This window comes from Rhinichthys klamathensis, unplaced genomic scaffold, assembly GCF_029890125.1.
Source record: "Rhinichthys klamathensis goyatoka isolate OS25496 unplaced genomic scaffold, OSU_Roscu_1.1 h1tg000011l_1, whole genome shotgun sequence".
NCBI lineage: Eukaryota > Metazoa > Chordata > Actinopteri > Cypriniformes > Leuciscidae > Rhinichthys > Rhinichthys klamathensis.
In genome coordinates, this window is record NW_026606564.1 from 6,276,062 (window position 1) to 6,340,606 (window position 64,545).

At 40.1% G+C, this 64,545-nt stretch overlaps 3 protein-coding genes across 3 annotated transcripts; 1 reads left to right on the top strand and 2 right to left on the bottom strand.

Moving 5' to 3' along the window:
- Positions 1-1,458: 1,458 nt before the first annotated feature.
- On the top strand, positions 1,459-8,544 carry cwc25 (CWC25 spliceosome associated protein homolog). Its single transcript, XM_056264771.1, has 9 exons — positions 1,459-1,580; positions 1,820-1,992; positions 2,175-2,411; positions 3,982-4,051; positions 4,463-4,602; positions 4,736-4,805; positions 7,574-7,779; positions 7,973-8,137; positions 8,424-8,544. The coding sequence occupies exons 1-9, from the start codon at positions 1,563-1,565 to the stop codon at positions 8,536-8,538; spliced, it is 1,194 nt and encodes a 397-aa protein (XP_056120746.1). The 5' UTR covers positions 1,459-1,562; the 3' UTR covers positions 8,539-8,544.
- A 1,298-nt stretch (positions 8,545-9,842) lies between these two features.
- On the bottom strand, positions 9,843-10,616 carry sst2 (somatostatin 2). Its single transcript, XM_056264783.1, has 2 exons — positions 10,396-10,616; positions 9,843-10,261 (listed from the first exon to the last, which is right to left on the bottom strand). Exons 1-2 carry the CDS (start codon positions 10,531-10,533, stop codon positions 10,070-10,072), a joined length of 330 nt encoding a protein of 109 aa, XP_056120758.1. The 5' UTR covers positions 10,534-10,616; the 3' UTR covers positions 9,843-10,069.
- Positions 10,617-30,830: 20,214 nt separating this feature from the next.
- nyap2b (neuronal tyrosine-phosphorylated phosphoinositide-3-kinase adaptor 2b) lies at positions 30,831-60,666 on the bottom strand. Its single transcript, XM_056264785.1, has 7 exons — positions 60,266-60,666; positions 58,277-58,482; positions 52,237-52,538; positions 48,247-49,332; positions 34,022-34,897; positions 33,138-33,235; positions 30,831-33,054 (listed from the first exon to the last, which is right to left on the bottom strand). Exons 2-7 carry the CDS (start codon positions 58,453-58,455, stop codon positions 32,824-32,826), a joined length of 2,772 nt encoding a protein of 923 aa, XP_056120760.1. The 5' UTR covers positions 58,456-58,482; positions 60,266-60,666; the 3' UTR covers positions 30,831-32,823.
- Between the last annotated feature and the right edge of the window lie 3,879 nt (positions 60,667-64,545).

Genomic DNA, 64,545 nt, shown 5'->3' on the forward strand with positions numbered 1-64,545 from the left:
TCTATCTATCTATCTATCTATCTATCTATCTATCTATCTATCTATCTATCTATCTGTCTGTCTGTCTGTCTGTCTGTCTTTCTGCCTGTCTATCGATCTATCTTTCTATCTATCTGTCTGTCTGAGAATCTGTCTGTCTGTCTATTTATCTATCTATCTATCTATTTAAGAATCTGTCTGTCTGTCTGTCATCTATCTATCTATCTATCTATCTATCTATCTATCTATCTATCTATCTATCTATCTATCTATCTATCTATTTGTATGTCTGTCTGTCTGTCTCTCTATCTGTCTGTCTGTCTGTCTGTCTGTCTATCTATCTATCTATCTGTCTGTTTGTCTGTCTATTTATCTGTATATGAATCTGTCCTTCTGTCTGTCTGTCTATCTGTTTATCTATCTATCTATCTATCTATCTATCTATCTAAGAATATGTATGTCTGTCTGTCTATCTATCGATCGATCGATCTTTCTATCTATCTATCTATCTATCTATCTATCTGTCTGAGAATCTGTCTGTCTGTCTATATATCTTTCTATATATCTGTTTGTCTAAGAATCTGTGTGTCTGTCTATCTGTCTATCTCTCTATCTATCTATCTATCTATCTATCTATGTCTGTCTGTCTGACTATCTATCTATCGATCTATCTTTCTATCTATCATCTGTCTAAGAATCTGTCTGTCAGTCTGTCTGCCTGTCTATCTAAGAATCTGTCTGTCTGTCTATCTATCTATCTATCTATCTATCTATCTATCTATCTATCTTTCTGTATGTGTCTGTCTGTCTGTCTGTGTATCTGTTTATCTATCTATCTATCTATTTATCTATCTATCTAAGAATATGTCTGTCTATCTATCTATTTATCTATCTATCTGTCTGTCTGACTATCTATCGATCTATCGATCGATCGATCGATATATCTTTCTATCTATCTGTCTGTCTAAGAATCTGTCTGTCTGTCTGTCTATCTATCTATCTATCTATCTATCTATCTATCTATCTATCTATCTATCTATCTATCTATCTATCTATCTATCTATCTATCTGTCTGTCTGTCTGTCTGTCTATCTATCTATCTGTCTGTCTAAGAGTGTCTATCTATCTATCTCTCTATCTGTCTGTCTGTCTATCTATCTATCTGTCTGTCTAAGAGTGTCTATCTATCTATCTCTCTATCTATCTGTCTGAAAAGAAGATGGCCTTTACAAAAAGCACATTAATTCAATATTTTGATCGCAGGGCTGCTGTGACGCCGCGCTCCCGAATCCATAGTATATCCTGCTACTGATCCTGAAGGTTTCGGGAGATGTGAGCTGTATGAGCTAGATCAAAAGTCCTTTTTATATATTTTTTATTTGAATAGCAGAAATAAACTGCAGTGCAGCTCACACTACTGTCACGAGGACTTTTATTTTGCAAACGTATGGTTGAACCGGAAGTACGTTCGAGCTTCGTTCCACAACAAAAATGGAAGTGTAGATGTATGCTATCGACATTAGGATTGTGGGTTTAAAATAATAAATTGTAACATATTATAATATAAGTACAGCCTCAACAACATGGGAGGTGGTGACCTTGTAAGTACAATTTGTTTTGTCAGTAGCGCAGTCATGTTAAATCACTAGAAGCCAGTTGCTAATGATAATCTGCGTGGCTTAGTTTAATTCGGCTTATGGATACCACCAATTTAATTATTTTAACGATGAAGTTTATTTTTAAACAAGTCTGGCCATTTAAATAAAAGTGATTCACATCTCCACATCTTTTGTCTTCTAAATCTGACTTACTCTTATTCATCTCCGGCGAATCTCACCAGAACTTGAAAAAGAGTTGGCATCCGCAAACTCTGAAGAACATCGAGCGAGTGTGGAAAGCGGAGCAGAAACATGAGGCTGAGAGGAAGAAGATCGAGGAACTGCAAAAGGAGCTTAAAGATGAGCGAGCCCGAGAAGAGATGACCAGATATGCGCAAGAGACAGGCGCTGTAAAGTGTGTAACATTCAGTCAACCCCAGCACCATGCTATTTCATAGTATAACACATAATCTCTCGAAAATGAGATGTTACATCTCAAGGGGCTATCCTTTCAATAAATTCAATAATTAGACATAATAACAACAAACTCTGGTTTCTGTAGCCTGTAATGTAATATTAAATTCCTCACTATTGCAGGAAGAAAGATGACCGTCTGGACTGGATGTACCAGGGTCCAGCGGGACAGATCTCTCGGGATGAATACCTTATGGGTCGCCCCATTGACAAGCAGATCACCCAGCAGTTCGAGGAGCCTGAGAGCGGGCCATCGGCTGAGACGGGCCTTCTGCCTGGCTCCATATTTAACCCCACAGGTTCTGCCTCTACTAATGATATGGCTGCTAAGATCAGAGAAGACCCTCTTTTTGAGATCCGGTAAGCTGGAATGGTGGATTTTTATTTTTACCTAGAAGGCTTGTAATGATTCACAAAAATGTCAGTTTGGTGCGTACCTTGGTTTTGGAGTCATGGTTCGGTATATTTGCGGAACAGCACAAAGCGCATCCATTCATCATAAAAGTAATCCATACGGCTCCAGGGCTTTTTTTGAAAGAAAAATATCCATGTTTATAACTTTTTATTTATAATCGCTGGCTTCCGATAACGGCCGTACGCGAGTCTAGTTCCGGCCGAAGAGTGACCTCTGACCTGACGACTGATGTAACCTTAAGCCCTATTCGGGCGGGATTAGTTTAACATGGAGAAGTGGGGTAAAGTAATAATTACCAGAGCTTCTCAGTGATTTTAGTCCTGTCCGAATGTGCCTTCTCAGTAATCATTACGGACAATGTCAGTAAAGATTACGGCGACTTTTACCTTCTGTAAAAAGGTCCGGAAAAATGACCTCAGATAATACTAATCACGTGTGAATAGACCCGCTGTAAATATGTACGTAAATATTTCGTCATTTCCTGTTTAAAACTAGTTTTCGCAGTTTTTTTCCAAGTATGGAGGCGCTTGAAAAAGCATTCAGTTGCGTTCTAGACGTTGGGACAAGTCTGTGGAAAAACTCGAGTGTTTTCCACATACCATTAAGATCAAAAAGAAGGTTGAAAGCACTTGTCAGAGGAACGAAACTTCTTTTAGCGTTAATGTAAGTGCCTATTACTAACATAATCCAATCGGAATCTAATTAATACATCATATGACCAGATTTTACGGTTTTATATATATAAATATAGGTTATGTGTTTGCGCACATGATATTATGAAGCAACGTAATACGCACATGAGGACAGAAAGGTGACGGAGGTGCGTAAATCGAGTTACACCTCCCACTTCTGCTAGTTTTACTGAGTTTTCTTATCCCGTGCGAATTGGCCATTATTATTACAGACAAATCCCGTCCCAATAGGGCTTTTGGTGAGAGTAGACGCCTCTCGTGGTTCAAACAAATAGGGCAAATAGTACAGCTGTTACTGGAAGCCAGTGATTATAGTTATAATATGGATATTTACTTTCAAAAACGCATGGCCTCGTTTCAGAAGGCCTTTATTAACCCACTGGAGCCATATGGATTACTTTTATGATGGATGGATATGCTTTTTGGAGCTTCAAAAACTCAGGCTCTATCCCATTATAAAGCTGGGAAGAGCTGGGATATTTTTTTATATAACGCTGATTGTGTTTGGCTGAAAGAAGAAAGTCATATACACATAGGATGGCTTCAGGGTGAGTAAATTATGGGATGAACTATCCCTTTAATGAGGGGTTTAATAATGAATAAACTATGGCCTTTGTCTTTAAGAAGAAAAGAAAAAAGCTGTCAATGATGGCTGCAACACACTACTCTTCTGTTAGCAACGTCAAACAACTGTTTTAAAAAAAACAAGCGACGAGTTAAAATTATGTGTAGCTTGAGCTTATATTTATCTGGGTCTGGAAATATTCCTTCAAGTGCTGGTCAAATAAAATGTTCACAGTATATAATCCATGTTTGTTTTCAGCAAACGGGAGGAAGAGAAGAAGAGAGGAGTTCTTACAAATCCTGTTAAAATGAAAGAAATCCAAAAGATGGTGAGTAGTATATTTTGCATGATATTTAGTGGTCAGAATGGAAGAGTTAACTCCCTTTTAATTAATTATTTTGGAATTTGACACTAACTGGTCACACCTTTTGCACTGGAAGTTTAATTGACAATAGGAATTTACCCAATTACAATCCAAGAAATTCATCAGTTAATGGAATTATGGGAAATTAAGTGTTATTTCACTCTTGTCCACAAGATAAAAGTTCATTTATTAAATATAATGTTTTTCTTTTTAATTAAAAACATTTTTTGTCTCAGTGAACTTTTCCATTTAAAGTAAAATTCTAACTGGAATAATGCGTTCTCTTTGTTGTCTTGAGTTCAAATTCAATTTAAAAGCCATTTTTTGTTGAATTTTGAATGGAGTTTCAACCATGTCTGTTTTCTACCCCTATAGTTGCGTCATAATCTTGAGAAGGAGAAAAAGAAGAAACGGAAGAAGGACAAAAAGGAGAAAAGAGAGGAGAAAGAGAGGAGGAAGGAGAAAAAGCATAGAAAGAGGAGTTCAAGCTCTGATGAGGAGGACCGGAAGCATAGGTACAAATTACATTTTTAATCAGCTTGTAAATTGTTTTATTTACTGGCACAAATCTCTCTTTGTTTGGGAGGTAGTGTACTTAATTTAAATAAGCTTTTTAAACAATGTGTGTGTGTCTGTTTGGCCAACCAGGTCCAAAGAAGAACGATCAGATCATGTGACAACCTCTAATGGACATCATAAATCAGGCTATGGGCTTCAAGTAAGTGATTTCTCCCTGGCTTTCTCACTGACATTTTTCTTTTGGATTTTTATTATTAACTTTTATTTAATTTTAATATTTAATTAAATTCATTGGCATTCTGCATTGCCATAATAGGTCATCCTGACCTCAGTAATAGACACTTAGATTAGAGTACTTATTAGATCTGCATGACTTAATACTTAGAGTTTTAGTTATGATGTTCCTACACCATTGCTTAACATTGATCTGGTAATATTTATCAAATATTACTTTTTCTTAGTCACCTTGCAATCAAAATTGACAAATCTTTTCTTTTTTCTTTTTTTTTCTGGAATATTATTATATGATTTTTCCATCAGGGTTCCCACGGGTGAATCTGAAACAAAAATTCAAGGCCCTGGAAAGTTTTTGAAAATAAACATACATAGAAAATGCTTGAATTTATTTTGTTCAAGAAGATTTCTAGAATAAATTCCATATTATTCCCTTCGGAAATAATGTGTTATTTCGCCAACACGTCATGGCCTATGCATACTAACCCAAATATGTTCAGTCAATGACTGTATATTGTGTTCAATGAACATAAAACATTTGTGATAATCTGTTGCCCAAATATTACATTTTATTTAATGTAATGTTGAATAGCTTTTCTTGTTAAGATAATGTAAACCATGAGGCAAGAAAAACTTAAAAGCATATTCATATCTTAAAACTTCTGGTTACATGAGCCTAAGCTCTTTTCAATAAAATCCATGCAAAAGTTAATATCAGATCATTTTAGAATACAGTAAAGGATGTACCCAATATTCTTCGGTTTTATGCAAAACAGAAATACCACAAATAGAATATCAGATCTCTTTCATATGGCCAAAAATAAAGTAAAAAAAAAAATGCTTTTGAAAAATGACACATGAAAACTGTAACAATGTATCTTACAAGGTAACACGATGTAACCTTGTTCTTACTTGAAATATGTCCCCACATTAAAGGGTTAGTTCACCCAAAAATGAAAATTCTGTCAGTAATTATTCACCCTCATGTTGTTCCAACCCCGTAAGACGTTCGTTCATCTTCGGAACACAAATTAAGATATTTTTGATTAAATCTGAAAGCTGGATCACTCCTCCATAGGCTTCTTAAGCCTTGTTTATACTCGACACGTCCGCAAGAGCGCGAAGGTGTGCGCTGCAAAAATGACGTCATTGCGGTGTGGGCGGTCGTGCGCAAGACCCCATTTCGCCTGGCGGTGTGCACGGCAATTTTTGTAACATCGCGCGCGGCGCCGCATCCGAAGATGAACGACTTCGAGCCGAATCTGGCCGAACTGGTACGTCTGTACCAGCATGTTTATGATCTATACACAGAGACATTTGCATTGATGGGCGACCATAAAAACCTCTCATTTTGTGAATAGGAACACATTTGCATTAAGCACCCAGTTTGCACTTGTCTAAAGTAACTGCTTATATTTACAAAATAAGCATACAATAGCAGAAGTAAGCCCTGCTAATGAAATTAAGGTTTAAACACTCTTCAGTTTAACTAGTTTACATGCAGTGAAAGTACAATAAACCTACTGCATTTATTACTCTTTTTATTTGAATCAGCAATTAATAAACTACTAATAAAAGGCAAACTACTTCTTCACTGCTGATTCCTGGTGGTTTAGAGGAGAATTACTCGGAGTCGCCCCCTGTCGTTTCACAGAATAGCACAACGGCGAGCGCGTCAAGTATAAACGCCTCGTCCGTTTGGAGAGGTGCGCGCGCAGTCAGCGGAGACTCGCGCTCGTGCGGACGCGTCGAGTATGAACAAGGCTTTAAGAGATCGAAACTGGCCGGCCCAAAAGTTATGAAAGGCATCGTTAAAATAGTCCAAGTGACTACAGTGGCTCAATCTTAAGTTTATCAAGCGACGAGAATACTTTTTGTGCGCAAAAAAACAAACAAAAATAACGACTTTAATCAACTAATCATTTCCTTCTCTGAGGGCCTGATATTTCACGTAGTGATATTGCGCAAAGCTTCTGGGTTGCACGTCACACGCAGGCTCACTATTGGCCGACGTTGGTCATGTGTGTGATGCGTGACGTACATCCTAGAAGCTTTGCGCAGTTCCACTACGTGAAATATCACGGCCGTACAGAGAAGGAAATGATTAGTTGAATAAAGTCGTTATTTTTGTTTGTTTTTTTTGCGCACAAAAAGTATTCTCGTCGCTTGATAAACTTAAGATTGAGCCACTGTAGTCACTTGGACTATTTTAACTTTTGGGCCGGCCAGTTTCGATCCCTTAAGAAGCCTATGGAGTGATCCAGCTCTCAGATTTAATCAAAAATATATTAATTTGTGTTCCGAAGATGAACGAACGTCTTACGGGGTTGGAACAACATGAGGGTGAGTGATTACTGACAGAATTTTCATTTTTGGGTGAACTAACCCTTTAAGTCCTTGAATTCGAGGGTATTGGACCTGGAAAGTCCTTGAAGTTAACCAAGGTGTGGGAACCCTTTTATATGTACATCATTATTTATTTATTTTTATTTATTTTTTATTCATGTGTCCTCATAATCTTTAAATAACTTCCCCTCCCTCTTGCAATGATCTTCTCTGATGACATGTTTACTGGCACGAGGGACCCACCAATAGCAAACCACAATGATTGACTGATTCAATCAATTCCCGATGGACTAAATCAAGTCCCGCTTGTTTTCTTGTTGGAGAAGCCATTTCATCAACTTCCGTTTCGTGCCAACTTTGAAATGTGCTCCTTTCTTCTTGTTTCAGTTACCAGAAAGCAGATCCCATCACTCTTCAGCGTCTAACCACACAGATCACCATTCAAGAGACAGGAGTCGATCCCCGTTTTCTCACAAAGCAGACAGGGACAATCCTTCCTCTCGAGAGTCCGAGCGAAGACCTAAAACCAAAGCCCCCAGCCCACCGAGACACCGGGACCGCCATCAAAGACCGCAGTACACCAATTACAGCAAGTATGACACTTCCTTGAGTTGCTGTATCATGTAGTAGATTACATGATTAAGAATGAATGTTTTGTTCATCTGTGTCAGTCACTCTGAACATGAGTTGAAACCTCTGGCATGATCACATTTGTTTCTTTAGCTGTAGAAGGCTTTCAGTTTTGTTTGCCACATAAAATGCAACTACATTTTTCCCTTCTCTCAGACGCCTCTCATCTGAAGAGTTGGAGAAGAAGAGAAGGGAAATGATGGATTTTGCCCGCGAAAGAGAAATTGAAAGGGAAAATAATGTGCAGAGATACAAGCGACAAGAGGACCAGGAGAAAGCCAGAGACAGTGCCAAACAGGACCGTCACGCTGGCTTCATACAGTCAGTATTTTCATTCCTGAAAACAGAAATCTTAATACTGTTGCACCCAGTGGTTTTATTTGTAGCAAACGGACTTGACTACACAAGGTAGCCTGGTTGTAAACTTCTGGATCACCATGGAACAGTTGATGGTTTATGTTAATTGGCACAGAAGTGGGAATCGGGAATATCTTAATTCTGCTCCAGCATACATGCACATATGGGCAAAGCACTTTTAGCATTAAGAAATGATTTGGATAATAATGTCTTGCTCACAAATTAATTTGTGTCTGTAATCTGTTTACAGTGACATGAAGCTAGAGAGTGCTGCCACGTCGTCTCTGGAGGACCGTGTGAAAAGAAACATTCACTCCATTCAGAGGACCCCTGCTGCTCTGGAGAAGAACTTCATGAGGAGATGAGGAGAACATAAAAATGCTAACTTTTACCTCTGTCTTTTGTATTTTACTGGTTTCAGATTGTTTTAAATTTGTCGTTTTTATAGAAGCTCATGCTTGTAAATAAAATGCAAAAGGGCTTTGTACTTAACCAACATTCTCCAGTCATCAGCAAGCTCCAGTCACAGACACAGGCACGGAGACACACACACGTTAGACAATTAAACTGAAACACCTGGTTTTAGACCACAATAATTTATTACTATGGTGTCGGGCCTCCTTTTGTGGCCAATACAGAATCAGTTCATCTAAGGAATGACAGTCCCTAACAGTGGCCAGAGGAATTTTTAAGCCTTTCCTGTTGTATGTTGTAATTAACTTGATGCTGTCATATACAATTATATATTTGTTATTAAAATTTAGCTCTTTAATTTCATTAGTTTTTTTTTTTTTTTTTGTCTTTGTTGTTTTGTTGGAGGCTTTAAATAAGCCCTTTTGGGATTTTTGTTTTGTGTTGCCTCTCCCTGCACAGCACATGGGTTTTACTTTCTTGTTTTTCTTGTATATTTATATTTGTGCAAATAAACTAATGTAAAAAACAAACACAAAAAAAAAGTCCTCTTGCAGAACATTGGCCAGGTGGAGGAAAATGTTTTCTGACTCACTCCACCCTCAAAGTGGCTTGATAACATTCAGATCTGGTGACTGTGCCATGGGAGATGTTCACTTTCATGTTCATCAAACCACTCTGTCTTGCTGTGTGTATTATTTTGATACATGGCACAACCTACTGGCATTGACGCACCCTTCTATCACAAGTAGTGGGCCAAGGGAATGCCATGATATTACAACCCAAACCATCACTGATCCATCTCTGAGATTCCCTTTGGTCATGCTACACTCTTGGTGATCTGGGGCTTCTCCACACTGAGAATTACAAGAGAAGGTAGACTCCTGTTCACATTGTCCATAGCCCAAGATTTCCACTGCTGGGACCATTGGACCAAAGGTTTGGCATTTGCAGCCTGACCATGAATATTGACTCCGTGGAGCTCAAGGTGTGTCAAGGTGCACATTTAATTGCAGCTGTGATTGTATGTTGTTGTTTTTTGTTATCCAATCTAGGTTAATACCCAGACATCTCTTTCAGACAGCTTCCTTTTGCATATACAATTACTCCTGTTGGATGTGGTTTGTCATTTGTGGTGTGTATGTGTGTGTGTGTATATATATATATATATTGTTGTAGAACTTAGATTGTCTGTGTAACATCTAATATATATATAAACCCAGCAGCAAATAAAATATCACAGGCCAGCATTTTTTTTATGCTGTATTCAGTTTATTGCAAGCAGTCAATGCTTCAGAGCAAGATAATACTGAGATTAAGGAACACTCTTCACAGATAATGGCTACAATTACTCAGACTCACTCCTGTCAAAGACAGTGAATGTCATACGACGAGTGTGGATTCAGGAAAGAGAACGAGCATGTGATCGGCAGCGTGTCAATAGTGGCGGATGCCTCAGGTTTGGACCCGTTGGCCTGCCTGTGGTTAGCATGCTGTTCTGGATTTCCAGAAGTAGTTCTTGCAGCCCGGCTTTCGCTCTTTTTCTCCATTGTCTCTCCTCATTAGGTCCAGTCCATTCTGTAGTAATCCCAGAGATGGGCTGTCAGACTGGATGGCTGCTAGGTCTGGGTTACTGAGCAACCACTGGAGCTCTGGAAGGGAGTATCTCTCTGGCATCTGAAGAATTAAAGCATTTTTTTCAGGTTGCAATACTTTTATTATGCCTTAAAACAACGATATGTGCTTCCAAGATGTTGTATTACTTTCTATTCAAATGAGTTGAGGTTTTGAGTGTGACCTTCAAAGCTTACCTCTTCATCAGCTGAAGTGCCATGAGATGCCTGAAGCGCAGAGTTCAAGACCATGTGAGATCGACCGCCTGATATGATGCCTGCTGTCATGGCCAAACAGAGCAGGGAGACACTGAGGTGTAGTTGGGAGGAGGTCATCTCTGCTGTCTTGAAGGATGTGGCTTGTTCAACCTTGGTTCAAGCCTTTCTGTTGCACTGTGCTCCCTTAGTGTGTTCCTTGCTTATCTGGACTGTATTTTATACTGATGCCTCCTCCCATACAGAGTCAAAATTAGTTACGCACTGACAAGTTTTACAATTTAAATATTAACAAATTAAACTGGTCCCAGCTGGTATCTTCGGGTCAGATGTAACTTCAATTACTGGTACATCTTGTTTTCCATCTTTGTTAATTTGTGTTTTCCTGCTGTCTAAACAAAGTGCATCCAACTGAAGCAATAAACCAATAAAAATAAACCAACCCCAACTGCACTTATTAGCCCCTATCACATTGATCTGTTGCTAGAGTGACCTCCCTACGAAAGTTTCTGGGTCATAAATTCTTGGCTATCATGGCAAATGGATGTTACTAGGAAACGGGTCAAAGAACACTTAAAACAGGTTCTTATTTCCTACATCTGGGAAAAATAAATTCTAATGAAACATTATTCTTTTCAAGTACCATTTGCTGCTTGTGTTTACTATGGTTTCACTTTATTTTGATGGTCCCTTTAACACATTCGGTTGACTGTAAGTAACATTGGACTTACATGTCAACTAACTCTCATTAGAGTGTTATTAGAGTATTAGTAGACTGCTAGGGTTCGGGTTAGAATAAGTTGACATGAAGTTGCAAAGTTACTTATAGTCAGTATAATTTCTGTTGAGGAGCATCACAATATATGTGTATATATATATATAATATATATATATATATATATATATACTCAGCAAAAAAAGAAACGTCCTCTCACATTCAGCTGCTTTTATAGAAAATTTTAAACGTGTAAATATTTGTATGACCATAAAAAAATTCAACAACTGAGACATAAACTGAACAAATTTAGAAGACATTTGATGAACAGAAATGGAATAACATGTGGAACAAAGACCCCTTTAAATGACTCACTACAGTCACAGGCTCTGTTCCAAATTATTGGGAATATTTCTGTTTTGATTTCATAGGATTTTAAAGCAGCATCCTAGTGAAATGGAACCGCATACTTATTTTCACAGCTGCCACAGTTAGCCATAAATAAACCCAGGTCAGGACAGGGTGTTTTGCATTATTTTTTATTAATAATATATGACAATGGGATTATATAGCTGTTATTGTCCTTGAAAAAAGTATTATTGTCAAACAATTTAAAAAATCAAATTTCTCGATGCAAGATTACAAACATGTCTTTCACCATCTACCATTCATAATACTGTGAAAAGCTTCCTGGGATCCAGAGAAATCTCAGGCTGTGTAGGGCAAGACAAGAAGGCCTCAGCCTTCAAGCCCTCAGATGGCACTGCATGAAAAACCATCATGCTACTCTGTTAAATACAGCCACATGGGCTCAAGAGTACTTTGGAAAACTGTTGTCACTTAACACAGTCTGACACTGCATCAAGAAATGCCACTTGAATCTGTTACGCAAGGAGAAAGCTATACATCAGTTCTATATGGAGATGCCGGCGAGTTCTCTGGGCCCGATCTCATCTCAGATGGTCTAGAAGACAGTGGAAAATGTGTGCTGTGTTTAGATGAGTTCATGTATACGCTTGTTTTGGGGAAAAACAGACATTGAGTTCTCAGTCCCAAGAACAAAATCCAGATTTTCATCAGCGACAGGTGCAAAAGCAAACATCTAAATCACTGTTTCAAAACACAAGATCATTGTGATATGTAATGAGAACATTTGGTTTAATCACCAAAACACAAACAATACAAGGTACAGGTTTCAAATCACCCTCTGTGCTGAATGAATGTTGCTTTACTGTAGAACGGTATACACGGACATCACAATGGATGTTACACTGAGACTCTCAAGTCATCGTTGTCGGTTAGGAACCTGGGTGTGCTCTTTGATACCAATCTATCATTTGAAAGTCACGTGTCTAGTATCTGTAAAACTGCATTTTTCCATTTTAAAAATATATCTAAATTACGTCATATGCTCTCATTGACAAATGCAGAACAATTATTTAATGTGTTCATGACATCAAGGCTAGATTATTGTAATGCTCTTATGGGTGGTTGCCCTGCACACTTAATAAACAAACTACAGCTGGTCCAAAAGGCAGCCGCTAGAGTTCTTACCAGAACCAGGAAGTATGACCATATTAGCCCGGTTCTGTCAACACTGCATTGGCTCCCTATTAAACATTGTATACATTTTTTAATATTGCTGATTACTTACAAAGCACTAAATGGTTTAGCTCCCCAGTACTTCAGCGAGCTCTTGACGCATTATAGTCCTTCACGTCTATTGCGATCTCAAAATTCTGGCCTGTTGAGAAGATTTGAGACTAGAATATCAACCTCAACTGCTGGCGGTAGATCATTTTCCTATTTAGCACATCAAGCGTAGCGTCACTCTGAATCTGACTCTGAATCAGACGTGATGTCACTGTATACATACAGTATATAAGCTCCTTCAGTATTATCAGCAGCAATAGCGTTTCTCAGGAGCTAATTACCCTCCTCCATCCCCAGCTCCTCCTCTCACCCAGTCAGGATATGGCATTCTGAGTGCCCTTGAATCAGAATAAATTCTCGAATTATGTTGTATTTTAAAATCTTGAATTAATGATATCTGCAATACATTCATGTTGGTTCTGTTCTGTTTACCCTAAGTGGGGTTATTGCTGCTCTTATCCATGCTAGGCTTCATGGATGCGCAGGGAGTTCTTGCCCAGAACAGAACCATACCGCCAATCCAAACTGTATGCTAATTGTCAATCGTATTTGATTGAACTAAACAAATTTGATTGAACCTGACAGAACTAAACTTTGGAACAGTCTTCCTAACATTGTCTGGGAAGCAGACACACTCTGTCAGTTTAAATTATGTTTTATTAACAAAGTTCGGGAGGAGCACGTTCAGATAATTAAGACGGGTGGAGAGCACTCAACAATCAATGATAAGAGGCGTATATACAACGCATTCTCATCCCAAAGCGTAATATATTGACTCTTTTGACAAAGCGTCTATATCCAACGCACATGGCACCCTTTAGCGTCAATATAACACGCTTCAGGTTTTGGGTAGGTTTAGGTCTGGGGTAGTGTTAGGGTTAGACCACTAGGAGGCGCCATATATCTGCGTCTCATATGACGCTAAAGGGTGCCATGTGCATGGATATAGACGCTTTGTCAAAAGAGTCAATATATTACGCTTTGGGATGAGAACGGGCTGGTATATATAGACTCAGCAGTCTCACCTCAATCCATTGACAGTTTGGCAGCGTCCCTCCACCACCCCTTCTCCACACTTCTAGTCCTAACTACTTACAAAGGGGTGAGTACTCTGGGTTCGGGCTGTACTCCGAGGTCGGAGCCCTCCCCCCGGACAGCACGCTAAATACACATTAAACTTTACCCCCTCTAATTGTATTTAAGTGTGAACTCGTGAAATCTAGATTAAAAACACATCTCTTCAACCTGGCATTCACATAGAACACTATACATTCCTATTATTCAAATCAGTTAAATGATTATTAGGCTGCATAGATTAGGGGTGCTTCTCAATTCTTATTTGTGCATCCTCGTTTCCTTTCCTCGCGTCTCAGCTCCACCCCCTGCAGGATGCGAGGGAAGGCTGCAAGGAAAGAAAATGAGGACGGAGGAATCGAATGAAAGTTTTTTTATACTTTGAAATACTTGACCACTCGAGCGTCACTTCACTACGTCATCAGCAGCGCTCAAAGGATCTGCCCAAAGTTGTTGAAGTTTGGTTATTTAAGAAATTAGTAATAAATAATAATGAAGCAAGATACCCTGTTGAAATATGTGAGATGTGTGGTTTATATAAACTGCAAAGGTCAAGTATAAATTAAAATTATTGTGACCGACGTGAAGGGGGAGGAGAATTAGGGTCAGCCGGAACTAGAGACACGTGCGTCACCTTTAGTCGATAAAACACTTCCGCAAAGCATGCAACTGTGCATCCTCGCTCATAGCTCCTCCGGAAGCCTCCTCACTCCTCGATCCTCGCCTCCTCGCAGTGCAATTAGAGAATTGAGATGTCCTTCAAGATGGCTGAGCTCGATCGGTTTCCGGGTCATAGGATGGAGGACGGAGGATCGAGGAGACGAGGAGGGATATTGAGAAGCACCCAGGGTCAGCCGGAACTAGAGACACTTCCTACAACACCTGATGTACTCGCTACATCATAAGAAGAATCTACGCTAATTTTAGTCTTTCTGTTTATTCTGAGGTTAACTTTAATTAGCCGGACCCGGGCCGTATCCAGATCAGATGGTGGACCTTCACCTAACCCTAACCTCAACAAACTCGTCTCCATACCGGTGGGGTGACTCCGACCTCCAACCAGAGGGAACTGGATAAATATTGTGAATGTTCCGATCCAATCTGACTTCTGACCTGTAATGTTGCCTGAATCATAATCATACACTGTTCGCTCGTTGGCCAGAGGAGAACTGGCCCCCGACTGAGCCTGGGTTCTCCCGAGGTTTTTTTCTCCATTCTGTCTCCTGATGGAGGTTTGGTTCCTTGCCACTGTCGCCTTTCTTCGCCTTTGATGAATCTGTGTTTTTGAATGAATTGGGTGAGTCAATGATTCACTGCCCCATCATAAACTGTGTTCGAAATCGCCCCCTATACCCTCATTCACTATTCCCTACATTACTCCATTAATATAGTCCACTTGAAGGAGTGAATGAAAACGAGTGAATGAGTGAATTCGGACATTGAATGCGCCGCTTTTGTATAGTTTGTGCTTGTTGATTAATAATAATTTGAAACTTAGCAACCTGGCAGCTCCAGTAGAAATGAAAAGATTTATCTTGAACTCTGTCATTGAAACTAGCATGTAAACCTTAATTAAACAATTTAATAATCAATTAAAAAGGAATTTATACCTGTATGATATTAAGCTGGACCACTGTTTTGGAAATTGAATGGGTAGATGATTCAGCTGCGGGTGCAATATAAAATATACAGTATGTCTATGGTTTAGCTTGCATCGGTTGTACACTCGTTATTGCGGTGCATTGTGGGATTGAATGAGTGCACTCTGCCACAAGTGACAGAAACCCTTTAAATCCCAAAAGAACATTAAACACTAACAGATCTCTCAAGATCTAAGCAGAGGGTTAAACAACAAAAACAGCATTACTAGCTTCACCTGTTACTAAAAGTTTGACTTTATTTCTGCCATACGCCTACAGAAGTTCTTATTGATAATCAAAACAGGTTTAGATGTTGATGATTTATTGAAAATAATAAAATTACACAGTCACCATGATGGTGATCAGTGTTTGCTTTAGTAGGGATCTTGACTCTTGATTTTTTTTTACTTCTGTTTTTTTTTTCTGTCACACACAGACATCAAGAATCAGCATATGAATCTCAACATCGGTGAGATGTTTCATGCTGCAATGCATTCTGTGAGCTACCATTGTATAAAAATCATCCATGGTTCCCAGCATGCATAGCAGCATGAAGCATGTCACCATTGTTGAGATTCATACGCTGATTCTTGATGTTTGTGTGTGACTGAATATGGCAGTAGTTCAAAATGTTTTGTGCACAATGTGTTTTTAAAAAGTATCTGATTACCACAACATTTGATCTCTTGTTATAGTTTCATAGTCTTTATAATGCATATTAAATGCATTTAATGGTCTAATACACTTGTATAATACACTTTAGGATGAGATCTGTGATCCAGGATATTCAATAGTGACATATTTCTTGATGACATCATCAAGAAATACAAAATATATGCAGCATTTTTCTTGGCTTTTTTAGCCATAATGCTGGTCTTAAAACACAATTACAGCAGCCAGAAAAAACTTATGATAAACAGTCAAAAGTCAAGATCCCTTCCCAACTAAAGCAAACACTAATCACCATCATGGTGACTGTACAATTATATTATTTTCACTAAATCATGAACATCTAAACCTGTGTTGATTCAAATAGGAACTTCTGTAGATGTCAGACAGAAATAAAGTCAAACTGTTAGTAACAAGTGAAGCTGGTAATGCTGTTTTTTAACCCTTGAGAGATCTGTTAGTGTTTAATGTTCTGTTGGGATTTAAAGGGTTTCTGTATCGTCTGTTTTGAGGGTCAACATTGTGCTGAAGAGAAATAAGTAATTAGAGAAGTAAAGTAAGAAGAGTCTGTGCTTCAGTCCAGTAGAAGACCAAGAAACATTGATAATATGTTGCTTTATCTACATATTGGGTGGGTATCAAAGGTCCTGCCTTAGAATGGTTTAGGTCTTATTTATCAAATAGGAAGTTTAGTGTTAACATTGGGGAATATATGTCAAAGACTGCTTTTCTGTCTTGTGGTGTCCCGCAGGGTTCCATTTTAGCTCCAATTCTTTTTTCGCTATACATGCTTCCATTAGGGTCTATTTTCAGGAAACATGGGTTGTCGTTCCACTGCTATGCGGACGACACTCAAGTTTATTTGTCCCTAAAACCAAATTGCGATGGACTGGAAAAAATCAGGGCCTGTATATCTGATGTGAAAGCTTGGTTATCTCTAAATTTCCTTAATTTTAATGAAAATAAAACCGAAATTATAGTGTTTGGCTCATCATATTCACTTAGTCTGATAACCCAAGGTAATCTAACACTGCCTGTAAAGACTTGGGTAAAGAACTTGGGTGTTATTTTTGATGATGGTCTGAAATTTGACAAGCAGATAAGCTCAGTGGTCAAATCCTGCTTTTTCCAGCTCCGTCTTTTAGCCAGAGTAAAACCTATTTTATCTTTTAATAATCTTGAAAGACTAATTCATGCATTTCTGACATCGAGGCTTGACTATTGTAACTCACTGTATTGTGGGATCAGCCAATCAGCTTTATCCCGGTTACAGATGGTACAAAATGCGACGGCAAGACTTCTAACAGGTACTAGAAAACGGGACCATATTACTCCAGTGCTACATCATTTGCACCGGTTGCCTGTACGATATCGTGTAGATTTTAAAATTCTTTTGTTGGTTTTTAAATCCTTAAATGGTCTGGTCTACTTATCTTTCGGACCTACTGGTAGAGCATTGTCCAGTTATGTCTCTCCGGTCGTCAAATCAGAGATTTTATGTATACCGAAATCAAAGTTGCAGAGTTTTCAGCTGCGGCTCCAAGACTGTGGAATGCGTTACCTTTTAGTATTAGATTTGCTCCATCCTTGTCTGTTTTTAAGTCTAGGCTAAAAACCTATCTGTTTGATTCAGCATATGGCTAAGGATGAAATGTATTGTATTTATATTTGTCTTTTGTATTGATGTAAAGCACACTGGTCAACTGGTGTTGTGTTTAGTAGTGCTATATAAATAAAATTGACATCTACATTTATCTGACGCTTTTATCCAAAGCGACTTACAATTGCTATATATGTCAGAGGCCGCACACCTCTGGAGCAACTAGGGGTTAAGTGTCTTGCTCAGGGACACATTGGTGTCTCGCAGTGGATTCGAAGCCGGGTGTCTTACACCAAAGGCATGTGTCTTATCCACTGCACCATCACCACCCCTTCCTGTATTGCAGTGCATTTTTAAGAAGAAAAAAGTCAGTATAATAAGCACAAAAAGGTTCCAGCTGATAGACCCATAAAATCATATTTATCATGTTATATTAATAGTCTATCAGTATTAAAATGACATGAATGAAACGCTACATGTATAACATGAAAAATTATGGTGTGGAAAAACCACTGCTTTAAAATATGTTTTACTTTAGTAAAAAAAAGGTTTTATTATTATTATTTTTTTAAATTTACAAAATATGTATTCAAAATATAGCAGTACATTTATAAAACTAGAGCTCATTCTAATGTGGTTTATTTAAAAATCTCTAAAGATGCACTCATCTATCTTCTTTTAAATGTTGTCTATTTAGTACAGTTACAGTTATGTAATACAGTTACTATTTAATGATCTAAATGAATTAGATTAATTTCAGTTCCAAAGCAGTTAAACACGTTTATGATATTACATATGATGCTAGTTATATATAGCAAACTCCAAAAACATGGTACATTTGTTCACTGCCCTTGAATATGCATTGCAGATGTATTAAAAATGTATTATTTTTTAAATTCAGTTGCATTTTTTCTCAGCAAACTCAAACAAATTTAGAACTGCTGTAAAGGATGTTGAAGCGTGAACTTCAAAGAACATTTCACAAAAGATTTGAAACTTTTCTGTGCATAACTTTTGGTCAGAGTTTGCACCTCTTCCTTTGTTTGGGCCTTCATCAACTGCATTTGTAATCACATACTAGAAGAACTGGGTCATTCAGGTACTTTTGAATGCTAATGTGCTAATGAAATCACACTACTCTGTTGGCATATTTGAATATGATCTGAGGCTAATTCTTGGCTCAGAGCAAAAAGGCACAGCAGACTTTAAAGAAAGTTTAACTAGTATGTTAGTTTACATTATATTTACCCCCGGTTTCACAGACAAGGCTTGTCCTAGACTAAAATGCATGTTTGAGCTGTTTTAACTGAAAGGAACTTGCACAGTCATGTATTAAAATATGTCAGTGGCATTGTTTTGTCTCAAGATGCACACCAGTAATGTTTTTTTCTAAGGCACGTTTATAAAAGCTACTAAATGTCCTTATTAAACTAAGGCCTAATTCTGGTTTAATCTAAACCCTGTCTAATTCCTGTAAAACCAGAAATTAATATATGTTTAAATGTAATAAATTGCAACAAAAAATCTGCAATTAAAATCTGTAATTAGAAAATATATTTAAAATCATGGCATACAAGTTTTAATAGAAATTACATTAAAGCATATTTTAGTTTAATATATAAAACCTTGTCAGTACATTTAACCATTTTCCAAAAACAATATAATGTCATTATGAAATTATATATAAAATGTGCTTAGTGGAATTGTATTGGTTACCAGTTCATCAAAGAATTGATTAGTTTATAAAACACTGCACAATCTGGCACCTCTATACATTTAAGACTGTCTGTCGAGATATGCCCCGAAAGATCCTCACATTATACAGTAAATTATAAACAACCTGGTGGTACTGCTTTTAACTACGCTCCAAAAACGTGGAATTGTCTTCCAGATAAAGTAAAAGAGGCTACTAGCATTCATATTTTTAAAAAGCGGGTTAAGACATATGTTTTTAAAGTTGCTTATCAATATAAAAATATGGTGTTGTAATATAACAAAGCTGTGTGTAAGTCAGTTTTATGTTCTATTTTACCTTCCAATTGTTTCTCGTTGTTTAATTTATTTTATTTTATATTGATATTGAGGTCAAACTATTGCCAATTTACTTTATTTTACATGCTGAACCTTTATAGTTGTTTTCAAATATTTTTATATTTACATTGTGTGATTGTATTATTTTATTTTATGCCTGTCAGGCACTTTGAGTTGCATTGAAAAGTGCTATACAAATAAATATGTATTATTATTATTATTATTAAGCCCAACTAGCTAATTGCATTTCATAGTAACCAGTCATTATCAAACACTCTTTTTATATTCAATATGTCTTAAATGATATTGCCAAAATTAAAACGGTTGTTATTTGCATATAGTTATTATCAATCACATCTGTTGTCTCACTGCGTACTGTTAGCCACTAGATGTCCACATTGTTCATCTGAACTCTCTGTTAGTCTCTCTTTCCTGTCATAGCAGGATATTTCCCAGCTGTTTCCCCAGTACTTCTCCTGTTTTTCAGTGGCACACTCCTCAGATATTTAGTCCATATTGTCATGAAAGCATGCAGCTGCACATCCATGATTCAAATTTCCTGTTTCTTCACATCCCAAAGCTGCTCTATCGAATTGAGATCTGGAGACTGTGGAGGTCATTTGAGTTTAGTGAACTCATCCTGTTCAAGAACCCAGTTTGAGATTATTTCAGCTTTGTGACATGCATGTTATCCTGCTGGATGTAGCGGTCAAACGATGGGAACACTGTGGTCATAATGGACATGATCAGCAACAATACTCAGGTCGGCTGTGGTGTTTAAACGATGCTCAATTGGTACTAAAGTGTGCCAAGAACATATCCTCCACATCCTTACACCAGCAGCCTGAACCACTGAAACAAGGCAGGACAGATCCATGCTTTCATGTTGTTTACGCCAAATTCTCACTCTACCATCTGAATGAAGAAATCGAGACTCATCAGACCTAGTTTTGATGAGCCTGTGTGAATTGTAGCCTCATGTTCATGTTCTCAGCTGACAAGAGTGACACCAGTGTGTTTCTTCCAACCCGACCTCACGACCAATTCGTCCGAATTTGACGAGTGATTAAAAGATGGCTAATTCGTAACAATTCGTACGACCTCACTCGTACGAATTAGTACGATTTTTGCTAAAACGTACATATTTGACGAGTTGCCCAATTCGTATGAATTCGTACGAATGACCTACCCCTGACCCCGCCCCTAAACCTACCCATCACGTGGGTTTAGACAAATCGTACAAATTCGTACGAATGAGGTCGTACGAATTCGTACGAATTAGCCATCTTTTAATCACTCGTCAAATTCGGACGAATTGGTCGTGAGATAGCGTTGGTTTCTTCTGGTGCTGTTGCCCGTCTGCTTCAAGCTTCGACGAGTTGTGCGTTCAGAGATGCTCTTCTGCAGACCTCAGTTGTAACAAATGGTTATTTGAGTTACTGTTACCTTTCTATCAGCTCAAACTGGCCATTCACCTCTGACCTCTGGCATCATCAAGGCATTTTCACCCACAGAACTGCCTCTCACTAGATATTTTCTCCTTTTCATTCTCTGTAAACCCTACTGATGGTTGTGTGTGAAAATCCCAGTGGATCAGCAGTTTCTGAAATACTCAGACCAGCCCGTCTGGCACCAACTACCATGCCATGTTCAAAGTTACTTAAATCACATTTCTTCCCCATTCTGATGCTCAGTTTGAACTTCAGCAGATCATATTGATCATGTCTACATGCCTAAATGCATTGAGTTGCTGCTATGTGATTGATGTATAAGATAAATTACATTAGAAAGCAGACACCTTTATTCTGTGCTTGTGCCGCGGAATTGCTATTGGAATGATTAACCTTCACACAATAATTCAAGTCAAGTCACATTTATTTATATAGCCATTTTTACAATAATGCAACAAAGTTTGTTTCCAGAAGAAAATAGCGTCACAGTCCAGCTTAAGCTGGACTGTGACGCTATTTTCTTAGTGTCTAAGAAAGCGTCTCGAGTTTCTCGAGAACGTATCTGACAACAGTTTTCTCCAGAGCAGCTATATATATAAATGAACTAAACTAATAACTTTTTTAAAACAAAAATGAAACATCACTGAACTTACTTAAGTAAGTTCAGTGATGTTTCATTTTTGTTTTAAAAAAGTTATTAGTTTAGTTCATTTATATATATAGCTGCTCTGGAGAAAACCGTGATGTCATCGTCCAGCTCAGTTCAGTTCTCATATAATGGTGTCAATGCAGGCAGATCAATAATATTGTTAAATATTAAATTAAATGTCCCCAACTAAGCAAGCCAAAAGCCAAAGGCGACGGTGGCAAGGAACCAAACCTCCATCAGGAGACAGAATGGAGAAAAAAACCTTGGGAGAACCCAGGCTCAGTCGGGGGCCAGTTCTCCTCTGGCCAACGAACGGACAGTGTATGATTATGATTCAGGCATGATTACAGGTCAGAAGTCAGATTGGATCAGAACATTCAGAATATTTTTCCAGTTCCATCTGGTTGAAGATCGGAGTCATCCCACCGGTATGGAGACGGGTTTGTTGAGGATCAGTGCCGATGGCTGCCGTGTCGATGAGGGCTTCACAGGGGAGAGTCTAATTGACACAATCTCTGCTGACACTTCAGGGATGCGTTGTGGTCGTGTATAGGCGCAGGTCCATCATCTGATCTGGATACGGCACGGATACGGCTGACTACAGTAAAACTCAGAATAAACAGAGAGACTAATATTAGCGTAGATTCCACTCTTCTTATGAGGTAACGAGTACATCGGGTGTTATAGGAAATGTTCCCCATTTCGGCTGACCTAGTTTATGCACATTGTTAGTTTTTTTACAGTAAAATACTGGCAACAATGTTGCTAGTAATTTACTGTTAATTGTACAGTTCTTTACTGTAATCTACAGTATGTTACTGTAAAAATCCACTAAATTAAAACTCGAGTTAACTAATTTCACTTGCAGAAACCGACTGCCTTAAATTGACCAACTGTCATTTAAATGTATTAACTAAAATTTATAATGCATTAATAATGTGAGCAAAGTTAACTTTTAACTGTGAACAGTTAACTGTGAACTTATTTCATTTGAGACCTAAAAAACTATTGTACATAAAGAGATTTTCACTGGACCAGCAAATACACAGACCTGTTAAATAAAGCAACACGCAGCTATATTGATTATGATGACAAAATCATCATATAGCCTGCTCATTCACTAATCTCATTCAGAGTTTAATCCTGTATCAAAAGGGTTACATTGTGAAACTACAGGAATGAGTTACAATGACTATTTTTTTGAGCTACACTGTCTTGTGTAAACACATAGATATAAAAAATGAGCACATGAATCGCAACAATGGTGGCAATAATTTTTGTATTTATTTATTCATTCATGCAGCAGTGCATGCTGGGAGTTTTATTCTATCCTGGAACCCAGCATGAATTGCGACATGACACTTTTGATTGTCATCATTTTTGAGATTCATATGCTGATTGTTGATGTCTGAGTCAAGGAGGAGTTGAAAATGTTTTAATGCACTATATGATTTCAATATCCTTCAGAATAACTGATTACAGTAATATTGCAGTATTTCATGTTGTAGATTCACTGATATATGATATACCCAAACATTCAAAGCTTATTTAAACTGACAGAGTGTGTCTGCTTCCCGGACATTGTTAGGAAGACTGTTCCAGAGTTTAGGTGCTAAATAGGAAAAGGATCTACCGCCAGCAATCTCTGGCAGTAGAATAATTCTCTGCTTTCCATTCATAATAAACCTTTTAGGACCCTGCCAAGTATCTACAATGGAGAACAAATATTTGCAGCTCTTTCATTTTTTCTGAGTTCACCACGAGAGAGAATGTGAATTCTATCATTTCTATCTATCTATCAATTGTATCAGCGTTCTCACAGGTTCACGTTTTTAAAGTTTGCGTAGAAAGAACTTAAGAGTTTTCTGTTGGAACGGTGTCGTGTTAGCGGCCCCTAAGTTAATAACTAATGATCATTGCGACGGAAGTGAATCAATCAAAACTAACTTTAACTGGAAATAACTTTATTCTAGAGCTGCCATAAAGCCAAAACAATCTGTTACTTTAATTTCCTATTATCACTGTAAAGCCGCTTTGGAACAATCTACATTGTTAAAAGCGCTATATAAACTGACGTGACTTGACTTTCCTAATGTCCTACCTCATGATTTATCAATGCCTTTATTTTAGTTCACAACCCTGACGTGGTTTCTATCAAGTTTTTTTTCCGCTTCTGTAACTCATTTGTTCCTCATTAATGAAGGAACTGTATTCTAAAGTGTTACCAAAATGAACTTCTCATAATTTATTAATTTTGCAATATTAACATTACTTTCCTGTTCATTACTGTAAAGCTACTTGGAAACAATCTGTATTGTATTGTATATTGTAATGTATATTGTACATGCTATATAAAAGTGACTTGACTTGACTTAATCTTACTTTACAGTTTTTTTCAATTGCTTACACACTAAAATGAAAACTTTCCCACTATTAGCAAAACCTTACACTCAAGGAGCAAAACACCAGCCTAGATTTGCACAATTGTAAGCACGTTGTCAGCTTCACCCTTTTTGCAAAACATTACACACAGTAATTTGTAAAACTCTACACACATTTTCACACCTTAGACACAGTTAAGGATTGTGAGGTTACTTCCTTGTCATTACAAAGCCCCGGTTTGCCATTGACCACACTAATGAATGAATTGGATATGCACATCCACCAGGTGTGGAAGCACACATGTGCTAATTTGAAAACGCAGCACTCAGGTGTGCTATAAAAGGCAGCAGGTTCACCTGTCTTCAACAAAAATGGAAGGAGCTAGAAGAAGAAGAAGAGTGAGAATAAGAGGGGGAGCTCAAAGAGGAGATGAAGGAGGTAGAGGAAGAGGTGAAGGAGGTAGAGGAGAAGGAGGTAGAGGAAGAGGAGAAGGAGGTAGAGGAAGAGGTGAAGGAGGTAGAGGAGGAGGCCCATGTAGAGGAAGAGGAGAAGAAGGAAATAGAGGAAGAGCAGAAGAAGGAGATAGAGGAAGAGGCCTAGGTAGAGGAAGAGGTAGAGAAGGACTTGAAGAGTTGGTAGAACCTGAACAAAGAAGACGAGGACCAAATTTGACTCAAGAAATCCGTGCAACACTTATTGACCATGTTATCAACAATGGACTGACACTGATGGAAGCTGGACAAAGAGATCAACCAAATCTCTGGTTGATACTGTAACTGAATAGTTACAGTATTCTTGTTGCTTTTACAGTAGTTTTTCTTCAGAGTCAAACTGTATGTACTTCATGCAGTAATTTTGATTTGTCTACAGATTTTATTTTTTTTCATTGATTTCTTTGTTGGTTGATTACTGTAACTGATTATGGTAAGAAATACTGTAAATAAATACTTGAAATATGAGTCTGCAGAAATCAGGCAAGTTTATAGTAGGCCTATTTGTGTACATTCTCCCTATATCTCAAACTAATCATGAAGAATGTTGTGGGTTTGTCACTATTCTTTTTTTTCATCTAAATTATCCCTTACATAACAATGTCTGGCCAAAAATCTAGCACATGCAATTTCCTAAAAATAGTTTTTTTACAAATGTGTTTTTTATTTATCACTGCCGTGTGAAACGGGCTGCAATAGTGTCTGATCATTGAGGACTGTGTTGGTTAAATGAAAACTAATAGCATTTTCACAAATATGTGTATATCTTTTGACTGAAGTGTGTATGTTTTGACAGAAGTGTGTCATTTTGCAAACAATCTAGGAATTATGCAAATTGAGTGTGGTGTTTGGATAATTGTGATTATATTTTGAAAAAAAGAACCCGGTTTTCAAAATTGCGTGTAAACAATTGAAAAAAACTGTAAATCATAACATTTTCCTTACCTTAAAAGATACCATACAAAGTAATCAGAGAAGATCAGCTTGTGAGCATGACACACAAGTTAACCCGGGCACATTGTCTTGATCATGCACACCATTTTACAACAAATAAACTGATTTGAATATCAAGTTCCTTTTGTTGAGTATAGGTGCACTGTTAACCCTTGCTGTAAAAAAAGGCCAAATTCTGACAATATCATACCATTTTTTCATTAAAACAGTAATATACCGTAGAAAACAGAACTAGCCTACAGGAATATACTGTGAATTAACAGCTCTCAAAGTCGACACTCAGAGGCTGTTTTCACAATCACACCCTATACCCTCATTCACTATTACCTACATTAGTTCTCTAATATGGTCCACTTGAATGAAAAGAAGTGAGTGAATTGAGACACTGATGAACACCTGATAAGCAGAATCACTGAAGGACAGAGAAACAAGAACTGAAAAAAAGAGAGAAACACGAAAACTACAACTGACTTCCAGCAACACTGAGTGAGAATTAACAGAGATTTAGTTAATAATAAAGTTTGTTGTCACCATAATGGAGATCAGTATTTGCTTTAGTTTGTCTCTTGTCCCTGGACTTCTTACCAATCATCTCTCTCTGACTGCTGTAACAGTTAATTTAATAAGCACATTTTTTGTGGCAAGAAAAAGTCAAGAGGAAGTTGATCTGGTGTTTTTGGTTTTTGTGATGATATCTCAATCATCCTGGACATGTCTGATTTTCAGATCTTTCCTGTATATATTCTTTGAATTTATGATAATTTCATATTTAGCATATATCTGTAAATCTACAACATGAAATCAATATTTCTGTAATAAGGTCTTCTGAAGAATATTGTAATCATATAGTGCATTAAAACATTTTTAACTCCTACTTGACTTAGACACACACAGACATCAAAAATCATCATATGAATCTCAACAATGGTGACAATCAAAAGTTTCATGTCGCAATGCATGCTGGGTTCCAGGATAGTATAACACTCCCAGCATGCACTGCTGCATGAATAATACAATAAAAATATTGCCACCATTGTTGAGATTTGTGTGCTAAATTGTGATCTCTCTGTGTTTCTACAAGATACTGTAGCTCTGTTTTTTTTTTGGTTTATGCATGAAGTGTTGAAAAAAATGAGTTATTGTAATTTATTGCTGTGGTTTCACGGTGGTGGTATTGTAACACTTTTGGTTGAGGATTAAGCTCTGAAGAAAAATAATTCGTTAGTGAATGAACAGGCAATATGATGATTTTGTCATCATAATCATTATAAGCGCAATCATTTATAAACTGTGTGTGTGCACAAGTGTGACTTGCAAAAACGCAGCAAAAGAAAAAATCATGTTATAGCATCAGCATACCAACTAAAGCAAACACTGATTCTATAATGGTAACTTCAAAGCAAACATTTTCAATTAAACATCTCAATAACAACTTCTGTAGATGTATGACAGAAATAAAGCCATACTGGTTAATAATAAGTGTAATAATGTGTAATGGCTGGAAGTCAGTTGTAGGTCTTGTGTTTCTCAATTTTCTGTTCGTGTTGTTCCTCTTTCCTTCTGTGATTCTGCTTGTTAATAGCAGGTGTTCATCACTAATGCTCAACAATCACTTACATGTTCCCTTAATTATCTCACTGCAACACTGTCAATGTTACTTTTTACTCTTTGTTGTGTGGATTTTCCTGTGGGGTTGAAAGGGTTAACAGTGTAAGATAAAAAGACCCACCCACAAAATGTATTTTAACAGCAATAAACTGCAAGTTATAAAACAGGTTTATACTGGCAACACTGTTGCCAGTAGTTTACTGTAAAATCTTGTTTTTTGGGTTACCATTATGCTGAAGAGAAGAGCCTGTGCTTCCTTCCAGGAGAAGATCTAGAAACATTGATGATACGCTGCATGTTGCTTTATTTAAAAGGCAGTGACTGTGTAGTTGCTGGTCCAGTGGAAATCTCTTTATTTACAAAAGTTTTTGTGGTTTCAAATGAAATAAGTTCGCAGTAATACTTTGCAACAGAGTTGCCAGTATTTTACTGTAAAAAAAAACTGGTAAGGTCTAACAGCGTGTCAAATAGCTAAACTTATAATAAGCATCATTGTCAGTATATATGTTATGAATGGACAAGTTCAAAACCTGTTACATTGGTGAACTTTACAGGCCACTTTTTGGTTGATTTAGTGTACTTCTGCTATTACCGGCAATCAGACCACAGATTTTTCATCTTTACAATGATACCAACATCATGCATTGGGAACGGTTTACAGTGACATACTGTGTCTTACTTAATTTGGGCTTCAATACTGGTTCAGACTTTTCTGGTGCTGGCTTTTTAGAATTGTGAATCTGAGCCCAATTGTTTGTAACACCAGCACTTTCGTTTCTTTGCCAGAATAGAGTAGCCCATAGTTGCCTAGTCCAAAATCCAAATGCTCTTAACAAACTCTTCTAATTAAATAAATAAATACATATAAGCAAGATGGTATGAGTTGGCTATGGCAACAAAATTGCAAAGATTAGAATGATATTCTGCAGTGATGTGTTGTAATAAAAATAAACCTATACTGTTGTCAGATTGTGGTATGATATTAATGTTCATCCAGTACTGATTATCAAAAGTACTGACATTATTAAAATCAAATGTTGTAATTGTTAACATTAGTCAATGCACTGTGAACTAACATATACAATGAACGACAGTAATTGTATTAACTAACATTAACAAACATTAATAAATACTGTAAAAAATGTATTGCTTATTGTAAGTTTATGTTCGTCAGTACTAACTAATGTTAACAAAAGAGACCTTATTGTAAAGTGTTACCCATTGTTAAGCTGAATCCCAACTCCTCCTGTCATTCCAATCCAAATTCAACATCCAGTGGGCATTGTGACCAGTTTGATTCAAATTCACATTAATACATCAAAAGGGTGCCAAATCTTAAATAAACACTGCTGTAGGGTGTATATTCAGTGTTAATATGCCTAAAAATGAAGGTATTTTTTATGTGGTATAGTATATTTGTTTGCTTAGACCAGACACGCTCATGTCAGTCTCCTATTGGAATTATAGTGCTTTTAAATATGCTGCTTCTGACTCTCCAGGTTTGTGCAGTGTTCAACGCACCAACTCCAGCTGTGGTATTGCAGAGCTAACACCAGATTAACACCAGTGTGTCCATCTGGATAGGCTCCTCCATAATGCTGAGTATGTCTTTGCCTTTTGTTTGTTTGTTTGTTTGTTTGTTTGTTTGTTTGTTTGTTTGTTTGTTTATTTTATTTTTATGCAGTTCATGTAAATTTGGAAGCAGCTTTTTCATCTAATCCCAGCTATATTTAAGGGTATACAGTGAAAAGTATCTTAGTCAATAGAGATAGCCTCTGATGACATTTCTTCAGTGTCACTTCTCCTTCCCACATTTTGACCAACATGAATTTGTTCACCTCTCAGAAGGAATGTAAGCTCAATGTCAATTCAAGACAAAGCTCTCAACCGTTTATCTCCTGAGCAAATTGTGAACTGCAAAAACTTTAGAACATATACATATGCGCATAATGTCAGAACTTTCATGGCATATCGTGGATTTCCAATATGTACAACCACTAGCTAATTCGTGTATCTATAAGTATTTATGTGTGGCCACACTAATAAGAAGTCTGCAATATCTAAAGAAAGCATTTCTATTGATCTATTCAAGAATTGTCAGAAAGAGATTCCAAACTTCCATCTTTGCTCTCAGGACCACAATTTTTACACCTGAGCTGTAAATGTAATGTGACCAGGAAGTCTGGAGCAGCAGGAAAATATTTTGTCTGATAGTCCAAGGCCTTCACTAGAAATGATTCTGAGCTGTGGTGTGGTCACATTTACCATTGCTCAATTCAATCGTTCCAATGGGAATTACAAAATGTAGCTAATGTGACAGCATAAGGCAGCAGAAAGGTAAGAATAAAAGTAAATTTTGCGCTGTACACAAATACTGAATAGTGACTGTATCTTACTGAGCCAATAAGGTATGTTCACAAAGAATGTTCTTTGATAAACTACAGCTGGTCCAAAACGCAGCCGCTAGAGTTCTTACTAGAACCAGGAAGTATGACCATATTAGCCCTGTTCTGTCAACATTGCATTGGCTCCCTATTAAACATTGTATACATTTTAAAATATTGCTGATCACTTACAAAGCACTAAATGGTTTAGCTCCACAGTACTTGAGTGAGCTCTTAACGCATTATAGTCATTCACGTCTATTGCGATCTCAAAATTACGGGCAGTTGATGATAACTAGAACATCAAAATCGACTGCTGGCGGTAGATCCTTTTCCTATTTAGCACCAAAACTTTGGAACAGTCTTCCTACCATTGTCCGGGAAGCAGGCACACTCTGTCAGTTCAAATCTAGACTAAAAACACATCTCTTTGACCTAGCAGCATACACATAACACACTATAGACTTCTATTATTCAATGTTAGGCTGCATAGATTAGGTCAGCCGGAACCGGGAACACTCCCCATAAATCCTGATGTACTTTTTACATCATAAGAAGGAAGGCGTCTACGCTAATATTAGACTCTCTGTTTATCCCGAGGTTTACCACAGCCCGCCGGATCCAGGCCGTATCCAGATCTGATGAAGGACCAGCTCTTGGACACGATGACGCAGTCCTGAAGTGTCAACTAGTCTCCCCCTGTGAAGGCCTCCTTCCCTTTACCCCTGTACAGATAAAACGTTGTCGGGATAATTCTGGTTCGCGTGGCTACGCAGACGCAACAAAAATTTCTGTATTTAAAATTTTTAAGACCAGACAAGTAGTTTGTTGAGGGTTTATTTGTGAAGAAGGACTACACGCCTGCGCACATATACATTCAAACGCGCATACCTATGGACTGAACACGTGATGCGCATGTGCGCGCCGTCTGTGTTTCGCGGGTTTGCGTTTTTGAGGTTTGCGCAGAGATAACGGATAGTCGTTAGGACCTTCGAATCTATTTCAGGGAGTGCGTTCTCGAGACATACCATATTACTGTATTACAGTTATTACTGTAATTGGCATAATTTTGATTAAGATTTGCTAATGCAAGAAAAAGAGACTCAGCACATCACAGAAGTTTGAGGTTTATATTTATTGTTTCATCTTGAAAAGTCTCTTGTGACAATCAGCATACTTTTTTCAAACATTTCTGTACAGATAAGAGAACACTCAGTGCAATAAGACAAAGGACATAGGCTTTCTACCCGTCACAGTGCACATTTTACATACAAAGAGGATTGTACATTGTTACATTTCCAAACGGCACCCTCTGGCCACAAGAGAGTGAATTTCAAACAATCATCTTTATTGTTGATCTGCATTCAGCATAGCTTGGCACACATACAAACAAACAGGCTACACTATCTCCACTACAGAACCTCCATGTTTTTTGAGACTGCAGACCAAGTGCTACCTCGGTTATTTGCTCCCCTTAACCTCGAATCTTGGATCAGCTTTGTCAAACTCTTTGACTACTATAAGGAAGATAAAATGGACCATCTGTCTCATGCTGGATCTCAAACACAATTTCAGCTGTTTAATAGTTTTATTTCTCCCCCAAATCCAAAACGCCTGTAAACTAGCAACCGGTACACAATCCCTTTACCTCTGATAGTCTACAGTCTTTGCGACCCAATGTGACCCAGTTACAGTGAGTACCGGTCTCCAAGGCAACACATTTTGTACAGGCATCAGTTTCCAACATGGAGGTCAAAGGGAGGAATGAGAGAGGGGGGTTGAGAGGGGGTTTTACTGCAAGATCCAAGTACTTTGGCAATGCAATGCTGCATTTGTTAGTTGCATTGTTTGTGCAAATGAATGACCACTTGAACTGATCTGAGAGGTTGAGGTAGAGGGAGAACTGTGTGTATCCGGGTAAAGGATTGTGGAATTGCAGCTCTCTTGTGTACAGCCTATTTGTTTATGCAGCCATAATTCCTGTTGCCAGACCATTTGGCCATGTGAACTACATACAATAGCTGAAAGCTATCAGTCATTGGTTTGTGTTGCTAATACAGATATTGTGTCTGTCTGAAATTTCCAATCAATCTACTCCATTAACGTATAATAAATAATGGCACAGTCATTCTATACAAGACCATTGCGCCAAAAAAAATCTTCTCATTCTACAATTATCCATGTACACAATTCTTCAATAATGCTGAGATGCAAAAAATACAACTTTGATATTCCAGATTGTCATTAATCTCTGGGTGACCCTCCTTTTGGAGGATTCTCACTGGCACCCGCCAGCTATTGCCACAGACCCAAAGAGGAGAGGGTCACCCCTTGTTTTTACAGCTCTTCACACGCCATGTACACACAGAGCAGTTACAACATCCCTTAAAAGAGACATTTTCTGTTTTACACAGAAAATAACTGTTACCCTTTTTCTATGTGCAATGACCTGCCCTTTAATCAGAGTAAATCATACTCTCTGAAACCTACCACTATAGAAACTAAAGGCAGAACAATGAGATTTAAAAACAATGAAATCCTTCTCAAAGGACTTTTGAAAAATGCATGATCTGTTTATTTCTTAATATTAGACATTCAAATAAATGATCTAATAATGTGTGGAAAGGCAGCGAGAAGTAAGCTAGCCCTAATCCAGTCTCCATAACATCCAGTGTTAAAAATAGAGTTCATTCAGTGTGGTTAAAATACCACAGAAAGATCCTTTCCGGAGGTCTTGAAATAGAAAGCTATTGATGAAAAGGTACTGACTGTGTATTGTGATGTTAAAAAAATTATTAATTAATTAAAATGGAAATAAATTAAAGATAGAAAAACAACAATTGCATTGGACTAACTCTACATAATCTTTGCAAAGATATTCCATTTCATTTAGAAAATATCTATTGATGCTAGGTCATTAAGGAATTACACTGAGTATAAAAATATTAGATATTAACAATGATACGAAAACCTCATAAACTACAACCTCTGAAATATTGCTATATGAACCCCACCCACCCATTGTCAGGTGGGAGCACACTCTGATTGGCTTCAGCCCTGCCTGAAAATAAAGGACAGAGCATGACCCTAAAGTGCTCACAAGACCAAGTTAAATGGCCGTGTCCCAGAAGACAGTGGTCTGAGTTGGGTAGGGAGGTGGGCTGTACTTCTTCGCCCCGTTTGATTTCTTCCAACTGGGCATGGTAGGCAGGCTTTCTTTTTTGCATGGGCTACGGTCAGGAAGCCGTTGACGAGACCGTATCTCCCGGCAGAGGCGTTGTTTCCTCTCGATCATCTCCAGCATGGTGCTGTCACCATACAACCATGGCATAGGGGGCATCTGTTGGACACAAGAAGAAGACAGGCTGTCAGGTCTGTTATTTTACAGCTGCACAAATACAAGTTCAGTGATAAAGACAGTACCTGTTGGACATCTGAAGGCTGTTTCTGAGGTGTGCCTTTTGGAGATTGTGCTACTGCTGTGGAAGAAGACCATCCTGCCTTTGAAACTGTCTTCAGGTCTGCAGGGAAAGATGAACAGATGAACATGAAACATTGTATTTCCAGCTGAAAAGATCAGCTTTGACCAGCATGAATTTCTGTGCTGTTCCAGAATAGATCAGGGGTGTTTCTCATACAACGAAGTAACTCGCTGCTTTACTACCATAGTACGATGCATCGTTGAAGAAATCAGCTAGTCACGACTGTTTCCCGAAACTGTACTGTTGCAAATTGGTAGTTCAACCACATTAATGATGTCACGCTGGTGGTGCAGTCATAACTTCTTTTAATGAATCTGTTTGAGATCTAATTAATGCTAGATGTTTTGCTATAAATTACGAACATGGCATCTGAGGACTATTTCTCATTTTTCTCAGTTCTTTTTAAACCACAGGTTTAGAGCTGTCGTTCCAACCACACAACTTTGCAATGCTGTTTGCGAATGTTCGTTAGAACTGTTTTCAGGAAACATGGACTCGTTAAACTATGCTGATAATGACGAAACTTGCGACCATAGTTGGCTAACGATGCTTTTGGGAAACGCACCCCAGGCTGATTTATGCTGGTTATTTCTAGCACATTTATAGTGAAGCTGATCAACCAGTTGATAAACCTTTTTAATCTGCTGAAAAAACTTCTTAAACTAGCCAAAGCTGGTTTCCCAGGCTGATGGGGTTGATCTGTTGGCTGATTTTAGAGAGGTTTCAGCACTCTTTTAGCTAGTCAGGCTGAGATAACAGCTGAATACAGAATTTGGCCCATCAGCATCATCAACTGACCAGCTGTCAAACAAATGCTATTCTTACCAGAGTTTGAGTTCCCCAACATTATATTCGGACTCATGGAGGATCGCCCTGTTCGATTGGATGACACCATGGCTGAAGATCCAGACCTTGTGTCCTTGTCCTGTGCTTTGGGTGATTCTGTGTTATAGTTGCTTTTATCTTTCGCCTCATACCAGGGTACAGTCTCAGTTGTGTGTACTCCCCTATCTTTGCAGTCCCGCCTGCTCATGACATCACTGCCATTGCTGATCCTTTCCTTGCTCCCCCGCCTGCTCTCTGAGCTCTTCTCCTTGTCCTGACCAGATTCTGTGCCATGCTTGCCGCCATCTTTACTATTCCGTCGATTTTCCATGCCTGTTCTACCCTGTTCCTTATTTTCATGTCTATGAGGAAGGTCTATCCCATAGCAAACTTTCTCTCGACTGTCACGTCTGGTGTCATGACCATTTCTTAGCAGTTCTTTACTGTCTTGTCTGGACAAGAGTTCTGGAACAATACAACCTCGGTCTTTACTGTCCCGTCTGGTGATGGGTTCTGCATTGCTGCGGTGATCGGTCCTGTCTTTGCTGTCCCGTTGAGACAGTACCTCAGCGCTACTGCCTCGATCTTTGCTCTCTTGTCGGTGAGGCTGCTCTGGGCCGTTACAAGCAGTGTCCTTGCTGTCCCTTCTGAGTAATGGTTCTGTAGCCATTACGGCGTTGCTGTAGCTGCAGTCCTTGCCGTCATGTCGAGATAAGGCTTCGAAGCCATTTTGCTCTTTGTCTTTGCTGTCCCGTCGATGCGAGGACTTGCCACTGCTGCTGCGGTCTTTATCTCGCTTGGATTCTTTGCTGTGATGGCTCCTCTCCTTGTGCTCCCGTTTGGACTCAGAACTGTGACCCTTTCCTTTGGTTTCACCTAGAAGAGATAAGACATTACAGATATTTCCATAGCTGCCAACTCTCACGCATTGGCCGTGAGACACCCGCATTTGATTGGTTTCACACGCTCACACGCCACACTCCCGATTTCTCACGCTGAAGTGTCAACCCGGGCGGTCAAATGCCTGGAAGATGAGTTTATCTATATATCTACCTGTTGAGCCACTCGTGATCGACTAGTTATACCGCAAATTCGTTAAAAATCTCCCGTTATCTAGAGCGAGCGTGCATGCGAGACAGAGATAGTGCTCCAAACCGCGTAGAGCGAGCGAGAGACCTTGCGCGAGCGAGACCCCCCCCCCCCCCGTCAATAAATCTCACTCGTCTCTACCCCTCCCCCAGGTCAACAAATCTCACTCGTCTCTACCCCCCCCCCCCCCCCCCCCCCCCCCCCCGTCGTCAACAAATCTCACGCCGAGCAAAACTCAAAAGTTGGCAGGTATGTATTTCAGTGACTACATTTCATGCTGAACTCTTTACACTGACGCATTCCAAAAAAAAAACACATTTGATAACTCTTTATTTCGATAGTCCAGTTTAGACATTCTACTAACATGTAACTTTGCAACTACATGTCATTTAACTCTCATTCGAGACTGTCTGCTTAATATCTGCTAACAAACCATTTTTATGGTCTCCCAACTGACATTAACAGACAACAGTAACTTTGCAAGTACATGTCAACTTATTCTACTAACCTTAAAGGTGCATTATGCAATATTGACAGCTAGCGGTTGAAATCGGTACTGCAGTCCAAATAAAAAAAATGTTAGAGAGAGTTGTTTCCCTCGCCCCCTCCTCCTCAGACTCAACGCTCATGCGGGTTGCCAGATTGAGGACACGCAACTGCAATCTCTGACCCAGTTTATTTGCTGGCTTCCATGGCTTCAAACACGCAGTGTTTTCCGCCAACTTGCAACCCAGGGTGTCGAAATACTATTGGGTAAATTTGCAGTGGATATTTCAAAGTAGAATGACTGGCTGCAGCATTGTTTTTTTGGAGAAACAAGTATTTGAATTTAACATGTTTCCTAAATCTCTGCAAACATATTGTGGTATTTTAGTCAAAGAAATTACATACAGCACCTTTAACCCTAACCTAAAGTCTACTAATACTCTAATGACAGTTAGTTGACATGTAGATGCAAATTAATGAGAGTTCCTTTGCCCATATAATCTTTAAGATAATAAGGTTAAGCGTATTTGGCTTGCTTTCCGCAGTGGAGGGGCTTAGATACCCCCCGGTGGAATGCTTGGATGATAAGTATGGTAGCAAGATGCCTAAATTATGTTGGTGGAGTTAGGGAGGTGGAGGGACGCCAAAACAGCTGATGCCAGAGAAAGGTGAGCGGCTGCTTATATGCTCTGGCGGTTAAATGAAAGATTAGATGGGTTCACTCCTCCCGAAATTACGTTGTGTGCTTCAGAGCTGACATATAGTTGCAAAGTTACTTCTAGTTAGAAGAATGACTAAAGTGGACCATCAAAATAAAGTGTAACCTTTTTCTGTTGCAATATTGTAATTTGGTCACTAGGTGTCCCCATGAATTCATAAAGTGGTTTGTTGGTCTGTGTTCCTCTTTGGACCGTGTGTGGTGTCGTGTCAGTGCATTTGTGACAGATGTGCTGCACAATATGTTTCTACCCTAATCTGGGCGATGTAAAGTGTATTGATGTTTCTTTGAAAAGATGTAAATACAATTTTTTTTATTATTATTACATTAACACATTAACTTAAATTGGTCTGTTATAACACTATATTGAACTTGGATAAGATTTTGTGGGTGTGGGTGTGGGTGTGTGTGCGCACTAACCATTAGTGAGATGAGTCTGACCAGCATGATTTCCTCACCCTCATGTTATTCTAAACATGGATGCATTTTTTTTCTTCTTTAAAAAGAAGATATTTTCAAAACTGTCTCAATTCACTTTCATCGTATCTACAAAATAAAAATAAATCTCCTTTTGTGTTCTGTAGACAAAATGACAAGATGACAAGGAAATGACAGAATAAAAAATTTTGGGTGAACTATACCTTTTTCTACTATAACTATAAACTATAAGATTTTTTTGTTATGTATACACACACACCTTTCTATTCTACCTTTCTCTGCCCTCTGTGTACTGCCAGGTAGTATTGTTTAAATGTGTGGTAGGCCTGTTCTTTGCTTACAACACAATCGATGAGTGGGTTCATAAATAGGTCACGCACTGTTTTCCACAGTGAAGGACAGATGATACTCTTGCATCAGCACAGCCATAAACTGTGCCAACGCAGTCTTTGCATGATACAACATACAGGTGCAGCACAGGTGCAAGACCATATGGAAATGTGCAAAATCAACCATCCCGACAACAACAGATACACACTTCATGAGTAGCAGGTAAAAACCTAAAAGCCACATTTGGCAACCAGGGGCTGGTTGCATAAACCATAAGACTAGTCTTACAAGTTAGTAATCCAATTTATTTTACTTTAAGACTGTTCATAAATGTTTTAAGTCAGTTACATAAAAATGTTGATTAGTCTAATTTGATAATGAAACGTAAGGCTGATAACCCCTAACTAACTGCTAGGTAACACTTTAGAATTACGTTCCTTCATTAATGAATACAGGAACAAATGAGTGTTCTATTAACATTAATAGAACTATTAACATTCTAGTACTATTAATGCACTATTAACATTCTAGTAACTAACAAGAAGCTCTGATTAAGGAATTAGTAGGTATTAGTGCTCAGTCGAATGTGGTAGTTCAGCTAATCAGTATTTTTGTCAGGACCGATTGTCAAATACGATTGACAATTAGCATGAAATTCGCTTCGTAGTACATATCCCTTTACGTAAGTGTATTGTATGTACAGTATGTGAATAAAATTAGATAATATATATCCAACTTCATATAGAGAGCTGTGTTATAATACAGTTCACATTTTAGCTATGATATAAAAAATCATGTATCTGAGATTTGCTACACAATCTCGAGGCAATTCATAAATATTTTACGTTTTGTCAGGACCACTATCGTCAAATACGATTGACAATTAGCATACAGTTTGGATTGGCGGTATAGTTTTGTTCTGGGCGAGAGCATGGATAAGAGAAGAGAGAGCAGCAATAACCCCCCTTAGGGTAAACAGAACAGAACCAACATGTATGTTTGCAGATATCATTAATTCAAATTTTAAAGTACAACATAATTTGAGAATTTATTCTGATTCTAGGGCACTCAGGAGGCCTAATCCTGACTGGGTGAGAGGAGGAGCTAGGGATGGAGGAGGGTAATTAGCTCCTGAGAAACACGATAGCTGCAGATAATACTGAAGGAGCATATATATGTATAGGCGTCGTATTCCTATAGGTTGACGTGGATCAGCTGAGAGTCAGCTGACGCGAGCTTGACTAACGTGACCTGCCAGAACTGACACTATACGCATGATTTTTCATACCTCACTGAAGACTACTAACTACTATATACAGGTTCATAATTAATATTAATAATTCATAATGTATAATATAAGGTAATGGTAACCCATTAGTAATGAATCAAGTGTTACTACATCCTTCTAAAGGAACTACTAATTATTTGGATCAGTATTCTAAAGTGAAAATCATGAAAACGTACTCGGCTACTAACGTAACCTCTGTTCTCTCTAGAGAGGGAACGAGTACTGCGTAATATCTTACGCTATGGGGAAAACCTCTTTTCCACGAGATATTGAAGCCAAAAATTATCCTTAATTTTGAATTAATGCAAAACGCTGTGCAGCAGCATGCAGACATAGGCAGGACGGCTCGCGCGCCTATTGGCTGCCCTGCTGCAACAGCAGCAGCCTATCGAGAGAGGCGCTGCGTGACACCATATCCAATGAGGGCATTTCGCGCCCATTTCGTCACGTCCCGCCAGAAAGGGCGTGGTCTCGCCCTATAAATATTGCTCGATAAGGCTGGTACACTGGTTTTCATCGACGAAGCGAACCAGAGCTGTGTATGCACGGCAAGATACGCAGTACTCGTTCCCTCTCTAGAGAGAACAGAGGTTACGTTAGTAACCGAGTACGTTCTCTTACGAGAGTATCTCTCGTACTGCGTAAAGCTTACGCTATGGGGAACACAATGCAAGACGCCGTGCGTACTGGGATCCAACACCAAAGTCCCAAGGGCAGTAGCCCGGGGCTCATGTAGTGCATAATCACCATAGACTCACAGAGAGTCGGAGAAGAGAGGCTGCAAGCATCATTCCCCATGAAATAGCATACTACAGGAGCTAGTTATGTTAACAGTGTTTCACACAGACAGTGTGAACGTGTTCACTGAACTGGGTAACAGTACGGGTAATTCAACAACCATGGAGCTGTTTTATCGCACAGTGAACGATGCACAAGCAAAACTCAGCATCTGGGCCGGTACAGCGGGGCAGATAGCACTGAATTCTATACCGACAGAAGCTTGGCTTGTAAGGCGGAAACCTCTAGGTTATAAAACCTTATAAATGTAGACGGCGAGGCCCAGCCCGCGGCCGTACAGATATCTTGCAAGGTAACCCCACTATACCACGCCCACGACGAGGCCACGCCTCTCGTGGAGTGCGCTCTGACACCCAAAGGACACTGCAGGCCCTTAGAAGTGTAAGCCAGTGCTATGGCGTCGACTATCCATCTGGATAGGCTCTGTTTTGATGCGGCCAGTCCCTTGGAGCGTCCGCCAAACAAAACGAAGAGCTGCTCGGTCTGTCTGAAGACAGACGAGCGGGACACATAAGCTCTCAGTGCCCTGACAGGGCAAAGGAGACTCGCATCCTCCTCCTCATCATGAACCGAGAGAGCGCACAGGGAAATAACCTGGGCCCTGAACGGTGTGTTGAGGGATTTGGGCACGTACCCGTGCCTTGGTTTGAGTATGACTTTTGAGTCATTAGGCCCAAACTCCATACATGACGCGCTTACTGAAAGCGCTTGTAAGTCCCCTATGCGCTTCACTGAAGCGAGAGCCAAAAGAAACACCGTTTTGAAAGACAGATGCTTCATGTCTGACAAATGGATTGGCTCGAACAGGGCACCTTTCATGGCTTCCAAAACCGTAGAAAGGTCCCACACCGGGACTGAAGGAGGTCTGGGAGGGTTCAGCCTCCGAGCTCCCTTAAGGAATTGCACGACTAGGTCGTTTTTCCCCAGTGACTGGCCAGACACAGGTTTTGTAAACGTTGCTATGGCCGCCACGTACACTTTGAGCGTGGATGGGGTCCTGCCCTTATCCAGCAGCTCTTGAAGGAAGGAGAGTACTTCCGTGACCCCGCAGTCTACGGGTGAAAAGCCCTGAGCTTGACACCAGGCAGAGAACACAGACCACTTCGAGGAGTAGAGCCGTCTAGTAGACGGGGCTCTCGCCTGCGTGATCTTGTTTAACACTCCCTCCCAGGAGGTTAGCGGGTACCCGTTGATGGCCCATGCATGTAGGGACCATAGTTGCGGGCGAGGATGCCAAATCGAGCCCTTGGCCTGAGAGAGGAGGTCTTTCCTCAACGGTATTGGCCACGGGGCAGTGCTGGTCAGCCGAATCAGGACTGGAAACCAAGTCTGGTTTGTCCAGAGCGGAGCCACAAGCAGCACTGGGCATCCGTTTTCCCTGATTCGTTCCAGCACTTGAGGCTGGAGCGAGACGGGGGGAAAAGCATAGAGGGGACAGCGAGCCCAGACGTGGGCCAGCGCGTCCTTGCTCTTGAAGAAATATTTCGGACAGTGAGCGTTTTCGTGGGACGCGAACAGGTCCACCTGTGCTCTGCCGAACGTTTTCCACAGCAGTTGGATCATCTTGCGGGTGCAACGACCATTCCCCTGCTGGGACATTGTTTCTGGACAGTCTGTCTGGTCCCACATTCAGGCGACCAGGCACATGCGCTGCTCTCAGCGAGAGCAGGTTGTGCTGAGCCCAGACCAGAAGGCGTTCCGTCAACCTGTAAAGGTTTCGGGACCTGACGCCGCCCTGGCGATTTATGTGTGCCACCACTGACATGTTGTACGACCGGACCAGGACGTGGTGACCTTTTATCTGGGGACAGAAGCACCGTAGCGCTTTGTCGACTGCTATCATTTCCAAGCAGTTTATGTGAAGGAGCCTTTACCGTTCTGACCACAGGCCAGCGAACGGTCTGCCCTATAGCAGCGCTCCCCATCCCAAGGTGGAGGCGTCCGTAGACACCGCCTGCACACTCGAGGCGGTCCACAGACTCACACCTGACTGACATCAGTCGGTTACTTTCCAAGGTTTCAGAGCTGAAAACGCACTTTAGATCGACCCTGAGGCGAAACAGACCAGCGGTCCGTGCCCAGGGCGGAACTCGCGCTTTCAGCCACATCTGCAGCGGGCGCATGTGAAGCAGGCCCAGGTGGAGCACAGAGGCTGCTGAGGCCATCAGGCCCAGCATTTTCTGAAACCTTTTGAGCGGGACTATAGAGCCGTGGCGGAAGGATTTCGCGACGCGCTGAATGTCTAGTCCGCGCTCCGATGACAGGCGTGCTGTCATGGATCGCGAGTCCAGCACTGTACCCAGAAAGAAATGTTCTGACTGGGGGACAGTGAGCTCTTCGCCCGATTGACTGTGAGGCCCAGATTCTCGAGGTGCTCGAGTAATGTGGCCCTGTGTTCTATGAGCTCTGAGTGAGATCGAGCTAGAATCAGCCAATCGTCCAAGTAGTTCAAAACTCGCATGCCCCGGAGTCTCAGGGGTGCGAGAACCGCGTCCATGCACTTCGTGAATGTACGGGGTGCTAGGGACAGGCCGAACGGCAGGACTGTGTATTGATATGCCTGGCCCTCAAAGGCGAATCTCAAGAATCACCTGTGATGGGACGCTATTTGTATCTGGAAATAGGCGTCTTTCAGATCTATTGACATAAACCAGTCCTCTTGGCAAACTTGCGTGAAGATTTTCCTGGTTATAAGCATTCTGAATTGGTGCTTCACAAGCGCTCTGTTCAGCTGTCGCAGATCTAAAATGGGTCTGAGACCTCCATCTTTTTTCGGTACCAGAAAATATCTGCTGTGTAGGCCCCCTTTTCTCTGAGCTTGAGATAAAGGTTCTATAGCACCTTTGCTCAGTAGTTTCGCTATCTCGGCTCGAAGTAGATGAGATACTTCGTTTTTCACCGTCGCCTCGACGCGCGCCGTATAACGGCAGGGACGTCAAGTGAACTGTAGCGAATAGCCTCTTTTTATAGTGTTCAGCACCCATTCTGATACCCCAGGAAGCTGTGCCCACACAGCTTCCTGAGATCTGGGCTCTGGCCGTGACATAGTGACGGCAAGGGAGCTCCGGCGTGCTGTAACGCAGACACTGTGTTTACAGTGTGTGAGGCGGGGGGCGCGCCGATCGCGGCGGGCAGCCTGGCCGCGCTCAAAACCCTTATAGCAGTTTGCTGAGGGAGAGAGAGCGGGGTGAGCCCCGTGGGGCTTAACATGTCTGTGAGTGAATGTGGGCGCAGGACAGCGGGCACATTTACTGCACTGAAAAACACAGTCGGCCTGAGCTGACTGAATGCGTGTTGGTTTCGTTTTTACAGAACCCGTGGGACATGTGGTGTGTAGTGTTTGTGGGCACTGAGACGTAGGCACATTCACTACATTTAGTGCACAATCGACACGAGGCGATTTTGTTTGTGCGAGCCCTGCATTTTTGCGGGCTGTGTTTGTGTGTAGAAATGAGCCCTGGGTTGTGGGCATTTTTAATACACTCATAACACCATCGGCTGTGGCCGCAATACCAGAAAATACACCGTTTATGTGATTTATCTGGGTCGCCGTGGGAACAGCATTTGTGTGCAGGCAAGCGGGCATGGTACTGGCTTGCTTACTGCAAAATACACTGGAACAGTCACATTTTATGGAACTGAACGAGCGAAAATTTCAGTGGAAGTCTGGCCGTAGCGAGACTGAAACACCGTCGATTTCCTAGGAGGCTAGGAAGACTTGTGTTGGTTTCGTTTTACAGAAACCGTGGTAGTGTTTGTGGGCACTGGGTTGTGGGCACATTCACTACATTTAATGCACAATTGACATGCGTCGATTTCATTTGTGCGAGCCCTGTACCGTGGCGGGCTGTGTTTGTGTGTAGAAATGAACACTGGGCTGTGAGCATTTTATTACACTTATAACACCATCGGCTGTGGCCGGAAAACCAGAAATACAATGATTACATGATTTTTCTGGGTCGCCGTGGAAACGGCCTTTATGTGCAGGCAAGCGGGCCGTGGTACCAGCTTGTTTACTGCAAAATACACTGGAACCGTAACATTTTCTGGAACTGAACGAGCGAAAAGTTTCGGTGGAAGTCTGGCCGCGAGACTGAAACACCGGCATTTTCCTAGGAGGCTAGGAAGACTTGTGTTGGTTTCGTTTTACAGAAACCAGAAAATACAATGATTACATGATTTTTCTGGGTCTCCGTGGAAACGACCTTTATGTGCAGGCAAGCGGGCCGTGGTACCAGCTTGTTTACTGCCAAATACACTGGAACAGTCGCATTTTCTGGAACTGAACAAGCGAAAAGTTTCGGTGGAAGTCTGGCCGCGGCGAGACTAAATTTTTATCTGCTGCGAGAGCCGGGATCGAACACGGGTCTCTCGCGCGAAGGCTTTAGGTTCCACCACTGACCCACAAGGAGAACTACAGAACTGCGTGTTATACAACAGGCTCATTGCTGCAATAATGACATTTTCAGCTGCTCAAACAAGGAGCTGAGAAATGTTTGAAAAATGGAGATTAGTCCGGCCTCGGCGGGACTAAAACACACTCTTTTCTCATTTTGCCGGTGACGCACGCCCATGGGGGGCGGGGGAGATTTCTTATAACGTAAAGAAAGCTAGCCGCGGTTTTAGCTCCCGGTCTTGATGCTGGCCCGTTTCCCTGACGACTCGCGGACAGAAGGGGAAGGTCCACAGAGCTCGCCCAGTCCTCACTGTCCGACGCCAGGATAGAGCAGCAGGTCTCCTCGACAGATGCAGCTATCTCGTCGTCATTAATGGCGGAAGCGGCGGCGCGCAACGGCCGTTATCCGTCAGTGAGCGACTCGAGTGAAGCTGGTGAAGCTGGCAGGCGAACCGGCGAGCTTTCACGGGCTGGAGAAGGCTCGGGGACCCGCTGAGTACGGCGCTTTTTTACGGCGCGGCACTGCAGCGGGTGGAAGTGCAGTCTCGCTGAAGGATGCCAGGCGAGTCCTCAGAGTCACCGTAGGCAATCGCTCGCAGTGAGGGCAGCCGCCGTCGGCGAGCGCGAGAGCTGCATGATCCTCTCACAGGCAGGAACGCATCACATGGCGGTCCCCGTCGCTGAGTGTGGCTCGGCACGAGCCACAGGAGGATGGCATCTTTAAAAAGACGCGGCTCTTTTAGATGATAGACGTGTGAGTCGCGGGGCGAGCACATACACACAGAGCAGACTAAAGGATATATAGTATGCCGGGAAAGCGCAGCAGGTACGGCAGTTGAAGGCGGCGAGGCCAGCGACTCCAGAAGCTCGTCCCGCTGAAAGGCTTGCGTCGACGACGCGGCTTCTCACTCCGGATCCAGCGTTGCGTACGCTTCGCTGAAGAGATGAAAATCAGTGTACCAGCCTTATCGAGCTATATTTATAGGGCGAGACCACGCCCTTTCTGGCGGGACGTGACGAAATGGGCGCGAAATGCCCCCATTGGATATGGTGTCACGCAGCGCCTCTCTCGATAGGCTGCTGCTGTTGCAGCAGGGCAGCCAATAGGCGCGCGAGCCGTCCTGCCTATGTCTGCATGCTGCTGCACAGCGTTTTGCATTAATTCAAAATTAAGGATAATTTTTGGCTTCAATATCTCGTGGAAAAGAGGTTTTCCCCATAGCGTAAGATATTACGCAGTACGAGAGATACTCTCGTAAGAGAACTACCTAATATTGACTGAAGTCATTGTAAGGTTTTGAGGTTTTGGTAAGGTTTTGGATAGTAATGACTCAAGTCTAGATCTTTCCTAAGGAACTACTAATTATTTGGATCAGTATTCTAAAGTGAAGATCATGGAAACACACTAGTAATGACTAAATTTATTACTCAAAATTACTCAAAAGCTTTCAATGATTTCAGTCAATATTAGGCAGTTATCATGTTTTTCACTTTAGATTACTGATCCAAATATGTAGTAGTTGCTTTAGAAGGATGTAGTAACACTTGAGTCATTACTAGTGGGTTACCGTTACTGTTACCTTGTATTATAAATTATGCATTATTCATGTTAATTATGAACCTGTATATAGTAGTTTTCTGGGAGGTATGAAAAAAAATTATTTACTGATTAGCTAATAGTGAACTACCACATTCAACAGCGTTATTACTTACTAATTTGTTAATCAGAGTTTCTTGTAGGTTAATAGTAGTTACTAGAATGTTAATAGTGTGTTACTCATTTGTTCCTGTGTAGTTATTCATTAATGAAGGAACAGTATTCTAAAGTGTTGCCAATAAAACTAAAACAGATTTTAGAAATGAGAAAGGAAATAAATATCTATTTTAAGGAGTGAATGCCTTAGTCCAAGAAACTACTTCACACTAATCTCAGTATGAGCTGTGTGAGCTTTAAAGGGTTAGTTCACCCAAAAATTAGAATTTTGTCATTAATTACTTACCCTCATGTCGTTCCAATTCTGTAAGACCGTTCATCTTCAGCACACAAATGAAGATATTTTTGATGAAATCCAAGAGCTTTCTGACTTCTCTATACAGCAACGCAACGACCACTTCTAAGGCCAAGAAAGGTAGTAAAGACATTGTTAAAATAGTCGATGTGACTCCAGTGGTTCAACCTTAATGTTACGAAGCGACGAGAATACTTTTTGTGTGCAAAAAAACAAACAAAAATAACGACTTTATTGAATAATTTCTTCTCTTGTGTGTCAGTAGCCACAGTGCAGCGCTTCCGGGTTCTACGTCAAAACGCTTATGCCAATTGGCCATTGCTGTTCACGTGAGCTCCACGACACATGCGTGTGATGCTGACGCAGGAGCCGGCCAATACAAAGCCTGCGTCCTGACGTAGAACCCGAAAGCGCTGCAGTGTGTTTACTACGTCAAAAGTGTAGGAGACTGACAAAGAAGAGAAGAAATTCTTCAATAAAGTCGTTATTTTTGTTAGTTTTTTTGTGCACAGAACGTATTCTCGTCGTTTCATGACATTAAGGTTGAAGCACTGGAGTCACATGGACTATTTTAACTGTTCTTTACTACCTTTCTGGGCCTTGAAAGTTGTATATGCCTGATGAAGGTCATGAGACTGAAACGTTGCTAAACCAATTTTGATCCTCGTTTGCAAGTATTGATATTGTGCGGGATTTCCTTGTTTTTTGGGGGGTCTTGAAAGTTGCAATGACGTTGCTGTCAATGGAGGGACAGAAAGGTCTCGGATTTCATAAAACATATCTTAATTTGTGTCCCGAAGATGAACGAAGGTCTTACGGGTTTGGAACGACATGAGGATGAGTAAATGATGACAGAATTTTCATTTTGGGGTGAACTATCCCTTTAAGTTAAAGGCTTAATTTTTTTTCCTTAAGCACGGTACGTGCCTGTGCAGGTATAGCTCTGCTCACTGGCTTTGCACGTTCATTCCACTGAGTTCTGAGAGCTTCACACATTCACTGCAATGGGGCTGCCGTGACCTGCATCGGGATTGGTCTTTAAATCCTATGAGGGAGACTCTGCAGGGAGACCCCCCCCCCTCCCTTTAGTCCTCTTTTAGATGAGCAGTAATGTGCCTCTGCATTTGAAGTGCAGTGGACCATTTCTTCAGTGGGATGAAGTGATATCAAGGCCTTTTTGACAATCTGACCTTTTTTGAGAGGTGTTGCCGGAGGTGAGATACAATGACTAACAAATGACTGTTCACATCTTGTAACTTAGATTAAGTCATGATAGTCGACATGTATGGAGAGATTGCAATCACAGTTTTTTTCAATATTCTGCTCTGAAGCTACAATCAGTGCATTGATGATGCAAAAACATGCAAAATAAAGCAATAAGCCACAAAAGACTGCATTAAATTGATTTTACCATGGATAGGAGGTGTTCTTTTAGAGTCTGTTTTATAATTGTTTTTTTTTTTTTAGCCTTCTGCACTTATGAAAATGTAAGTATGCCATATAAAACTGTCTGCAATATGATCCCACATAATTAGATAATTCACTTCTAATGGAAGATATTCACAGTTAATAACCGACACTACCTTAACTGCCACCACATGCAGATAAACACTTATGTACCTTTATAAAGACTTTAAAAAAATAGTGCATATTCTTCATTTTTCTTTGGGGGGGGGGGGGGGGGGGGGTAAGAGCAGTTGTTAAGAACTGTTTACATATTAAAAGAAACATGCTACTGGTTTAATGCATCAGCAGCAGGTCTGGGGAATGAACACTGACCTTAGCCTCTTAATCTCTCTGGATTAAATTTTATGATCTATGTCAGTCTGTAAAAATCTGATTAAACTTTTGTGCAGAGAGAAGCATGCCAAAACACAAGGGCAGAATGGATGTCATTCTTTGAATAATTATTATTTTAGCAAGGTGTTAGGTCCAACACAGGGTGTCTTAGAAACTTCACAAATATATAGTGAATATAATAGACCCGCAGGATTTAATGGACTTCGGACAACTTTCATAAAATAATAGTAAAATAATAAAATAGGCCTACAACTCATTCAATTCCCACACTAGTTCTCTCAGTCCCTGCAAAATAAAAGTCTTCACATAACAAAGCAGTAACACTTTATTTTGAAAGTCCACTTTACACATTCTACTAACAATAAGTAATTTTGGAACTACATGTCAACTACAAGTCGTTAGAGTATTAGTAGACTGTCTGCTTAATATCAGCCTAACACTTTCTACTGACTATAAGTAAACGTATAAGTATGTCAACTTATTCTACTAACCCTAACCTAACCTAACAGTCTAATATTACTCTAATGAGAGTTAGTTGACATGTAGTTGCAAAGTTATTTATAGTTAGTAGAATGTCTGAAGTGAAGTATCGTAATAAAGTATAACCGATAAAATTACTGCAAAAATACAAAACTAAAAATCTGTTGTCGGTATCTTTGTGCTAATTTGAGTCAGATTTGAATTAAGTCAGTTGTTATTTCATTTTACTAAATGTGTTTTGCATGAATGTTGAACACTGAATGTTTTTGCATGATGTGTCTTTTTGTGTAAAAGACACTTGAGCGAACGTTTGAAGGTTTCAACACTGGTGAGTTACAATTACTAAATTGGTGACTACATATATTAATCTGAGAAATAGACAATCGCACTCACTTTCTCCCGGCTCCTTGCTCTTTCTGCCGCTGGTATTCTTTTTCAGCATGTTCCTGCCAGTGGTGAAGAGGTTGGTGAGCTCATCCAGTGGGCTAGTAGGCGTCCGTGAGCGTGCCACTGAGACGTTCTGCATAGATCCGTGATGCCGCCCCCCTGAGCTTGAATCCTGTGGCGGGGATGCCTTTCCGTGAGGTGTGGCCGAGGCGCTGCGAGGAAGGCCTGCTGTGGGAAACGGCCCGTCAAAAGGCGGTGAGCGCATGAGGCTGAGGGGCGTCAGGCAGCGGCCCATACTGACAGGTGAGGGGCAGGCTGAGTGGCTGCGCTGATAACCGTGTGAAGAGGAGGAACTTTTATAGAGGGCACAGGGCAACGGCGGTGCCGACGATCGCCCAGATACTGTTAATGTAGGAGTGGCTGTTAGCTCCCTCTCGGCACGTCTTAGGTGCGATGTAGAGGCAGAGCCAGAAGGTTCCAGAGAAGTTGGTGACTTGCCATAAGAGCCGTTCTCTAACATAGGAAGCTTTGTTACATCGAGAGGGGTGAGTGGGGACTCGTCTGAGTTGGGCGAGCACTGAGCAGGGGCAGGAGGGAAAACCAGTAAAGGTGGCCTGTGGGCCAACAAGTTGGGGAATGGGGCGGGGATGTCACAAAGGAGGGGCGTGCCTCGAGGGGTGGTACAACGGCTCAGGGGGGCATGGATGTCAAGCTCAGGTGGGCAGGGTGTGGTACACTGCGATCGACAGCTCAAAAGATCCCAACGGGAGTCAAACTCGTCAAGGGTAGGGTACTTCATCTCTTCATAGACAGCCTCACCCGGCTCGTCTTCCTCAGCACGAGGGGTCGGTTCTTGGCCCACGTTCCCAGACATCTCAATGTAGATGGGTTCATCAAAGTCTGAGTCCTGTGGGCCCTGCGGCTGAGGAGGAGAAGGGGCTTGGCTATCCCTTGAGAAGATAGAGGGAGAACTTTTTGAGCCATGATTGCGGATGTAAGACTCATCAAAAGAAGTGCTCAGTTGTGTGTTGGGATTCCTTTTAGGTTTTGGTGGAGGAACTTTCCTGCAGTCCTCACTGCAGTCTTGTGTTCCTGAGTAAGCAGAAAAAAAACATAAAGAAAGATATGGATTAGCATAGTAGCAGAGAGTTCGAGTCATCTGTACATAGGATGATTTAATAACTTTCAATTATTCAGATGCCAGATGGTCCTGCTGTCCAACTCAGTCACCAACTTTATCACCAATTCCATACACGCACACAGTAATATATTTTATATGACATACAATTAAAAAAAAGCTGTGTTTTAAATACACACATCGGCAAACACAATCTGGGCACTCCCTCAAAAGTGACACACACGAGAATAGATGATAATCTTGTACACAAACCCTACTGTTCCAACTCCCATCTGAGAATAAAAATGATAAAATGCCTTGATTTCCAGTACTGAGAAAAGATCATCTTTCATCATATCCAAAGAACATTTTCTCATAAACGGTTTGTGGGTGTGTAAAGAGAGAAAAGAGTATTGCACCAGATTAAAGTCATTTTTCATGTTCTCTCTGGGAGTCAGTGAATCCCTTTGCGCATGCCTGGAGAAAAAAAAAGACTATATGTGTGTTAATTCAGTGAAAGTGAAGACTGGTGGATCTTGAGATCCGTTTCAACGCCTCTGATTGTGCCCTTCCTCCTGCTCTCTGCCTCTTCCCTCCCTACGAGTGGATGTGTTTACCCTCGCCCCCTCTCCTCCAGGGGAACTAAATCTAGGTCAATCGCTACTCCTGAATGAATTCTGTGCTGGTCCCTCCCCCCACACACCCCCCACCTCCCGCTTCAACACGCAACTGTCCTCTGAATGAGGGACATCCCCCACTCTTTGGTGCGCATTGGCTAAAGCGCTGTTGAGCTGGCTGCCTGCCTATTCCTCATTGGCTGTTGCCGCGCTCTAACTTCCTGTCACCTCGCTGACGATTGGTGGAGGCTGATGTCTGATGTCTGGATTGGTTGAGCAGCAGGGGGTCTCTGTTTCTGTGGGCTGGTTGCCGTGGCATTGAGGAAGATCTGCGTGCACACTGTGATCCCTTCAAATTCTGACGAAAAGCAACTCTCACAGCATACGTCAGTACTGCAGAAACATAAATCGACTTAATACTTTTGCAGCCTGCAGCTTTGGTTCTTTGACGTATGTTCTGTAACTCACCAGAGTTTTGGAATATTAAACCAAAGAGTCTGATCTGCTTTTGTATCTATGAGGGTAAACATAATTAACATTAGAATCCTATTTTGCATATACTGCATGCCATGCATCTATGGAAAGGGATGCATCTCTTGTTCTTTTCAACAACAACTTAAAATTAACACAAAAACACACTATGCTTGTTTACTACTTAAAAACAAAAAGAGAGCAATCACTACATAGAAATAAACTGGTGGGCTTGTTGAGATCTGCATGAGGATATCCCCTGGGGCAGTGTTGACATTACATGACAAGAGTGGGTGTTGTTGAGAACAGTAAAGAACTCAGTTGAATTAACCCCACAATTCATAGCTCATTCACAACACTGCTCTCATATTTACAATCACTTTGCTATATGTTAATCATGAAAGGGTGGAATGGGTATACCCAGCTGGACACAAGGACGATGGACGTAAATGGCTAATTGCTTTTATGAAATGACAGCAAAAGCACTGCTCAAGAAAGAATTAGATGTACAACTGAACAGAATAAACAATATAATTAAGTTAATTATGCTGCTCTGAAACAGTTTGGACTCTATCATTCACCCAACGCAGCACCAGGCAAGTGTTTTTTGCTAGTTTCAGCCCAACGCAGTTATCATTTTCACGACTTTCACCGCATTGTTTAAATAGCAAATGCATTTTTGCCTATTTGTGCGCCCATGGACGTGCTGGTCTGAAAACGAGGTGTGTTCAGGCACATTGTTGGTGTGTTGCTATTTTGAGGCAACTGAAATAGACTGTGCCATTGTTCAACTGAAACCTGGTCTAAAGTCAAGGACGCAATATATTTTTTTGTTCTTTAAAGAGTGCGTTAGTAATATACGCCTATAGGCGGGTCCACAATGCGCATACACTTTGTCCTGTAGATGTTCTGCTTGCTCGCTTTAACCTCGCGCACGAGCAGATCCGTTTCCTCGCTAGAGAAGCAGTCCGTTTTTTCCGCTTGCAAATTTCGCCATGTAATCTGCCATGGCGCGAGCGCAACTGGCTTTTAAAGGGAATGGGAGATGAGACTCTGATTGGTTTATTTCACGTTATGCAGAAAACACACCTATTACTCATTAAGAGAATAGAGACAACCCTTTTAGACCATGTGCCGCGCGCCGGCCATTTTTCCCATCGTTAAACTAGCAAGTGGATTCGGACACGCCCTGAGTGCACTTGTGCCGTGCACTTTAGACCAATGCGCTTAGATCCTTAAAATAGGGCCCTTTATGTTTGCCAGGCAACATTGCAATTTGTTGTATTAATATATAAAGTGTTTATTTATATATTTACTTATTTTATTTTTTATTTTTTTAATATTTTCTTTTACTTTTTTAGGCCTATTTGCAACCTTTATTGATAAAAGATTGGAGAGAGAACAGGAAATAGTAGGCTGAATGGTAATTTAGCAGGCACTTTACAGTTCACCTACAACAAGAACCTACTGTGACTGAAAGGAAGTGCTGGGAGACCATTTTAGGGTCAACTGGATACACCTTTACTCAATGTGCAAAAATGTTGTCCTGCACCTGGATGACTATGAAACATCACCTACTACAGTCTTGTTTGCACAGCTTAGTCCAGCTAAGGCTTCACATTATTTGACTATTCAAAATTATGGTACTGTCCACATTGTTGACTCAGGTGTGTTTGCTTTTAGCCAAGATTCAATTGAACCAATTTTTCAACATCAGCTGGTGTATAACTACAGAATCAGTGGATCTCAACAGGAAATGTGAAGCTTGGATTAAACCCCATGGCATCTTACCGTCACACCTCTCCGAATCATCGCCTTTACACCCGGTGGGACTGAAGTCCACAGCTTCAGAGGAGATGCTGAGTTTAGTGCTGGGGTCCCGCCGGGGCTTGGGTGGGGGCTGCTTACGGGATGTGGGGCTGCCCTCCTCTTCCACTCCTCCCACGGAGTGCAGGGACTGGGAGCGAACGGCGAAGCCCGGATTACAGGGGGGCTGGTGCTGGTGCTGGTGAGGGGACACGTGTTCCGCAGGGGCTGGCATGCTCATTGAGCCCATTCGCAGGTGCTTACCCTCGGCGACCACCTCTTCCCCCCTGAGAAGAGACCACACATATAGGAATAAAACAAGTCATGAATGGATTCTGAAGTCAAGAGCAGCACCGTATCATTAGTTAATGTATTAACTAACATGAACTAACAATGAGCAATTCATTTGTTACAGTATTTATTAATCTTTGTTAATGTTAGTTAATAAAAATCCAGCTGTTCATTGTTTGTTCATGTTAGCTCACATGGCATTAACTAATGTTAACAAATACAACCTTTGATTTTAATAATGTATTAGTAAATGTTGAATTTAATATTAAGATTAATAGAAGTGCAGTTCATTATTAGTTCATGATAACTAATGTAGTTAACTAATGTTAAGTAATGAACCTTATTGTAAAGTGTTACCATATATTAAAGCATTAAGCCAGAATTTAATTAATGTTCGGTCAGTATATTTACATTTTTAGATTGTATGTAATAATAACAGTATGAAAACTCTGTTTTATAGTTTCTATACTGAAGTACAGACTTTTAAATTCAGTTCGTACACTAAACAAATTATGTAATCCACAAGATGACATGAAATGAAAACATTGTTGTTTCTACAATATTTTGGATTATTTAATTATTTTGAGCATCATTGATACATTACATCATTACAACATTACAATCAACTGCACTACAATTCTCTAAACCAAGAGTTTGTCAGCCTCTTAATGTGTCTTATCTAAAACCACGCAGTGCTGCTTAGTGAATCATTCTGTGCTGATGTGTGTCTGTGCACGTAATTAGCAACGCACTGATGAGATCTTTGATGAAGTTACTCATCTGAATGAATGGCTTATTTAGAGCTATTGATTTTTGTTTAGCACCCCTTCCGACTTGTAATGAGACAGTAAAAGGCCCTCGACATAGCAGGAATAGATTTTTTAAGTGGATGTTTTGATTGCACTTTCAGGAGCTTGACCAATTGGAAAAAAAGTTAGTTGTTAAAAAAAACAACTAACTTTGTCAAGAAATATAAGCCTAAATAGCATGAAGATAATTTTCCAGGATTTGATGCAATAACGACAATGATACACTGTTACAAATATATGACATCATGCTCTATGGACTGCATTGGAAAATATCTTTGATCTTCCTTGGTCTCTATTTTAACTTTGAAACTCATGCTTCCTATTTACTCCCTACTATATCTCGGTTTCTATTGCACTGGGTTTGTAGCCCTGAATTCCTTTGGTTCTTCTGATGTCCTAAATCAAAAGTCTCTGTTAAATTCACTCTCTTGCTCTCTCTCGCTCTCTCTATTCCCTAAAGATTGCTGTCCCACAATTGAGAATGAGTTTACTAGTCATTAGTTTGATTTCAAGGCCATACATCTATTACCTGAGCATAAACATGTGTTTGTGTAACTTGGTAACTTCCGCACATACAGCTGCTGAACAGCAGGAGTCTCGAGAGAAGGGTTCATTGGTCAGGGGCTTAACTTTGCCTAGCAACAGGGTACCTACGGAAACCAAACACAAAATCTGCTTCTGTTGCTCTGTGCAACCAGTCCCCTCACACACACACACACACACACACACACGTGACGGATCAGGTATTAAGCTCTCATTAGGAAGAGGAACAGTGATGTTGGAGCAGCTGTCTGCACTGCATGTGATTGCTCCTCCTCGGCAAAGACAAGTTTCCTACTGTTAAAAATAGCCGATGCCATACTTCTCCTTAGCAAAGTGTTCAGTGCAGCTTTAAACAATCTTTTTCTCAGATTCTGAAGGTAGAATTGCTATTATGCTGCAGTTTTTTTTTTTTTTTTTTGCATTGAAACTTAAATTGACTTGACTTATAAAAACTGATTCAAAACGTGTTTTTAATTTTCTATCCAGTCCCATTTTGACTCTTATCTCTGACAATTATAACTCCACCATCTGAAGGTAGATTTCCCCAAACAGTGTAAAAACTGGGGGTCTGTTGCACTTTTCAAAACTTTGCACTGCAACACAACCAATGGCTTGAGTCTGGGGTGGGGCTATTTGTTTATCCAACCAATGGAGGCCGTATCTAGAAAAACTCTTTTGAAAATATCAAGTCAAGTCACCTTTATTTATATATAGTGCTTTATACAATACAGATTGTTTCAAAGCAGCTTAATAGTGATAACAGGAAAATTATGCATTCCAGCTGTTGTTCAGATGAACTCAGTTCAGTGTATTAAGTTCCATTGTAAAGATCATTAATTATTAAAATAGTTAATTTCATCTATAAAGCAGTTCTGCAAAAAAGGATGTCATCGTCCAGCTCAGTTCAGTTCTCATACATACAACAGCGTCAGTACAGTCAGATCAAAAATATGTTTGCATATTAGGTGACCCCATAGTCATTAGGTGTGTACTTAGTTGTGTACTCGCGGTACTTTGATGTCATAGACCGAGTGCCGCTTCAAGACGAACACACCTACTATTTTGCCAATTCTGTTTAGTGACAGAAATGACATTACCTTTAAATATGGCAAATTGAACAGACTGAAAACAGTTCTTGAAAATCAAACAACAACAAAAAAAAGATGACAGAATCCTGCTTGAGAATTAGTCCTAGTGTGTGTGCATGTGTGGCACTGTATTATTTATCGCATTGCCCTTGCCCAGTAAAAGGGTAATGTCTTTAAAGCCAGTGCACTGTAGCTGCTGGACCGCATACTTTCCAGCCTTTTCAAATTTTTGAAAAAAGAAAAGCAATTCCATTTATTAAAATGCTAAACATAGAATAATACATTACATAAATTTTTTTTCAATCCTACATTGTATAATTTAAACAACATCATTCCCATTTATTTCTGTCCATGCTTTTCAGTGTTTACAGCATAGTTGTTGTATGCAAATTAGCACGTGAGACAAAGTTTCCGTGTGCTCCCAGAGACAGTGGAAGCGCCAATAGAATGGCAGAGAACGAATGAAGACCCACCCCACTCAGAGCAATGAACCAATCTGATTGGTCAGCGGCTTCTCCAGCTGTCACTAGGCAGAACGCATTTCCAGCAAGCACGCTCTTCACACTTAATCTCTTTCTAACAGATTTTTCTCTCTCCCTCTTTTCCTTCCTCTCTCTTCCCATCAGTTCCTGTAAAAATGGGTCGTCTCATTGACCCACTTATATGCCTCATGAAAAATCCAGCTATTCTTTTTTTCTAGCCCTCATCCTCCAGCCACTGAGTATGAATATTTTATATCAGCAACAGCTGATAAGCAGACCAGGAGTAGACCAATATCAGGAGGTAAAGACTCTTCTATACCCTTTACAGCTCAAGAGTGTGACTTGTGGTCACATTTTGGTGAAAGTTCTTTCAAGCAGCCGCAAAGTGTCTTACATAAATCAGGGCCTCACTGAAGACTCAATTTAATTAAACACTGCATCTGGTGGCCAATCAAATGTACCTAATTTAGGAGATTTTTGACTGGGACCAGACATCAACAGACAGAGTTAGCAAAATGAAGGTTTGTCGAGATGACCTAAAAAGTGAATAATCATAATCTGGTACATTGGGTAGTGTGGGACACCTCAAATCTGTTGGGTACATTTCTTGCTCAGTATTTTATCATGACTATATTCTAGATGGGTTGTCTCATTTGCTGATCCAAAAGGCCCTATCATACACCCGGTGTAATGCAGCGCCAGGCGTGACACAAGTGTTTTTTGCTATATTCAGCCCGACGCAGTTATCATTTTCACGTCCTGCGCCACGTTGTTAAAATGGCAAATGCATTTGCGCCCATTTGTGCGCCCATGGGCGGCTGGTCTGAAAACGAGGTGTGTTCAGGCGCATTGTAGGCACGTTGCTATTTTGAGGCAACTGAAATAGACATTGACCAACTGAAACCTGGTCTAAAGTCAATGGCGTAGTATTTTTTTTTTTTTGTTATTTAAAGTGTTAGTAATGTGCGCGTAAGTAATGTGCGCCTATAGGCGGGTACACAACACGCGTACACTTTGTCCTGTAGATGTTCTGCTTGCACTCTTTAACCTCGCACACGAGCAGATCTGTTTCCACGCTAGAGAAGCATTCAGTTTTAACGCTTGCAAATTCCACCATGTAAATAGCGAATCCGCCATGGCGCAAGCGCAACTGGCTTTTAAAGGGAATGGGAGATGAGAATCGGATTGGTTTGTTGCACGTTACGCCCAAAACACACCCATTACTCATTAAGAGAATAGGGCCAACCCTTTTAGACCATGCGCCGGTTGCGCAGACTATTTTTCCCATCGTTAAACTAGCAAAAGTTAATTCAGACACGGCCTAAGTGCACTTGCGCCATGCGCTTTAGACCATGCTCTTAGATCATTAAAATAGGGCCCAAAGTGTTTGGATGACAACTATAAATTCACCACAAATTGCTTCATCATTAAACTGCTTTTGATTATTTTTCTGGTTTGTAATGAATAAAAAGTCCAAACCAAACTCCAGCCAAATATGAGCACAGCTGAAGACAAAAATGTCTGCTGTGCATGTTTTACCATGCAAATTATTCTTTACCGTAACATGTGTATTACGATTAGCTGGCATTCCCCATAAGCACAAACTAACGCCATGTCAGAGCTGAAATTAATGCTTTTTAGGTAGTTGAAGCCTGAGCCAAATGCGTGAAAGAGGTCTCTGACAGCATTCAGCTTTTATTGCACTTAGAAGACAGTGCCAAATGTGATCGATGCAATCTATGCCAACAGGTCTAGGGCAGCACTCAACAGTAAATTGCCCACTGACACAATTACAGCATGCGTTGATGTTATCAAGGCCATGGATTTGAAGTGTCAAAATGCATCTGACGCCTTTGGTCATGACTACAATCATTTTTGTATGACTGAAATGACATTAAGATGAAAACCTAGACTTTATTTAATGACTAGAGTGAAACTGATACAACTGTAGTGAGTGGACCAGTAATGTAGAGCAACATTATCCATTTTGTGGGTGCGTGTCTTGCACATAAGTCTCTGCCAAGGTTGAAAGTCGTTATGAAGTTCAAGCCCCAAATATGTCACAATTAGAAAATTAATCAACCTCCACATGTTGAAGAGGACATGGTCTTTTTCTGCCATCAACAACATCCCACTATCCCATTGACTTAGTGTAAGGGAGCACCAAGGGTTTGTTTCCTCGTGTGGCTGTTATTTACATACATGTGTGAGTGAATGAATGCTCATGTCAACTTGAGTTGCAATCTGCAATCTTACAGTTTTTCTCAGTCGTTTTTTTTTTTTTTTCATTTCTTGAATCATCATTAACATTTGCAAACCAGTCACTGTATTTCCCAAAACAATTCATATAAACAGCACTACACAATGGAGTACCTGCAAAAGCCTGTCACTTGCTCAAACCCCTTAGTTCATCTCTCAAAAGCATTTACGCCATCAGAATGATAAGTGCTTGCATCATTGTTCACAAACAAGATATCAAAATACTTAGCCATGTTGTCAATATCACATATTCTGTATATTTACTGCATACTGTAAAATGAAAGAGAACTGTATAATATATTATGATCAACATGACTATTGATAATGTAGGAAACAGCAGACAATTGTATGAAATCCATTGCATCAACGTAATGAAGCATTAGTTCGAAAGAATGAAAAATTGCTTATGATGTGCACAAGTGACCAGAGGATGCTGTGATCTGAGAAATGTACCAAAGCAACTGAGAAAAACTGTAAGTAAGGGTATTTTCAATATGAGCAATATTTTAAGATTTCATATGCATGTATTGCTGACATATCTCGAACCACTTACCTTTTAATGGCTTCTTCCTGCTTTCGCTTCTTGTCGTTTTTCTCCTGAAAGTTAATCTTGTTTTTCTCATTCCACACGTGGTCGATGCTCTGTGTGACCAATCTGTTATATGCCTTTAGTCCACAGTCTTCAACATACTGCAAAAACATCAGTGAATCCTCCTCTTTAGAGCTAATCATTGCTTACAGGCATTCCAGAAGGGCTTTCTGTAAATAAAAACAGTGACATTAAAGTTACAATTGTGAGCATTTGAATTATTGGTTTGTAATTATTATTATTTGTATTATCATAATGCTTTAGATGACAGATAGATAGATAGATAGATAGATAGATAGATAGATAGATAGATAGATAGATAGATAGATAGATAGATAGATAGATAGATAGATAGATAGATAGATAGATAGATAGATAGATAGATAGATAAATAGATAGATAGATAGATAGATAGATAGATAGATAGATAGATAGATAGATAGATAGATAGATAGATAGATAGATAGATAGATAGATAGATAGATAGATAGATAGATAGATAGATAGATAGATAGATAGATGTTAAAGTTCTGTTTTCTATCCTATTAAAGTCATGGTAATGCACTGATAATGATATGCCTAGAAATGTTGAATTAATACGGCAATCATACTATTTTAATGGGCTATTGTGTAAATAAACAAGGATTCTGGGTCAATGAGATTCTCCCTTCATCAGCAAATGCAGAGAGCCTTGCTCTAAGCCTCAGCACATCTACATCTACAAAGAAATAGTTTATTAGTAAGCTGTAGTATTGTATACACCCGGTTATCACGAAAACAGGCCAGTGCATTTCTCAGTCTGGAATATGAAGCATCTGGTAGCAGGACACTGGTTAGTGGGCCATTTGTGCTGCATTTGATGAGTCGCAGTGTGTTGTGTGACTCTGTTTTTAGCTGGAGTAACACTTAAGTAAGCGTATATGTGTATGTGTGTATGTGTGTGTGTGTGTGTGGGGGGGGGGGGGGGTGCACGTAAAATCATACTGATGCAGTAATGCAGAGTGTGTGGGTGTGAAGTCTTTTGCAGTGTACATCTGCAGAAGTCTAGGAGAAGGAGGAGACAGCGTTCGGTATTATGTAGGTCAGTATTTTCAGAGTGATCCATGAATCTGGGCATGCTTGTTTACATGTGAGGGGCAGTGTGTGTGTGTGTGTGTGTGTGTGTGTGTGTGTGTGTGTGTGTGTGTGTGTGTGTGTGTGTGTGTGTGTGTGTGTGTGTGTGTGTGTGTGTGTGTGTGTGTGTGTGTGTGTGTGTGTGTGTGTGTGTGTGTGTGTGTGTGTGTGTGTGTGTGTGTGTGTGTGTGTGTGTGTGTGTGTGAGAGAGAGGGGGGAAGGGGGGTTAAAGCAGCCAGATGGGTAATGCATACCAGCCCAGGGACCCACCACCATTGTCCAGCGTCCTCTGCAACATGGCATCTTCGGTCTTCGACCTTAGAGCAACTTGTGTTGACCATAGACTATTTCATATTCGCTGTTGCATTTAATGTCACATGACCTAGCTGAGTTAGTTAGTATAGCATGTTTGAGTTTGCAAACTGCAAAACAATATTTTCTTCTTTAACACAATTCAGGTTGAAGCATACTGTTTATGGCCGGTCAGAAACCCTGTCATTTGGACCTCTTCCCTTCAAATTGTCTCCTTCCTAGATGCTCTATCATGGTCTTCCAACATCTCATCTTATCCTCCCTCATTCGTTCACTTGACAATATGTTCAGCATCCGACCCTCTGAGGAGAGATGACTGTATTCTCCAAAGGTGAGTACAAAAGATGTATTTAGGTAATTGCTAGAGAGATGGATACACCATCTTCAATGTAAAATGTTAAGGCCAGTCTGTCCATCAAGAGATGGTCTATCCAGCAAGTTAGATCTAAAAACATAAGGTTGTATGTAAGGTTATTTATAAGGATGAATGTAAAGTTCCAAGAGCTCAGATGAGAGTTATGTACTTACAGAGGAACTAGGTCCCTGCTGGCTACAGTGTCAACCAGTTCAGGTAGATCCATTAGACTCCCAAAAGTACCTGGGACAAAACCAGACTGATATCCTGAGATTAAAACTCCAGTCCAACGAGAAAGATTCAAGCCATTGCTAAGTCACGCTCCAGTCCGCAAAGTAGAATTCCCGGGCATAAAATCAGGAGGCAGTGCAGCTCCTTGTAGCCGAGGAACCTTCAGCCCGCTGGGAATGTGCAGTGCGTAACTCCAGTCTGAAAGATGCTCTCCTCTTCATCTGTACATGCTACACCTGCAAGAGTGCAACCACATCAAAAGGAAAAGCATCCTTCCTAACTCCCATCCACGTGCACTTTTAAAAAGTCCAACAACAACTCAAAATCTCCTGGAGTCTTCCGAGATGAACCATGCGCACTCAGGTGAAGACCTTCTTAAGTGAAACCTTGTTTTTGTTTTTGAAGGACGCAGCTCTCACGGCAGCGCTGGTTCTCGGATGTGGGGCTCGTCTCTGAGTGGATGCCACCGCAGATTAACTCGGGCTTCACAACACAAAGAACACGCCTCCACCCTCCTCCTCTTCCCCCCCCTCGCATGCACTCGCTCACACGGCTCCTCGCTCTCAGCACCACGGACAGCTCCTCTGCCGCTCTGCTGTAGTAAACGGGGCAGGAGAGCATGTGTCAGTCATGGCACAGTGGGCGGGACGGGCATACAGGGTGTGACCTCATTAGACTGAGCACCACTCCCAGTGTCCTCAACTAGTAAACAACACAGTGGAAAAGCCAACAGACAAGCCCTAGTTGAACTTCAAATTATCCAGGAGTAAAATGGACTATGGTTCATTTATGCATTCTTTTTTATTTTTATTCTAAAAGCAAAAATAATGAACTATTTTTTTTCTTTCCAGGAAATAAACAAAATAGCTTTCTCTGAATCTTTAAATCAAAAAGTATAGGGGAAAACAAAAAATCACAGCATCATAGAGAAACAGAAGAGAGTTGGTGTGTGCGAGATTTGTTTACATGATTGATGCGGTGAGCATGGGCTTCAAATTCAAATTCAAATGGATTATTACTGTCGACACAAAGGGATGAAGGGCAGCGATCTGTTGTTTTGCTCAAGCCCCCCTCTCTCCCCCTCCCTCACTTTCCCCCTCCCTGCCTCCCACCGTTTCTGTGTCTGCGACTGATCTAGCATCCAAAAAAAAAAAAAAACGGGGGAACTATGTCAGAGGCACAAGTGTGCAAAGACATCTTTTACAGAAAATGACAGAGCTCACAGGCTCTTTTGCTGAGAGGAACAGGGACAATAATTAGGTAAACATCTCATCAGTTGCTTTGCTTGGCAAACACAAGACGAGATAGTTCATCCAAGTAAAGCTGCTAACAAAGGCCAGCCTGACCTCTTGAAATGAGCTTTGTGTTGAGGTCACAGTTTAGTCTCTTAAATGCAGAATCAATAACATGCTGTGTAAATAATTCAGGTGAGCGTGAAGACAGTGATCATTTTTCTACCAGTTAAAGATTGATAGATGTTGTTAACCAGATTTGCAGTTGGTTTTGGCTCTTGGGCTGTTTTTGCGGAATAACAGGGTCATCAAGTGATGGGCTGGTTTTATTACTCTGGAAAGGAAGAGGTGAGGATCAGCAGGTCAGTGGATGAGAACGGACATTTTAAAGATGACAGGCTTTCATTAAAATTCCACAGCAACTTTCTTTTTCAACATCAATGCCTCGCGGACTAAAGTGGGCCACCAGTCTATGTTTTCACCTTGATTGGAAATGAAAATCTCTCTCACACACACACACACACACACACACACACACACACACACACACACACACACACACACACACAATGATGTTTTAAAGGGATAATTCATCTAAAAATAAAAATTCTGTCATCAGTTACTCACCCTCCCCCAGTGAAAAAAGGATACTTTATTGTATTTGAAATATATTCCATTTTTCAATAGTGCATTGCAAATATACTAACAAAAAAGTACTATCTTTAAAAGCATCATGCTTTTACATATTTTCACAATACAAATTTGAACACACTTTAAAATAATTGTACTTTAGTATATTTTCTTAAAAATATATTTTAGAAAAATATACTTGAAGGGAAAATTCTGTTTATTTTTTAAAAGTGTATTTATTTGCACTTTATTAAAAATATATTTTAGGTATATTTTAACTGTGTGCATTTCGATGCATTGAAAGTATACTTTCAAAATACGTTATAGTATACAATAGTATATTGTACAACGTATAGCTAAGTAATATTTGTTTATTAATGTGCATTTGTTATTGAAGACAACGCGTGCGATTTGTATATTTGGAATAAGCCAAAGGTATTGAGCATATACTTTTTACACAAATATAATACACTTATGGTATATTGCTTGTATGTTTCGAAGACACTCGTAATGAATTTGTAATGTACTTGTGTAACACAAATAAAGTACACTTTAATATCACTAATCAAGCATGTAATTAGTCCCTACACAGGCATATACTACGTATACTTGAAGTTGTTCCAATTTAGCACACAAAAGTACTCTAAATACACTTAAAGTTATGCTTTACTACAATTTAATTACAACTAAAATATACTTAGTACAAAATGAGTTGTTCCAAAATAGCACACTTCAAGTTAACTAATCATTAACACACTTGAAGTATACTGAATTAGTCTGTCTGCAAGTATACTTAGCTCATATCTTTTTCTCATCATGATCATATCTTCCAAATTCTGTGAAACATAAAAGAAGCTATTTTTGAGTAATGTTTGTGTTTTTTGTCCATACAATGGAAGTCAGTCATAACCAAAACAGCTCCAACCCTAATAAAACACATCTGAACAAGCTAACCAAGGTCTTCAATATTATTATTAAAGCTACATCTCGGATCTCGAGGGCCAGAGTTGCCTTGCCATGCTCTAAAACATCGATAGGAATGAGTTAAATCCATTCGGTGGCATCAAAATTCAAATGATCTTTAAGGTGCACGCCAACAAAATTCTCCAGTAACACTAGCACAAGTACTCACACTCATCCCCCTATGACAGGATCACACATCCCGACGAGTGTGAGCTGTTGTAAGAGCAGTGATACTGAGGTGAAAATTGGGGTCCAAGGGCCACATTCCCTCAAACAGGCAGCAGATTAAATCTGGTATTTTGCCTCTTACCGGTCATAAATCCACATTATCCTGCAGACAAATGGGGTACGCCTGATGTTTGAATGGTCTGAAACAGGTCTGCAGTTTCTAATCTTGTTTTCAGTTTAACACATTGACAAAACGACCTCAAGAGCACCAGGGGATCCCTTAAAACGACTGGCGACCAACACTCCAAAAAAAGTTTGTAATTTTTATAGGAAAAATACTACTATACAGTTAGAAAATGTCAAATTAAATAGTAAAACTTAGTCAAATTTAGTTTTTATATTTCTACATGTTTCAGACTCATTGTTTAATTTTTTGCTTAAAAGCCAACAAGTAGGCTGCTATATAAATAAATCTTATCTTTTTGTAGGCAAGGCTTGAAGTTATGCCTACAAAAAAATAACTTATAATAATAAAAACTACCCTCAGAAATATTAGCGGAAGTGTGACAAATAGCTCAGGTTTTTTTTTTTTTTTTTTTTTTTTTAAAGATCACAAGATCAATCACTATATGCACAAACATGTAGGCCTACTCTTCACTTATGAGGTTTTTGTAAGTAAAATGTGGTTTATTACCACTCAACTACTGTGTCCAGTGCATCTTTGAGGTGCTTTAGCTCCACCTGCTGGCTACTGGTAATAATGTTTTGCAATAATGCAGTAGCTGTGAAATACAGTGACATTTGCAACAGAGTATTATGTATAGAAAATGGCCAATATTGCTGCCAGCAAATACTTACAACAAGGTGTTGTACTTAGGATAAAAACACTGTAGAATGGACGTGAAAATGCCCTAATACTTTGAACGTTTGCACTGTTGCTTTTGTGCAGGGTCATCATTGAGTGCTGGTCTAACGCAATGGCTTTTCACAGACTGTGATGTCATGTCAACATGTCAAAATATAAAATATATACACATTTAATGCTATATTGTGTTTGCCAGTAAATGATAAAAAATGTATATATGTTTAGTTTGCATGTCTCATGAATTAATAGGAGCAGGAGTGGAACTCTGTACAAGCCTAGAGTGGCTTCGTTCCCTCCTTGCATTGTTCTGTACTTGTACTAAACGTGCTAAACAAATAAACTAAACTAAACTAAACTAAATATA

Bases quoted from the DNA above. Each gene is read 5' to 3' on its own strand.
- cwc25 (XM_056264771.1), top strand. The intron at 7,780-7,972 runs GTATGACACTTC...CCCTTCTCTCAG, and splicing joins CAGTACACCAATTACAGCAA to ACGCCTCTCATCTGAAGAGT. The intron at 8,138-8,423 runs GTCAGTATTTTC...ATCTGTTTACAG, and splicing joins CGTCACGCTGGCTTCATACA to TGACATGAAGCTAGAGAGTG.
- sst2 (XM_056264783.1), bottom strand. From the start codon at position 10,533: ATGACCTCCTCCCAACTACACCTCAGTGTCTCCCTGCTCTGTTTGGCC. The intron at 10,262-10,395 runs GTAAGCTTTGAA...TTAATTCTTCAG, and splicing joins GCACTTCAGCTGATGAAGAG to ATGCCAGAGAGATACTCCCT.
- nyap2b (XM_056264785.1), bottom strand. From the start codon at position 58,455: ATGATTAGCTCTAAAGAGGAGGATTCACTGATGTTTTTGCAGTATGTT. The intron at 33,236-34,021 runs GTAAGAATAGCA...CTTTCCCTGCAG, and splicing joins GTTGGGGAACTCAAACTCTG to ACCTGAAGACAGTTTCAAAG. The intron at 33,055-33,137 runs GTACTGTCTTTA...TGTGTCCAACAG, and splicing joins AGCCTTCAGATGTCCAACAG to ATGCCCCCTATGCCATGGTT.